The following is a 72,089-nucleotide window of genomic DNA, read 5'->3' on the forward strand; positions in this document are numbered from 1 at the left end:
ATCCCTAGCCTTGCTCAGTGGGTTAAGGATCTGGCCGTTGCTCTGAGCTATGGCATAGGCTAGCAGCTGAAGTTCTGATTTGATCCCTAGCTGGGAACTTCCATATGCTGTGTATGAGGCCCTTAGAAAGAAAAAAAGAAAAAAAAAAAAAAACTAAACTAAATACACTGGGATTCAGAGAAGGAAAAGAGAACTTAGGGTTTTTTTTTAGTTAATGGAAAGATTTAGTGGGGGATCTTTGGATGAAGAAAATACAGCATGCAACATGGCTATTATCAGCATTGATGCAGGCACTGACATTCTGTCTTTTCTTGACACATGCCAATGCTTTTTGATATATCATGGTGCTCTTTGACATAGAGAGTCAACATTCTTCTTATTGTGGTATGCAAGCATCTTTGACCAATCACTTTAATATTCTATATGAGTCTATTTAACATTTCTGATGTACATTATTCTGAGAAGGGAAAGAATATAAGCAAAGTTCCAGGAAAAGGAAAGCGTATTTAAGGAATATGGTTAAACATGAGTAGGGAAAAATATTCTAGAAAAGTGAATATTGACCCTAGTTCTAGGAAATGGGTGTGTTTTTATCCTGAGATTCTATGAGGCAATCCTGGCAAAAAATATTCTTTATTTTCTAAAAATAGACCATGAATTCTTTCCTCTCATCTGTGGCTAATGATTCCATTATTCCATTTTATTTTATTTTTGGCCTCACACATGGCATGTGGAAGTTCACAGCCCAGGGATCGTATCTGTGCCATAGTTGTGTCCTACATCACAGCTACAGCAATGCTGGATCCTGCTGCACCACAAGGGAACTTCCAGTAAGGACTCCCTTTCAAATACTTCTATAAGGTTTCTTTTTTATTTCATTTATCACAGTGTTTTTGTTGTGGTTGTTTTTTCTTTTTTCTTTTTTTTTTTTTTTTGGTATGTTATTTTTTACATATATAATGGTTTTTATTTTTTCCATTACAGCTGGTTTACAGTGTTCTGCCGATTTTCTACTGCACAGCAAGGTGACCCAGTCACATATACATGTATACATTCTTTTTTCTCACATTATCATGCTCCATCACAAGTGGCCAGACATAGATCCCAGTGCTATACAGCAGGATCTCATTGTTTTTCCATTCCAAAGGCAATAGTTTGCATCTATTAACCTCAAATTTCCAATCCATCCCACTCCCTCCCCCTCCCCATTGGCAACCACAAGACTGTTCTCTATATCCATGATTTTCTTTTCTGTGGAAAGGTTCATTTGTGCTATATATTAGATTCCCGATATAAGTGATATCATATGTTATTGGTATTTGTCTCTTTCTGACTTACTTCACTTAGTATGAGGATCTCTAGTTCCATCCATGATGCTGCAAATGGCATTATTTTGTTCTTCATTTTATTTTTTAACTGAGAATTTTAATTAATTTACTTCATATTAGAGTATAGTTGATTTACAGTGTTGTGTCAATTTAGCTATACAGCATAGATTCTTAATAGACTCTGCTTGATACCCAAGGGTTTTGGTGCATACGCACTAGATGTGAAAACACATATATTATCTCTAATAAATTATAGTAAGAATTATAATATAAATATGTTCAGAATAAAGTGGGAGTAAAGAAATGAGAACCTCAGAATCATCCAGGATGAAGAGTAGCTAGAAGGGAAAGAAAAACTGGCAGTTGTGTCTTGAGGCAAAAGTAGTTCACAAAGCAAGACGGTATTCTAAGAAGAAAAGAAAAAAGAAAAACTCTTAAAAATGTTTGGTATATTTAAATATTGGAAAGTAATCTGAGGTAGACAGAGAGAGAGCCACATGCAACAGAGAAGGACAGAATTAGACCATAGGGTTTTTTGTTTGGGGGTTTTCTGTTTGTTCGAATTTTCTGTTTTGTTTTGTTTTTAGCACAAATTTTCTCTCAGTATAGAACTCTGCTTTTTTATCTATGGGTGATGAGGCTCAGCTTTGGAAGTTGTAGAGCATAATACTCCACCTTGCCACTCTGGAGGGCAGTCTGTTTTATTTTCCAATCATTCAAATCACTATAAAATGACAATTCTCCTTCTTCTCCTCATTATCAGTTGTACTAGACTTAAATATGCCTACATACAATGTGGTAAAGAACAGTTTTTTTTTGTTTTTTTGCTTTTTAGGGCCTTACCCGCGGCACAAAGGGCCTCACCCGGGCTAGGGGTCAAATCAGAGCTACAGCTGCTGGCCTATGCCACAGCAACACCAGATCCTAGCCACATCTGCAACCCACACCACAGTTCACAGCAATGCCAGATCCTTAAGCCACTGGGTGAGGCCAGGTACTGAACCCACAACCTTACGGTTCCCAGTCAGATTCGTTTCTGCTGCACCATGATGGGAACTCCTGAGAAAAAATATGCTGGTTCATATCTCAGCTCTACTACTTCTAATCACCTAGCATCTCAGAACCTATTATTTTAACTATTAAATATAGAGACATGTACAGTTAGAGTCCACCTTTGGTGTTCTATTTGAGTAAAATAAGATACGTATATTATCAAGAACCCAGCATACAGCGAGTTCTTCACAACTGTTGGCTGCCCCTGTTCCATCTTCCATTGTCCAAGTCCATTGTAGGTTCTTTTGATCAGCTACTAAATTACTATATTATCTTTCTTTTTAATTCATCACACAGTCTATTTTCCAGTACAAAACTGATAATATGCAAATGAATTTTCTTTGTGCTTTTGCACAGGGTTATAGAGGTTTAAATAAAGGCATCTTGTCATAGCCACTGCTCTTCAAATAATTAACTGATCAAGCCTCTGGCTCAGCTGGTGGCCATGCTTCTGAGTAATTATTTTATTCATTGGCACCATTCTAAATAGCTTGTTACATGCTACAAGGAGGATCCATCCCAATAAATTCAAATGAAATACGTTATGAGAAGACCAACTAATAGACAACAGCAAGCTGGTTCAAAATGATAATTAATATATTGTTGCCTCCCTCAGTAAGGGTTAGGCTTTTCATGTTAAAGATGTTATCTAGGTTCTGCTTAGAGTCCTAAACATCTAATTAATTCTTTACTCTTGCTATAGCAATAATACAGATTTCAAAGCATTCGATTGCATATGGCTAAAAATGAAGAAGCCCTGGCTTGCAACATCTAGCTTTTTATTTACTGCTTTACCTTGCAGACTTGTGATATAATGTAGGTGTTGGTATAAAAATCACATCCAATAATTATGACAGGAGAACTTGTCTTTCCAGTGAAGGCCATTATATCCTTCAAGATTAAACTGTCTCTGTAATAAAACTCTCCCTGAATCCTCTTCACCTCTTGCCAGGTCAGACACACATTCCCCATCCTTAGTTACCTCTACTCTACCCCATTTAGATCTCTCTCATAGCACCTGTGATATTATGGGTTTTTTTTTAATTTATTATAGTTGATTTACAATGTTCTGCCAATTTCTGCTATATAGCAAAGTAACCCAGTTATATAAATATAAAGAATGTATGTGTGTGTATCTATATATATATTTTTTTCACATTATCTATCCTCCATCATGTTCCATCACAAGTGATCAGATATAATTCCTTGGAATTATCACCTACTACTAGACTCTGAAACCATAGGGGGAAAAATGTTTTAAATTTATATCTTTTTTCAGATAACTAGAAAAATTCTGGGACAGTGAAAGTATCTCTATTTCGCATAAATCTCTATTTTGCATTTTCATATTTTCAAGGCCATGTGCTAATTGTTGATGACTGCCTCGCTGTGTTATATTGCCCTAGAATAAGGTTGACAGACAGACTGAATATAAACTAGATACTTGGCCAAATCTGAATGTCAAATAAATAAGAATAACTGTTTAGTAAAAGAATGTCCCAGATATTGCATCCAACCTTAACTGGGCATCCTGTATAATTTGCTAAATTTGGCAATACTTTTTAGAAGCAGAGAAAATATGCATGACTCAAGTGAAAGAACAATTTGGGATAAACTTTAGTGATGTATGTAACTCAATTTAACCAATGGAAGTTCTCTATATTTCATGGAAGATTTCCTAAATCCCTCTGTGATGGAAGGAAATGCTAAATAAAGACAACCTCGCTTCACTCAGTCAGTTAATGCTAATGTACCACTTAGGAGGACCTATGTCAAGTTTAGACAAATCTGTAATCTGACTGACATAACATGACATGGTTACTGTTGTGCCAAATTTGAGCAGAGAGATGAGAATTGAGATTGCATTTCTGTCTCTCCTTCACAGATCTAAATGGCAAGCTTCTATTCTACCACCAACTTTCCTTCTCTCCTTCTATATTTCTTTTACTATATTAATAATACCCACAGCTGAAATTTTTAAAAATTTTCAACTAAGTTCCCAAGACACTTGTAAATTGAATTTTGTTAAGAACTACAATTATTAATGGTATTTACCTTTCCCCAATGCATTTGCGAAAAGGAACTCATCACTTTAGAACTTCCATTTTGGAGAGGAATGCTTGTTTAAAAGGTTTTCCACTAATATTCCGTAGAATGTTGTCTTGGTGTATAACTCTTATCCATAATACTTAGTTATGATTTTTGGAGCTACAAAAAGTAATGTTTCTCCCTACATGGTATCACTTAAAATAATTCAAGGTATTTATTTTCTGTAACCTCCTAAACTGTACTTCTCTATGGCTCAAAGAGCTCTCTTCAACTCTTTCTAATATTGTAGAAGTTAGAGACACTTTTCCATTTGTACATCCATTTCAGAGTACTGACTCCATGAGGTACAGACTCTGTCTTGGCATTATTTTATCTCTGATACCTAGCAGAGTACCTGATATACTGTGGAGGCTCAAGGAGTATTAGTAACCTACATGAATGAGGCTTGCCTTTCTTGTCTTAGATCAATAAAAGTGAAAAGAAACCTAATTCCATGAGGTCAGTAAGTCACATGATCAGATTTAAATGTCATTCACTCATTTGCTCATTCACTTAACAATTTTTTGGGCATAGAAACTCTCTTTCTGGTAGGGGTCTATCTCCTGGTGAACATGGTAGCAATAAGAGAGACAAGCCTTCTACCTCAAAGAGGTGCTGCTTCTCATCATTAGTACCCTATCAGTCTCTGAATGCAGTCGAAATTCCTAGTTACTGTTTGTCTACTTACTTAAATGCTCTTAGTCAAAAGAAACTATAACTATTTTTTTGATGCTAATTGCTCTTAATCCAGGATTCCACCCACCTTATCCAACCAACTTTCTCTAATTTGTTCATTAGATTTTTGTTTTGTATTTTTTTAACCAAAGTACTTCACTTCATGTTGCTTTTATCCCTAAAGAATATATTTTTGTGAGAAATGTGTCTCAAATCTTAGCCCAGAAAATTACTTTTTGAGTTTGAAATTTTAGCCACAATATTTATATTTTTCCTTTGAAAATATCATCTTTGTCCTCTGTGTTTTTCCACGGAGCTGGAAAAGTATCAAAACCAAAGGAAAAATAAAATAAAATATATTATGTCCTTGCTTTCTTTTTCCCTGTTGCCCCTGTGTTTTCTCTGTTAATCTGAATGTTCCATAGTCAGACATTCCTTTTGTGGATTTATCTGCTCCTTATGCTGCATCATCATGTTAACCTGAAAGTTTATGTCAGACAAATGTGAATTTAAATTTAGGCTCGGTCTCTCCCTGGGCATGTAACATAGGTGGTTGTATAACCTCTATGTCTTTGTCTCTTTATATATGCAAAACAGAGGTTAGTAATATCATTAACAGAATGTAATGTGAAGGTTCAATGAGAAATAGTATAGTAAGTGCCTGCCAGAGTTTCTGGAGTATAGGAGTCATTAAACACCTGCCAAGACTTTCCCCCTTCCTAAGTGCTTTCTATGTTACCCCTCTCCACAATCATGTATTTTAAGCCATTATCAGGGAAAATTTACTCATGGTATAATGTGTTATTCAAGTAGAACTTTTCCTGAGCCCCCCTCCCTAGTCCTCTCCCATCAGAGCTGAGATACACTTGACTCTTAGGAAACTGGAGTGAAAAGTTAATCAAGTGCAATTGTGTCTGGAACAGAGCCTTTCAAGAGATTTCAGTTCATCTTTGATTGTTCATGGTATAGGAGATTTCGATTTGTACAGAATTTGGTGTGAGATAATAGCTTTGTGAGATACTGTGAATTATAATAATATATCTATTTGGTTTTGTTTCTGGCATAGATCTCTGAAAACTCTTATTTCCTAAGTGGTAAGAGGCATAAAGTGTGTTTTGATATCATAATAACCACATTTCTTTCAACCACATTTGAGATTATGTTAATGAAGTGACTTTTGGAAAGCACTTAAGGGTGGAGGTCAGTTGCCAGGGGAACCAACCAGGTGATTAAAAGACTGGAACTTTCAGCCCTAATCCTTCCTCCTCCTGCACCCCCCAATCAGGAAAAAAGAGGATCTGAAAAGTGACTTCAATCACCAATGACCAATGACTTAAACAGTCTTGCTTATGAAAGGAAGCCTCCATAAAAACCCCAAAGTATGGATTCAGAGAGTTTCTTTGTTGGTGAACACATGGAGATGTGAGGAGGGTAGCTCATCCAGACTGGGCATGAAAGCTCTGCATCCCTTCCTACACACTTTGTTCTACATATGTCTTCCATCTGGCTGTTCTTGAGTTGTATCCTTTTATAATAAACTAGTATTCTAGAAAGTAAAATGTTTCCTAAGGTCTATTGGCTGCTGTAGAAAAATAGTTGAACCCCACGGGCAGGTTGTTGGAATCTATGATCTCTAGCTAGTCAGTCAGAAGCACAGGTGACAAGCTGGACTTGGAATAGGAAGGGAGAGGCCTGAGACTTTACACCAGAATACCAAGTTCCATCCCTGAACCTTTCACTTTTAACTTGTAGGACCTAGCACAAGTTACTAAATTTCTGAGACTCGGTTTACTCATGTATAAAACTGGAGTAACACCCATTAAGATTACTGAAATAATTAAACAGGATATTTGCTTTATAAATCTCAGCAAAATAGTAATTTCCCAATGCATCTTGGCCCTTTTTCTTCTCCATGTGCTTATTGAAGGATAAAATGAGGATATGTAAGAAAAAATGCTTAGCAGAATAACAGGCACATGGAATCCACTCACATGTTTGTTCCCTTTCTCTTTGTATCCAAAAGGGGTCAAAGTATAGCATGTAGGTTTTGAGATTTATTTAAAACATGTCTAGCACCCTGAAGAGATCCCAGTTTAGGATTTAAATGATCAGGAGACTGTAGATGAGTTTCATAAAATCTGTCCCCCACTGTACTTTAAAATGCATTGTAAAGCTTAATTCTAACTGTTTCCCAGTGATCATCACCTTATGAGAATATGTACTAATATGTCAAAATTTTTAAAAATATTGCTGTGGTCTAGAAAAATCTCATGATTAAGTGAGTGGGCTAAAATTATTTCAATTAATGAGGTTAGGGAAAGTAATCACAATCCTTAATGCTAGCAATTTTTCTGATCCCATACAGAAACTTCAAGTTAAGTCTGATGATTATACACCATTTATTTACTCATTATTTATGCTACCCAATATGCTGAAAAATAGTTAGAAAAACATGGCATGGCCCAGTCTACTATTCTAGCATATTGGACCCTATAAACATCAATAGCTTGTGATTACTATTAATTATGCGTTGGTTTAACATAGGTTGTCAAAATGCTCATGGTGAAAAAGCTCTTTTCTCAAAACTACTAAAGAAATCACATTTTCTAAAAAAATTTTTCCCCTTCCTGGAGAAAAAAATATAGACATTGATATCAGAAACAAGGGAGGCTTTTGTCATAGTTTACTTTGCACAAAGAAATAATGTCTCTGAAGTGAAATAATTGAAAAAAAAGTTCATTGGATTTATCAAGATAATTGCTTTCTTTTTGGAAATAAGAGAAACATAGCACTAACAGCCATACACATTTTAACTCCATTGACAAAAAAAAAAAAAAATAGCATGCTTCTTGCAACCAGTTAATGGGGATAATCACTGTAAGATAAATAAGATGTCTTTATGAAAGCATCATAAAAAATGGATGACTTTTTTTTTCATAAGACTTGAAAGAATGATTTTGTCTCTGGATTGCATGGCAATGAGCAATGCCATCACAAGTGCTTGGCTGGTTTTCTTGCCCAAGAAAGAAAGAGAGAAATAGAGAGAAAGGTAGATCTGAAATTTTCAGTGCTTATTAATTTCTCAATGTCTTCAACTATAAAATGGGATTCTACTTCAGGTCATACTTTGAGTATCAAATGAGGCAGTTAATACTTCAACATGGTAAACACATAGAATCTGCTATCACCATCAGCACCATATGTTAATATGTGCCCATATTCTAGACTGAGTGTTTTTAAATCACAGACTCAAAATTCTTTTTGGTAACCAGGTATAGAAATTGTATCTACAGAATTATTAATAAGTAATTACCTTTCACAATAGAAACTGGTTGATCACACTGCAAAAAGCCACATTTGCAGTCTAGTCTTTAGTGATAAAACAGCTCATAAACCAATAAGCAAAAATAAATGATAATTAGCATAAAAAGATGTTCTACTTTTTACAAAGTGGTTTCATTTACAGTATTTCACTTGATGTTATCAACCAACATGCAAAATCATTAATAATAAAATTTTAATAATAAAATAAAATTATTATTAAATATAATTAACTAATTCAAACTCACAGAGATAATAGATGCCATTATCAATGCATCAATGAGTTGCCTGACTCCTGAACTCCAAATTCCATTTTCAAACACCACTGAAGAAGTATGAAAGGGTTCCCCAATCACTGTTGAATTGTTGAAGTGCTCTGGTTTGCAAAAGTCCTAGAGTCCAGCCCATGTGTAAAAGAGAAGGAAGAAAAGTAGACAAACAGCAGGTGGCTGGTGCAATACTTAGTCAAATAGGGCAATGCTAAGACAAGGTGGAAGGAGGTGATTAACCATATCCTAGATATTTACAAGGTGTCATTCAAACAGTCATCCAGCAATTATGTGAGAAGCTGTGAATCAAAGTCAGGGAATATAATTTTAAAGAGAAATTGTTCCTACCATCAAATTGCTTGCTATCTTGGGAAGAAGACAAATAAACTGGACAATTGAATGTGGTTGTAAACTTAAAGAGACTAGAAATGGACACAAGGCTGACAAGAGCTTAGCTGTTCTGGAACCGAGGATCAAATGAAGACATTGTGTGAGGTCTGAGTGTCCAATGCGGTTCTATTAAGTGGGACTTGTTGCCCAGGGCCTTTTTTTTTTTTTTTTTTTTGAGTAGCAGTTTATTAATTGAAAGAATTTGGTCAGTGCAGAAATCTAAATGTTTTCTAGGAAAGATTTTGATTTTATAAAAACAAATGAAGAGATAAACAAAATCCAAAGAATAAAATATTAAACTCACATACTTTAACACACGTATCTACCTCTCCTCTACCTTTACCATACCTGGTAAAGGTAAAAAGTTTGCACCCTAAAAAATATCCAAGAACATGGAAAGTGCCTAGCAAATAAGGAAAAATAACAAGGGTTTGATCCCTGGCCTCGCCCAGTGGGTTAAGGATCCGGCATTGCTGTGAGCTGTGGTGTACGTCACAGACTCGGCTCAGATCCTGCATTGCTGTGGCTCTGGTGTAGGCTGGTGGCTACAGCTCCAATTAGACCCCTAGCCTGGGAACCTCCATATGCCGCAGGTGCAGCCCTAGAAAACACAAAAAGACAAAAAAAAATGAGCTATATATATTTACACAACCAAAACAAAACTTTTCAAAACACTCACATTAGCACTCATACACAAAAAATGTGAAACACAAGACCAAGACAAAGTAATGTTTTCTAAACAAAATCCCCTGTTAAAGGGCAAATAGATTCAGCAAGCTGTTTTCCAACACATTACAGTTTATCATGAGCCTCCAATATCCAGAGAGATTAAAAGATTCTTCAAAAATTCCATAATCTGAACTTTGGTTCCTGGTCATATCACATACAAGACTGTAGGAACTGTGTGTATTACTTGTCCTACAAGTTAACTGAAGAAAAACACAGGGTAAAGACACATTCATTTGTTCATTCATTCAGTACTTATTGAGCATCTATTCTACACTACTCACTGTGAGAAACCTTGAAGATATGATACATGTAGCCATATTCCAGTGAAGGGAGACAGATAATCAAAGAATTACACATAGAAATAAAAATCAGAAATGTGTTAATAAAAAGGCATGCCACATGTAAAAAACAAAAAGACAGCCTAAGGAATGGGAAAAAACAGTTTCAAATGATGCAGCTGACAAGGGATTAATCTCTAAAATATACAAAAAACTTACACAACTCAACAGCAAAAAACCTAACAACCCAATTGAAAAATAGGTGAAATACCTGAATAGGTATTTTCCCAAAGAAGATATACAGATGGCCAAAAGGCACATGAAAAAATGTTCAACATCACTAATTATTAGAGAAATGCAAATCAAAACTGCAGTGAGGTACCACCTCACACCAGTCAGAATGGCCATCATTAACTAGTCAACAAACAACAAACACTGGAGAGGGTGTGGAGAAAAGGGAACCCTCCTTCGCTGTTGGTGAGAATGTAAATTCATAAAACTACTATGGAAAGCAGTATGGAATTTCCTCAGAAAACTGAATATAGAACTACCGTATGACCAAGGAATCCCATTCCTGCCATCTGTCCAGAGACAACCATGACTTGAATATATCCTGGGCATATATCCAGACAAAACCTTCACTGGAAAAGATACATGTACCCATATGTTCAGCAGCAGCATTATTCTCAATAGCCAAGACATGGAAACAATCTGAATGTCCATCGACAGATGAATGGATTAAGAAGACATCATACACACACACACACACATATATATGACTATATATACGTGGTATATAAATGGAATACTACCCAGCTTTAAAAAAGAACAAAATAATGCCATTTGCAGCAACCAGGGATGGAATTAGACACTCTCAAACTAAGTGAAGTAAGTTAGCAAAAAACAAACACCATATGATATTACTTATACCTGGAATCTAATATATGGCACAAATGAAACTATCTACAGAAAAGAAACAAGCTCATGGACTTGGAGAACAGACTTTTGGTGGCCAAGTGGTGGGGGAGTGGGATAGACTGGGAATTTGTGGTTAGTGGATGCAAACTATTGCACATGGAGTGGATGAGCAATGAGATCCTACTGTATAGCACAGGGAACTATATCCAGTTACTTGTGATGGAACATAACGGAGGATAATGCAAGAAAAGGAATGTACATATATGTATGACTGGGTCACTTTGCTGTGACAGAAATTGACAGAACATTGTAAGTCAACTATTATAGAAAAAAATAAAAATCTTTTTAAAAAAAGGCATGCTACATTGTGCTATGTATGAGATATCAGAAAAATCAGAGCAGCCTCCTTCAAGGATGCAATAAGTAACCGCAATCTGAAGAAATGTTGGAGTTGATGAAAAGTTTGTGAAGGTGAGTGACTTAGCCAGCAAGAGCACCTTCACATTCCAAGGAGTTAGGAAAGGAAGCTTGTGACCAAATCAGGTGCAGAAACTAGGGGTAGGCAAGGGGATATAGATGGTGCAGAGTATCCTAGGCGAAGTTAAGGACTTGCTCTTTTTTCCTTAGAAAAATCAGAAGTCAATAAAGCTTTAGTGTAAGAGAAATGACGTGATCAGATTTGCTTTGCAAAAACAAAACAAAACAAAACAACCTGGTTGCCAAGGGCAGGAGGGAGGGAGTTATGACTGTGCTAATTTTGGCCTCAGCCACATTGTTTGTCTGACAGGTTCACTTCCAAATATGAATGATGGACTCTGCTTGAGGGTGAGGAAGTCAATCTCTCCTTCCCATGGGACCACGGCTACAACCCAGGCTAGACAGATGATCCCTAAGTGGTTAAAACCTCTCCTCTATGTCAGGATGTGCTTGGTATCCAGATTAGTGGGTGTGTGGTGTGACAGCGCCATTCTGACCCTCCTGCTGAATGTGTGATATACCTGGCAGCTATGGTCAAAGTTAGTAGCTGCCACCTTCCCCAGCCTAGGAGATGCTATGTATGCCTGACTCTAGACATTTCCATACACATGCCCATGCCAGTGCAGTGGAAGAAAGTGTGCCTTCTCACTCATGTGACCAAACTGCAGCCATGGTTGGAGGGTGGCAATAATTGAGGGACAGGGAGAGGGACCTGGCGTGCCAGGGAGCAGGTAACAGAAACTCCAACACCAGGGAGGTAGAGAGGAAATGGAAGTATCATGCATGAGCCAGAGCCCTAATTCCCTAAAGAATGTTCCATTGTGCCATCAGAATTCACTTACAAAACATAAATTCAAAGATCAAATCATTAAAAATTTCAAGATGACAATCACTAGGCTTCATGTCTTAAGCAGAGGGCCGTTCTGAGCACCGGGTGCTGAGCACTGCACCTGTGTCACACACTCATGAAGCCACCTCTGCTAACCTGGGGAAAAAAGTGTTCTAAGCCCTAAGTAATAGCGGTACCAGGATTTTCTTAAATGGTGAGTATTCTACATGTACTGTGGTTTCTGAATGATCACTGCTTGATTTAGTCAACTTGACCTATAAAAGTCCAATTGATGATAATTATATGGGTTGTCATTAAAATTTGGGGTATGTTTTCAAAAATACTCCTGAGTCAAAGGAAGGAAATATTCATTAAATACCTAATAAATAATAGCTACGGTTATAGGTAAATTAATATTATTTATAATTTCTCTTCTGAAGTATTTTCCCAATTAATTATTAATTCATTGGCTCTTGAGTTTACAAAAAAAATAAACATTGAGTATCTACTTCATTTCAGACACTGTGGTAGTAGTCTGTCCTTGCAGACAATGTGCTGGGTATATAATTTCATTTAATCCTCACAACTTGCAAAGTCAGTAATTTTATCTCCATTTTTTTTTTGTTAGTGTTTGCTGCTTAAATAACTTGCCCCAGTTCTCACAATAAATATCAGAAATAGGGCTTCAATTTGTGTCTCCATGACTCTGAGCTGTAAACTTTCCATCTTAGAGAATGCCATTTTTTTTTTTTTCTGGCCGCTCCCATGGCATGCAGAGGTTCCTGGGCCAGGATCAAATCCAAGTGACAACAGTAACAATGCCAAGTCCTTTTCTGCTATGCCAAAAGGGAACTCCAGTGCTGTTTTTATTTAAAAACAAAACAAAACAAAACAAAAAAAGATTCTTCTCTATTCCATTCTCTGTAATTCTAATCCAGGGTGTTCCTTAATTCTTTGCAAACCCTGCCACTGTGTGCTGATTTACCAGCTTTGATGCAGCACATTAGTATGGCAAGCAGTCAGGATGAGACGGGAGATAGCTGGGTCCCAGGCTAGACAGCTGTAATTTGTTCCCTGTGGACAGATACTTCAAGATGAGATTATGATAGTAGCAAGCAGATGCTGGGTCCCACTTGAATAAAAGATAGAGACCACCTTTTTCTCATTCTTGAGGTCAAGAAGACCTCTGGAACTACACACTCAGAGATGTTTCTCATGGGTCAGGGAAGGGAGGGACATCAGGCCATAGTACATACTGTTAACTTCCCAGAAACCCTTGCACTAGAATCCATATTGGCTAAAAAATGTGCACACACATGGGGGAGGGCCCTGGGTCAGGCCAAAGACAGACAAAGCAATAGGACTGGCTGGAAGAAGCCCAGAAGGACTGCCCCATACAAGTGATTTAAAGGGCTGCTAAAACACACATCACTCTCTTCCTCTCTGGCTGTCTCTCTGCCCAACCCCCACTGGAGCCTGCCTGTGCTTTCTTCACACCTATCTTCTCTCTTCTCTCTTAATAAACACTGACCTGCCTCACTACCCTCAGTCTCTTTGCTGAATTCTTTCTCCAAGGGTCAAGTACTGGGTACCTACATCAAGTGGTTAGGGTTCAGCATTCTCACCCCATAGCTACCTAAGAACAAGGTTAGGGAGATGGGCCTCCACCCTGATTGGTGTTTGGCTCATTCAGGGATGTCTCTCTGACTGAACTGGTTACCTCGATGGCTTTCAATGACTTGCATTTTATCTGTTGTTGTTAGGACTTTTCATCATATTCATCTCTCAGTCTAAATTAGCTGTTCCTTTTGCTGATTTAGTTTACCTATCACATAGATGATCTTACTTTAACATAGATGTTGATAAATGTCTTTAGTACTTCCCCCACCCTAGAATAAAAGTAAAGCTAGGAGAATGTGTGCAAGAGAAGGAAATGAGTGTTTAATAAACAATTCTACCATCTGAAAAACATTCTGTTCTTATCTCGTTTAGTCCTCACAACCACTCTATAAATGGGGTGTCACTATTTCCACTTTATCTGAAAAAACTTAGAGAAAAATGACAAGGCCATAAGATATCTATTTAGTTAACACGTAATAAGCATCTACTTTGTGTCAGGTGTGGTGTTAGTGAACATAGTGGCATATAAAAGAGATACAGCCAATAAGCAACAGATGGGGTATCAAAGCACAGACTCCTTCCAAGATAGAAGGGTGAGTACCACTAATTTTTTAATTTTTGCTATTGCATAGCATGCCGTTACACATATAGTAGATGTGCTATAAAGCGTGAACGGAATGATTAGTATCCAAACTCTGATTATTAAACAAGGAGTGCTTTCTTAGGTTTGCAGAGGATGAGTTCAGACTGAGCTAGCACAGAAAAAACTAACTGAATAGACATCCTAATGTGGAAAGAAAAAAAAAAATCACACCAGCTGCAATTGTCCCTGGATGTCAGTGGCTTCAGCACATTGCTAATGAGAGCTCCATCATCTGTTTGATGGCTGTGTGGTCCCCTTAGTTGTACGTTCTTCTGTGGCCAGAGACTATACCCTTAACCCCAGCCAGCTGTCTCTGCAATTTATTCTGCTGATGATTAGGGAGCCTAAGCCAAAAAGTATGGTTGGCTTCACTTAGAATCACAGATCTTCCACACAGAAAAGGCTTTAGAGACTATTATAGTTCATCCTCATATTGCAGATGAGGAAACAGACAAAGGTTATGGAAGTTTTTCAAAGACAGCCAGTCACGTGGCAGCAGAGCCAAAGTTCAAATATGTATCTCTTCACAGCTGTATAAATCCATACCAGGTATCCAAGCACAAAAGTGGTGTCCTTTTCACTTCTATTACTGTGTAATTTTTTATGATATGCTAAGATTAGACAATGATTTATAATTTCTAAAACTCTTTGATCTCCATAGCAATTTTGGAGTATGGTCAGGAAAGTCACTACTATTTCAATTTTAGAGATGAAGAAAAGTTAGATGACTTCCATTGGGTCAGAAGCATCACTAAAGTCTGGCTAGGGCTCTTCTCACCCTCTGATTTTTTATCTATTGTTTTCTCTTTATACCATGTTCCTTTTGTAGGTAATATTTTTACATCACCACTAAGATGCCAGGAAATTACTTGGAATCTTTTGAACTTTTCTTCCAGATGGCCACTATAGTATAACTGACAGAGAATGAGAAATTAAGAAGAGCTTGGTTCTAAAACTGATTCTACCAATCTCAGAAAAGTCATTTAACTTCTCTTTTTATAATCTTTAAAATTGGGGTAATAATATAACTGCTATATGTAGCCCACAAGAGTGTTGATAGGTTCAAATAAAATAATCTCTATGAATCCTATAAACAGAGTAAGTGCTTCAGGCTCAGGGATCTTTGTAAATGCTCACACTTGAGAGGTTTAAGTAGATGATGGCACATTTTTAATACCGAGTTCTTCTGTGAGAATTTCCATATATCTTTTTTTCTCCAATAATTTCTTTACTGGTCTAGACTTAAATGTTTTCAATGTATTTAATTTCTTGTTAGAAAAATATGTGAGACAAAATTTAATTCTGATTGCCAGTTATAATTATGTACAAATATGAAATAACTATAATGTCACTGCAACACAAGAAAAGAAAATAAAGTTTTTAAAAAGTTTTAATAATGTTGTTTTAAATTTATTCCTTTCAAATAGTCAAATGGTTTAAATAATGTGGCAGAGGAAAAGGAGTAAGTGAATCTCCTTTTTGTCATGTGACATGTGACAATGAAAATAAGTCAAAAAGTGATCCATCTAATGTTTATAATTGCTACTCACTGACTGTTGTAAATAATGTGCTAAATTCCTTGATGATGTCCAACCTAACTGTTAGATGAACAGATATTAAGACTTCCATTAAGAAGCCAACACTTTAATTATGCATAAAATATATACAAATTCATTCAAAATAGAATCAGAAAGTATTCATTTATTTGTCCAGCCAGCAAAGACTTGAGGATCTACTGTTTGCCAACAATTGTGCTTGTCCATAAGGCGACTCTAAAGAGGAAAATAAGCAAAGTAAGAGATATTTACCGAGTAGAGTGATGTGAGTTAGAGCAGGAGTATGGCATTTGCTGAACAAAGGGTAGGTTGACTCAATGTGCTTGTGAGAGACAGGGAAGATTTTACAAATAGGAGACATATGAGCTGATATTTGAAGAATAACTATTTTCACAAGACAGATAAGAACAAAGGTATTCAAGGACAAAGAAAAAGCATGTGCAGACTCCAGGAAACGTAGAGCAGCATATATAAAACGTCAGTAATTTTTGCTTTAGATGTCTTTCTGGAATCCCCTTCTCAGAATTCTCTTCCCATTTTAATTTATTTGGTGAGGGCATCTTCCTCAACTCCTCCAGCCCCTCAATTTTTTTTTTTTACCCCTTTCTTTTTTTAATTGGAGTATAGTTGATTTAAGATATTGTGTTAGTTTCTGGTGTATAGTAAAGTGATTCAGACGATAGATAGATGACAGGTAGATAGATAGATAGATAGATAGATAGATAGATAGATAGATAGATAGATAGATATTTTCATGTTCTTTTTCATTGTGGTTTATTATAAGATATTGAATATAGTTTCCTGTGCTTTATATAGTAGGACCTTGCTGTTTATCTATTTTATATATAGGTATCTTCATTCTTTGAAACTCATTTCACACATCAATCTTTGAATCCTTAATTTGAACTCAATGTTTTTCCTTTTACTTCAATAGTTCCTTGTCTTTACTTCTATAACTGGTAGCACTGTATCAAATTTACCCGCTTCCTTGTTTGCTCCACTAGTATATTATCATCTCATATGTAGGGATTATCTCTTTCATTTGATGTTCCAATTACCCACCACTGTTCTTGGAACATGGTGACACTTCAAATGTTAATTAAATCACTAGTGAAAAAAATAACTGTACCAATCATTTTTTTTTTCATACATTAGAAGGAAGCATTTTTTAACTTCAAGTTAAAAACTCCATTCTCATACATTTCAAATCTAGGAGGGAATATAGAGTGGGGTTTTTTTTCCCCTTCCGGGGTGCTCTATAGAGCTGTTTTTAACCAACTATAAGCATAACCAGAGAGGGACAAGAAAATATCTTAATGTGCTGTAGTTTTTCAAAATAATTCTTAATGCAAACTGTAACATTTGAAATGGATGAGTAATGGGGTCCTACTGAACAGCACAGGGAACTGTGTGTGATTGGGTCACTTTGCTGTATAGCAGGAATTGAAGAAATACTGTAAATCAACCATAATTAAAAAAATAAAATTACAAACAAAAAGTAATCCGCCTCCTCTCACTTGTTGTGTCCTTTTACCAGTATTACAGATTTCTCCTCCTAACCCCACCTGACAATAATACCATTTTAGTTTAAGAATCATTATTATCTTTAGGTTTTACAGTTACCATGGCAATATGTTTTTTCTCATCTTAATCATTATACATTTCAAAATTGAACAGAATTATTTACGTTAAAGCTGGAGCTATAAAAAAAGGTTTCCATCAATACAAAGGCAGTAATCCTGTCCTTAAAATTTATCATCAAGGGTAAACGTAGCAACACAATGCTTATAAACATCTCCATATCTTTTTCAGAATAAAGTGCTCTTTTATTTCTATCATGCTGAGATCCTCATTCTTTGATATAATAGGAAGACTATAACATCAGGAAGGTTAAGAACCACTGTTCTATAGCAATGCTATAGAGCCTCTTGTGATTAGTACGTGACAACACAGACACACCATCATTTAAGCCCTTAGTTAAATATTTATTGAGTATCTACTATCAAACTTATGTTGAGCACTAAAAGGCAAAAATAATGCAGTTTCAATTCTCCCATGCTCTTTACTCTATTAAAAGACTAAAAAGACATGCAAAATTAGCTTTCATATCAATAAACATTTGACAAGGAATCAATGATGCTACTAGGTCTCTACTGAGTGGGCACCTCCTCTTCTCAGGACTCAATGATGGTGCTTCTCATACATTATCACACGTAATATCTAAAGTTAACTATGGGTTACAGCTTTTCCACTTTATGAAGGAATTAAGGAACTCAAGGGGCCCAAGAAAGTTGTTCTATATGAAGCAACTGATAAGAGCAAAGTGATAATTACATCCAGAGCCCAAACTCCTGCCTGCTTCCAGTTTTTATACATAAAAGTTTTGGAACACAGCCAACGTATTCTTTTATTTATTGCCTCTGATTGCTTTTGCACTAAAACAGATTTGCATAGTTGTGACAGTGACTGCATAGCCAGAAAGGCTTAAATTGTTTACTCTCTGCCATACAAAAAAACTGCTGCATTCTGCCGTGGAGCATTAACCCATGAATAGAGAGACAATTATTTAGCTGGGACTGTTATGCTGCCATGTTTATGTTTAAGCCACTATCAATACTCAAAGTATAAAATCCTGAATCTTTCCTTAAAGGAGTTTACAATTTATCCAACTGGTTAAAAAATTAAAAAAAAAAAAGTATAATAAGATGACCATATAACCATTCTGTATCAACTATTCACCCTCTTTTATCTTCCTAAAGAAAAAATGCTTAACATATAAATTTATTTTTAGTGACCAGGCTACCTTAACAATGAGTGGTCAGAGAAAACTATGGCAGGCAAAGATGGTCACAAATATTTCTCTATTCTTTTTTTTTTTTTCTTCTGTAAGACACCACTAGACTACAATTCACAGCTTTTTTGAAGTATGATGTAGCCATGTGCCTAAACCAATGGGTTGTGAACAAATGTAACATGCATCATTTGGGGACCAAGATTTTCAAGAGGTGTATGTGTTCCCTACGCGCCTCCAACCAAGTTCCCCCATCAGCAAGGCACAAGGATGGCAAGGCCATAGAGGATGTTGAACTCAAAGAAGACAGATCTCTGTAGGAAGGGAAAACCTCCACCTGAGACTGTTGCTTGAACGATTATACATGTTGGGTCTATTTATTTTTGCAGAATATCCTATGCCGAACGATGTTAGAATAAGGACCTTAAAGCTAGGTGCTGTTGTAAAGAAAATATAAACTATGGAGCACTGGAAAGTTACAAGGAAATGTGAATTGGGGCCTGGATAAATAGAGATCCATTTAACCCAGGGGTAAAATGCTTGGTAAAGCTTTTGCCTGCAACTTGAAAGGCAGACCAGATGCTTTTAAGTCTTTAGCTCAAGTGGAGAGAGATGGAAAAAGCCAAAATGCTGGCATGTGTTACCTCTGACTTGCCAAGTTAAGCAAGACATTAAACAAAATAGATGAAGCTCCATCAATAATTAGTTGCTTTGAGAGCATAAATGGAAGGAAATAGAGAATCCAGAAAATGTGGGGCTTTGCAGAGTGGGAAGAGTCCATTGTTTCTGGGCTTTAAAATAGTAGGAAATGAGACTGACAAATACTTTGAGGAATAGGAACCTATCAACAATTTTAAATTGAACACAGGGTTACTTTTTTGGTAAAAATCAAATTAAGAATGAGAGAGGAGTTCCTGTTGTGTTTCAGTGGGTTAAGTACTAAATGTTGTCTCTGTGAGGATGTGAGTTCAAGCCCTGGCCTCGCTCAGTGGGTTAAGGATCCCAAGTTGCTGCAAGCTGTGGTACAGGTCACAGATATACAGCTTGAATCTGGGGTTGCCATGGTTGAGGTGTAGATGCAGCTGCAGATGCAATTCAGCCCCTGGCCTGGGAACTTCCACATGACACAGGTACAAGAAGTGGGATGGACTGGGAATCTGAGGTTAATAGATGCAAATTACAGCCTTTGGAATGGATAAGCATTGAGATCCTGCTCTATTGCACTGGGAACTATTTCTAGTGACTTATGATGGAGCCTGATAATGTGAGGAAAAGAAGGTATATCTGTATGTATGACTGGGTCACCTTGCTGTACAGTAGAAAATTGACAGAACACTGGAAACGAGCTGTAATGGAAAAAAATAAAAATCATTTAAAATAAAACTGCAAGAGGGTGTCACCTCATACCATTCTCATACCAGTCAGAATGGCCATCACCAAAATGTCTATAAATAATAAATTCTGGATACAATGTGGAGAAAAAGGAAGCCTCTTACATTGTTGGCGGGAATGTAAATTGGTGTGGCCACTATGAAGGACAGTGAGGAGGTTCCTTAAAAACAAGGGGAAAGAAAAGAGAAAGAAAAGAAAAATTTAAATTAAAAAAGAGAAACAGAAGATGGATTTATAGAGCTGAGGAAGTAGCAGATAAATACACAAATATGGATCTATGTTTACAAAGGAAATTGGGATTTTTGACTACCTGTTAAGATGAGACTTATGGAAGTCAATGGATTAAAATTTCCTCAAAACTTTTCCAGGAAGTTTATATTGTTCCAAAAGCCCAGAACTGGAAAATAGCCCTTGGGCCTCTAAATATTCACTGAGTACACTTAGCAAAACCCGCTCCAGATCTGCATTGAGGACACCAGACAGGAAAGAACATTCCAGAATTCAGAACCAGGGGACACAGGAATTAGAGAGCACATCCATTTTCTATTAAGGGACTTCCTCAGCTACAGAGTTTTTCACTATACCTATCAGGTAAGATTCCATCATCAATGGCAGAGACCAATGACCCAGTGACTGCTGTGTGGTTTCCACATTCTTCCCATTTTTTTTCTTTTAGGGCCACATCCTGAGCATATGGAAGTTCCCAGGCTAGGGGTTGAACTGGAGCTGCAGCTGCCTGCCAGCCTAGGCCACAGACACAGCAATGCCAGATCTGAGCCACATCCGCAACCTACACCATGTCTCACGGCAACAGTGGATGCTTAACCCACTGAGCAGGGCCAGAGATCAAACCCACATCTTCATGGATACTAGTTGGTTTTGTTACCACTGAGCCACAGTGGGAACTCCCACAGGCTCCCTTTCTACAGAAGAGTTTTTACTGTGGGTGCCCTGCCTTATACCTAGCACTAAATATTGGGCACGTTTGTGTGTGTGTGTTTACAGGTTTCTAGAAGACAAAATCCTGCTCCAAACCTAAACAACAAGTTTGCACTTTACCAAAAGATCCTAGTCTTTAAGATGAATAATTTGATGGGAAAGATGGCTAGGACGGATCCAGCTAGTTTCTGTTTAAGACATGGAGTGGCAATGTCATGGCTTCCCCAAATCCAATTAGCAGAGATATCAACTGCTAAAAAGACCCTGATATAATTTATGTCAATTCCCTCATTTCTACATAAATTCATTTAATGATACACATCCCATGTGCTTTGTGCATTTACTTAACAAATATTAATGGGTTCCTACTATGTTCAAATTCCCGGGAAAGAAGGAAGAAATAAATTACTAATGGATGAAGATCTAAGTGTAAGAAACTGTCCTGGAAATAAATCCACTTCAGAACAACTGCAGATATATCTTTCTTTCAAGCCATACCCCTTTCTGTTTCTTTTTATGCAGTCAGCTTCTCTTCCATATTTTCAAATACTCTAAACTCTTCCCTCCTTCCCCCCTCATTTCCAGATCCAAATTCTTTTTGGGGCTACCTTCCTACTTGTCTTTTGAAAAATATCTAATTTCCTAAAGACTTTAGATGGAAAGTCAGTACTACATTTAAATAATTTTCAGTTGTTGTGCAGTAGTCAGAGGCAAAGATATTGTATTTGCTGATTGATGGGCATAGCAATAAAAACCATTGTGGGCCACTATAGAATTATTTTGTGGTATGCAAATGTAAAGTAGTAAAGATTTTTTAAATAGATTGCAGGAAATTATTCAAAGTTGTTAGACTCCAGATTGTTAAATAGAGCTTAGAAGTGCTTCTACAGGAAAATGATTGATTGATTACATTGCAAACTGCCTTGGCATTCCTTATGCTGTGTGTGTGTGTGTGTGTGTGTGTGTGTGTGTGTTGAAGCTACTTATCTCTCCTACATATAATTCCTCTTAACTAAAGTACTGTTGTTTTTATCAGTAGCAAGTTTTTAATTCAGTGTCACAAGCTACATTTACTATCACAATTATCTTAACTATAAGACACTTCAAATCAGGAGCAGAGAAGGTCAATATCTAAGGCATCTGTTAGGTACTATATGTGGAACTACTGGCAGACCATTAAACAGAATTTTTATAGTTTGATTCTAACAAGAAACAAAAGGAAAATTCTACAGTTATGGCTCTAACTGGTAAATAATGTTGCCATTCTGAAATATCACATTATTTTTGTCATCAGTATATTTTCTTCAGCATTCATTACCTAAAATAGTGGCTCCAGTCTATACAATGAGTATTTCTGGGATAGTTAACACAAATTCAATTACTGAGTTAATGATATCAATATTTTTGGTTGACATTCACAGATTTAAATTTCACCCCAAACAACTGCAAATACTCATAGGAGTCACAGAAGCAAACAAGTAGTGTTAGGAATAGATGATTATCATGTATACATTTAATTGATTAAAATTATAAATTAAGAGACTAAGGATATTCATTTAAACTTTGTTGAATCAAATTTCATTATAGTTTTGAAATGGAGCTATAGCTCTTCATTGACAAATGGGATGGCATTTTCCCATGATGTCTCTTTGAATTTTTGACCTTGAAGAAGTCACTTCACATCACTAGTTATCAGTTTCCTCATCTGTAGAATAAAGAACTTAAATTATACACTCTAAAATAATCTTTTCAGCTCAATGTTAATGCATGACAATGTAGAGGTTTAGTATTTTAAAGTATCAGGTAATAAGTATGCACTCAGAATAATTTTGTAAGCACCTCTGGAATTACAAACAATATATTAATAATGGGGAGAAATAATAGATTATATGGCATCTAAGTTGTCATATTCATGGAGCTTATATTAAAAGGAGTGATGCCATTCTTCTGTGATAAAATGTATCAGATGAACCTGTCCCCTAAAACTATCATGACAAAAGTCAACAAGGGCTTCCCTGTTTATATACCACATTGAGCACATCTGCTATCACAATTATCTTAACTACAAGACACATCAGCTGACATGATACATTATAGGTGCTTGATACATGCTTATGGAAACTATCTAAATCTAAATTATCTAGTTATTCCAGCTTTGAAGTATAAGTGTGGTAAACTGTATATGGCTTTATATACACACATTTGTGATACATGTATATGCTTTTATGTGTGTATGGAAGTAGAGTGCAGTAAGAATGTCCATCATCCTAAAGGAAAAATGTGACTACTTCCTAATTGAAAGAGAATGAGAGAGATTTAATTTTTTTTCAACTTGAAGTTAAACAGTACAGTGTAAGTGAGGTGAGCTTGTTACAGTATAAACTGAAAAGCCACAGTTTAAATCCCACCCTGTTCACATGAGCCTATATGGGTGTGGCCTGAAATAAAGAGCTTAAAATCCCTAAGCCTCAATTACCTCATGAATAAATGAAACTGTAAAGATTATTGTGAAGCTCAAAATGTAAAAATGGTCAAGAAAAATAAATTAATATAAACTATGTTTGAAATTGCAAATAAGTATGGTGAACAGGTAGTTATGAAAGTCAATTAGGAGGCAGAGCAAGATGGCAGAGGAGTAAGAGGTTGCACACACCTTCTCCCACAAACACATCAAAAAAACACTACATGTAAAACAACTCACACAGAACATCAACTGAATGCTGGCAGAAGAACTAAATCTCCAAAAAGGGCAAGAAACTCTTGACATAACTGGGTAGAACAAAAGAAAAAAAGAGAGAGAAAAGGAATCAGGACCGAACTAGCATTCCTGAGAGGGAGTTGTGAAGGCAAAAAGAAACCCACCTCCTGGGAAGCCACCTAACTAACGAAAGATTGGCTGAGCCGGAGGGATCTCAAAGTCACCTAGAAAAGTGTAGCTGCTGGACTGAGAACAGCAAAGCAGAGTGAGAGCTGCACAGATCATCTGAACCACCAGCCCAGACACCACAGCCTGAAATACTCGAGCGGGGGCTGGGCACTGAGACTCAGGCTCCAGAGGTCAGTCATGGGGAGAGAACTGGGGATGGCATGAGAGGCTAAGGAGCAATGTGCCACGGGCTAAGAGGGGAGTACCACGGCAGAAGGAACCCGCGAGAAGGTCTAGACCCACAGGAGAGACAAGGCACCATTGTCCGGGAGGGAGAGGAGGAGGGGCAGGCTGCCATAGGCAACTTCCTGTGCTGGAGCAGGTGCGTGCTGGCACTCTTAGAGGGTGGGGTGGCTCTGCAGAGGCTACTGGTGGCGAGAAGCCTTTTGCTCATTTAAGGGAGATTAGACACTTCTTATGCAGGATAGTGGTGGCCAGGCAGCTATTGTGTGGGCTAAGGGCATAAGGGGGCTAAGTGCAACATGGTGCCTCTTGCATGATCCACAGGTGGCAGGGACACTGCTGCAGTCCTCTCAGAGGCCAGAGGGAAGCATGGCTTGCCACCACTGGGGGCCTGTGACTGTGCTCCACCAGTGTCTCCAGTCACCTTAGGGGTTGGCAAAAAAAGAGAAAAAAGGAGAGCACTGCAACCAAGCACCATACGCTGTTGCTCTCACTCCCCTGGGAAGACACTCATCCTGCAGCTGCCACTGCCAAACACTCTGGGTGACCCCCAAACACTTGGTGACTGTACCTTCCCAAGACTGTACAACCAGGAGCAACTGGTGCAGCACCTCCTGTGGGGGCTAAATGGGACAAGGTGCTTCTTGCGTGGTCTGCAGGTGGCAGGGGCAAACTGCTGCAGTTATCCCTGATTCCAGAAGTGGGCATGGCCCACTGCCATTGGAGATATCTGAACAAAAATCACTTGCAGCCCCATTCACCTAAAGGGCATCACAGAGGAGGGCACTGTGACTGAACACCACCTGTTGGTGCTCTCACACCCCCGGGAACACACTCGCCCTGCTGTTGCCACTGCAAAACATTCCAGGCAGTACCCACATACCTGATCTCTGTCACTTCTCAGGATCTTGCAACTAGGAGCAGCCTTTACAACACCTTGTATGTGGGCTAAGTAAGATGGGTTTATTCATGCATGGTCTACAGGTGGTGGGGGCAAACCACCACAGTTATTACTGACTCTAGAGCTGGTCATGGCCTGCTCCCAATAGGGGTCTCTGAACAGGCACCACCTGCGGTCCCAATCACCTCAGAGGAGGGCACTGCAATCAAACACAAGCTGTTGTTGCTCTCACTCCCCTGGGAACTCACATACTCTGCTGTTGCTACTGCCAAATGCTCTGGTTACCTTGAAGGTCTGCCTAGAGCTTATGACCACCTCACAAGGCCTGCAGCTAGGGTAGCCTATGCCACCTTCCTGCAGGTCTTTTCTGCTATTGAGAGCCCAACGACCAGGCACTGACTGCTGACCCTACCCATTGCCTCCTTCTCCCTGAAAACACACTTTCCTGGGAACAACAGCCTGCTCACATTGAAGAAAGAGACAGGAAATATTCAAACTCCACACCAAAAATAAATAGTAACTCACCCCAAAATACAAAGGGGTATACTTGCGTAGAAGCAGCCTTACAAGACTACAGTTTGGCTTCCCTAAAATCACAGAAAAAGAAAAACACAAGCAAGATGAAGAAGCTCGGAAACCATTCCCAGTTAAAGAAACAGGAGAATTCACCTAAAGCAGACAACAATGAAACAGACCTCTGCAGTCTGACAGACATTGAGTTCAAAAGGGAGGTATTGGAAATACTGAAGGAATTAAGAGAGAATATGAACAGTAATGCAGATTCCTTTAGAAAGGAACTAGAAAATATAAGGAGCAGCCAAGAAAAACTAGAAAATTCATTTGCAGAGATACAAACTGAGCTAAGGCAATAAAGAGCAGAATGAATAATGTGGAGGAACGAATTAGTGATGTGGAAGATAAAATAATGGAAATCACCCAATCAGGACAGCAGACAAAAAACCAAATAAAAAACATGAAAGCAATATAAGAGACCTACGGGATATTATAAAGTGGGCCAATCTATTCCTAATAGGAATTCCAGAAGGAAAGGAAGAATAAAAGGGGACTGAAAATATATTTGAAGAAATTATGGTTGAAAACTTTCCAAATCTAAAGCATACTGATATCAACATACAGGAAGCACAGAGGGCCCAAAACAAGCTGAACCCAAATAGGCCCACACTAAGACATGTTATAATTAAAATAAGTTAAAGATAAAGAGAGGATCTAAAGGCAGCAAGAGAAAAGCAAAGCATTAATTATAAGGGAACTCCCATAAGACTATCAGCTGATTTCTCTACAGAAACACTACAGGCCAGATGGGAGTGGCAAGATATATCTAAAGTGCTGAAAGGAAAAAATTTGCAACCTAGAATACTCTATCCATCAAGAATATAATTCAAATTAGAAGGGGAAATAAATAATTTCTCCAACAAACAAAAGCTAAAAGAGTAGAGTAATACTCAACACATTATAAAAGAAATACTGAAAGGGCTTCTCTAAATTATAAAAAGAGAGAGAGAGCAAAGAAAAAAAAAAGATGAATTAGGATGGAGAAAACCACAATTGGAAAGCAATCACTTAAATAAGCCAGCATACAGATCTAAACATGAAGATGTTAAAAAAAAAAGACATCAAAATCATACAATGTAGGTAAGAAAAGTAAGACAATATAGATCCTTTTTTTGATTTCAATGATGTGTCTGAGCCTATATGACTATCAGGCAAAAGCAAGCAGATATAGGAAGGGCTTAATGTGCTTAAAAAACAGGACAACCACAAATCAAAACCAAAACATCACATTCACAAAAACTGAAAAGTATTCAAGCATAAAACAAATGGAAACCATCCATCCCCCCCAAAAAAGAAGAAAAGAGAAACATAGAATCGACTGGAAGACAAGGTTGAAAATGGAAATAAATACACATCTATCAATAATCACCTTAAATGTCAATGGACTAAATGCTCCAATCTAACGACACAGAGGAGCACATTAGATAAAAAAGAAAAACCTTCAATCAGCTGCCTACAAGAAACTCACCTTAGAGCAAAGGACACTTATACACTGAACGTGAGGGGATGGGAAAACATACTTCATGCCAATGGACAAGACAGGAAAGCAGGAGTTGCAATACTCATATCAGACAAAATAGACTTTAAAACAAAGGCCACAAAGAAAGACAAAGAAGGACACTATTTAATGGTTAAAGGATCCATTCAAGAAGAGGATATTACAATCGTCAATATATATGTCCCTAATATAGGAGCACCCAGATACCTACAACAAATACTAATAGACATAAAAAGAGAAATCAATGGGAATACAATCATAGTAGGAAACCTTAACACCCCACTCACAACAATGGGCAGACCCTCTAGACAGAAAATCAATAAGGCAACAGAAATCCTAAAGGACACAATAGAACAGTTAGACTTAATCGACATTTTCAGGACATTACATCCAAAAAAATCAGAATACATATTCTTCGCAAGTGCACATGGAACATTTTCAAGAATTGATCACATATTGGGGCATGAAGCTAAGCTAAAGAAATTTAGGAGCATAGAAATTATTTCAGGTATCTTCTCTGACCACAATGGCATGAAACTAGAAATTAACCACAAGAAAAGAAATGAGAAAAAAACTTATTACCTGGAGACTAAACAACATGCTACTAAAAAACCAATGGGTCAATGAGGAAATCAAGAAGGAAATTAAAGAAAACCTCGAGACAAACGATAATGAAGATAATCCACTCAAAATCTTCGCAAAAGCAGTGCTCAGAGGGGAATTCATAGCAATACAGGCCTTCCTCAAAAAAGAAGAAAAATCTCAAATCAACAACTTAACCCAACACCTAAATGAATTAGAAAAAGAACAAACAAAACCTAAAGTCAGCAGAAGGAAAGAAATCAAAATGGTCAAAGAGGAAGCCAATAAAATAGAGATTAAAAAAACAATAGAAAAAATCAATAAAACCAAGAGCTTGTTCTTTTAAAAGGTAAACAAAATTGACAAACCTCTGGCTAGACTCACCAAGAAGAGGAGAGAAAAAACACAAATAAAATAAGAAATGAAAAAGGAGAAGTCACAACAGATACTACAGAAATACAAAAAACAAAAAACAAAAAAAAAAAACATGAGAGAATACTATGAACAATTATATGCCAACAAATCTGACAACCTAGAAGAAATGGACAACTTTCTAGAGACTTACAGCCTGCCAAAACTGAATCAAGAAGAAATAGATCAACTGAACAGACCGATCACTAGAAATGAAATTGAATATGTCATAAAAATACTCCCTACAAATAAAAGGCCAGGACCAGATGGCTTCACAAGTGAGTTCTACCAAACATACAAAGAGGAGCTTATACCTATTCTCCTTAAACTTTTCCAAAAGGTTGAAAAAGAAGGAACACTCACAAAGACATTCTATGATGTCACCATCATGCTAATACCAAAACCAGACAAAGATATCAACAACAAAGAAAACTATTGGCCAATATCTTTGATGAATATAGATGCAAAAATTCTCAACAAAATTTTAGCCATCGGAAGCAACAACATATAAAAAAGATCATACACCACGACCAGGTGGGATTCATCCCAGGTGCACAAGGATGGTTTAACGTATGCAAATCAATCAATGTCATACACCACATTAACAAAAGAAAAGTTAAAAACTTATGATCATCTCAATAGATGCAGAAAAAGCATTTGACAAAGTCCAACATTCATTCATGATGAAAACTCTTACCAAAGTGGGTACAGAAGGAACATTCCTTAACATAATAAAAGCCATTTATGACAATCCCACAGCAAATGTAAAACTCAATGGAAAAAAGCTAAAAGCCTTCCCACTAAAATCTGGAGCAAGACAAGGATACACACTCTCACCACTGTTATTCATCAGACAAACAAAAGAAATAAAAGGCATCCAAATAGGAAGAGAAGAGGTAAAACTTTCACTGTAAGCAGATGACATGATACTATACATAGAAAACCCTAAGGACTCAACCCAAAAACTACTTGAACTGATCAACAAATTCAGCAAAGCAGCAGGATATAAGATTAACATTCAGAAATCAGTCACATTTCTGTATACTAACAATGAAATATTAGAAAAGGAATTCAAAAATACAATACTTTCTAAAATTGCACCCCCAAAAAATCAAATACTTGGGCGAAAGAGGAGGTGAAAGACTTACATGCCCAGAATAATAAAACATTAATCAAGGAAATTAAAGAGGATGTAAAGAAATGGAAAGATATTCCATGCTCCTGGGTTGGAAAAATTAATATTGGAAAAATGGCCATACTGCCCAAAGCAATCTACAGATTCAATGCAGTACCTATCAAACTACCCATGACATTTTTCACAGAACTTGAACAAACAATCCAAACATTTATATGGAACCACAAAAGACCCACAATTGCCAAAGCAATTCTGAGGAACAAAAACCAAGTAGGAGGCATAACTCTCCCAGACTTCAGGCACTATTACAAAGCCACAGTCATCAAGACAGTGTGGTACTGGTACCAAAATAGACAGACAGACCAATGGAACAGAATAGAGAACCCAGACGCCTACGGTCAATTCATCTTTGACAAAGGAGGCAAGAACATAAAATGGGAAAAAGACCGTCTTTTCAGCAAGCATTGCTGGTAAACCTGGACAGGTGCATGCAAATCAGTGAAACTAGAACACACCCTCACACCATGCACCAAAATAAACTCAAAACTGCTGAAAGACTTAAATATAAGACAAGACACCGTCAAACTCCTGGAAGAGGACAGATGCAAAACATTCTCTGACACCAGCCTTACAAATGTGTTCTCAGGTCAGTCTCCCAAAGCAACAGAAATAAAAGCAAAAGTAAACCAATGGGACCTATTCAAACTGACAAGCTTTTGCACAGGAAAGGAAACCAAAAAGGAACCAACAAGACAACTTACAGAATGGGAGAAAAGAGTTTCAAATGATGCAACCGACAAGGGCTTAATCTCTAAAATATACAAACAACTTATACACTCAATAGCAAAAAAGTTGACAACCCAATGGAAAAATGGGCAAAAGACCTGAACAGACATTTCTCCAAAGATATACAGATGGCCAACAAGCACATGAAAAAAATGCTCAACATTACTAATTATTAGAGAAATGCAAATCAAAACTACTATGAGGTACCACCTCACACCAGTCAGAATGGCCATCATTAATAAATCCAGAAATAACAAATGCTGGAGGGGGAGTAGAGCAAAAGGGCACCCTCCTGCACTGGCGGTGGGAATGTAAGCTGGTATAACCATTATGGAGATACCTTAGAAATCTATACATAGAACTACCATATGACCCCACAATCCCACTCTTGGGCATATATCCGGACAAAACTCTACTTAAAAAAGACACATGCACCTGCATGTTCATTGCAGTTCTATTCACAATAGCCAAGACATGGAAACAACCCAAATGTCCATCAACAGATGATTGGAGTAGGAAGATGTTGTACATACACACAATGGAATACTACTCAGCCATAAAAAAGAACAAAATAATGCCATTTGCAGAGACATGGATGGAACTAGAGACTCTCATCCTGAATGAAGTAGGTCAGAAAGAGAAAGACAAATACCATAGGATATCACCTCTATCTGGAATCTAATAAATGGCACAAATGAACCTTTCCACAAAAAAGAAAATCATGGACTTGGAGAAAAGACTTGTGGTTACCAAGGGGGAGGGGGAGGGAGTGGGGTGTTTGGGGAGCTTGGGGTTAATAGATACAAACTATTGCCTTTGGAATGGATTAGCAATGAGATCCTGCTGTGAAGCACTGGGAACTATGTCTAGTCACATATAAAGGAGCGTGATAATGTGCAAAAATAGAATGTGTACATATATGTATAACTGGGTCACCATGATGTACAGTAGAAAAAAAATTGTATTGTGGAAATAACTATTAAAAAATAATAATAAAAATAAAAATAAGAAAGTCACAACAGGAATTTAATGCATATGCGTAAGCCACTTCTAATTAACAAATTTATACTTATGTCCATAAATGGATACACACATATCCACATTGTATGCAAATACATATACTCTATATGCCGCCATAAACACACATCAAAGTATTTATGTTTAGAGTTCCCGTCGTGGTGCAGTGGTTAACGAATACAACTAGTAACCATGAGTGTTCGAGTTCGATCCCTGGCCTTGCTCAGTGGGTTAAGGATCCAGCGTTGCTGTGAGCTGTGGTGTAGGTTGCAGACGAGGCTCGGATCCCATGTTGCTGTGGCTCTGGCGTAGGCTGGTGGCTACAGCTCCAATTAGACCCCTAGCCTGGGACCCTCCATATGCCGCGGGAGCGGCCCTCGAAAAGACAAAAAGACAAAAAAAAATGAAAATAACAACGTATTTATGTTCATATGTGCAATTATCACTAAGAGAAACTCCTCCCAAAGAAGGAACTCACACAATACTAATTTATCTGCCATATAATTCTTTATTTAATAAGGTCAACTACCATTCAGTAAGGTTTTCTGCTTTGGTCAGATGTGCAAACAAGTAAATCTTAGATAAAATACGAAATGTTTTAAATCTCTTCATTAGCAATGGCACTGGCCTCATACATGCCTGAGTCAGGAAGGACTCAAGCTGCCCTCCAAGAGGAGGTGCCTCACCCCCAACTCCTGCTGGTCTGATACCAACCTACTTCCTCATTTTCATTCGTGATACAGGCAGAGTTCTGCTCTGACAAGATATTTCCTTTACCTTTCAATACACTGGCTCTACTATTTTCAGACCTATCGTACTATAACCAGGCTTCATTTACCCAACTTTTATGGGATAATTGCTTCTACTTAATTATGTCACACAAAACTTTGTGGCCTAAGGCAGAGCATACAAAGTAATAATCAGTAGCATTTGTTCTTTGCTCAGAGTGCTTTCTAGTTAATATTTCATTCAATATCATAAGAACCCTTCCAGTGGGGCAGGAACTATTATTTCTATTTAATAGATGAGGGGATTGAAGCTCAGAATGGGTCAAATTACCCAATGTAATGTTTAGATAATTTGGTAAAGCCAAAATCTCCAGAGAGCCAAGAGATTAACCGTTCTACTAAGAGAACCATCTTGATTCATCTATCAATCTAAGCTTTAATTTCGTTTTCACCTGCAGTACTCTTGCCAGGGTTAATGGATAACTCAGCTAGGTCAAGGACTCAGAACAAAGTCAGGATGTAGTAGAAACTGTACGACATTGAGGAACACCATAATATTAATTGTAGTAATAACAAGAGCCATAGTACTATCAACAGCAAGGTTATAGCAGAAGCAGTAGTAACACAGCAGTAGTAGTGAGAAGAAGCCCATGAAGGCTGTTAGAGTCTCACCAATTGTCTGCTGTCCTACACATCTCATCTGTAAGTTATCAAATGAAGAACAAAGATGTAAGTAATTCTGACTAAAGATATGTAATTACCTATTTAAAATAAAGCACTGGAATTGTCTGCATAAAAGGAAAGATAATTTAAACAATTCTTCACGTCTCTTTCTGCCTTAGGCATTTAGTGTGATCCCATTAATGGGAGGAAAAAATAAAATCTCTTTCTAGGGATTATATCCCCATCTGAAAGCTCTTTCTAGTACCAATTTCAATGTTTCATATAATCTTTTGATTTAATAATGTCTTGAATATCTACGTGACATGTGTTCAGAGCAAAGCCTGGATCCGTATGGGGAACAGGACGTTTCTAATGTTTTTTTGTGAAATAAAGCTTTCAGTAGTAACAGCTGTGAGCTCTTCAGTGGTACAGTCCAGGTCATGTTTATACCTTTATATCCTGAGCACCAGGAGAGAAGCACATGACTACTGAACTCATTATCAATGTTCCCAGCCCTCGCTCTACTCCTACGATGTTTTTTGAATAGTTTGTTTGTCCAGCATCAGAAGATGCCATGACACCAGTGAAAGACAAAACGGATGTATTTCTGAGGTCAGTGTCCTTATGAAAAGGCTGTCATCTGCTTTTTAAGGTCAAATAAGAGTTAAAATGCCTATTTGCTGAGTGTGAAATAAATAGAAGCCGTCTAAAATTAGAGTGGTATTTAAATTCTGACCCCATCACTCTGTAGCCATGTAACCCTTATCCAGTTAGTTTAGTTTTCCTTCCTAGCCTTAGTGTTTTTGTTTTTTTTTTATCTGCCAAACAGGCATGATACTATCTATTTTTCTTGATGGTTATGTCAATTAAATATGTTGGGAGCAAAGCTCTTAGAATGCTGCCTCACACATAGTGGACACTCAGGGAACTAGTTCCCTTCTACTTTGCCCATCTTCCCACTTCCCAGGGGTACATGCTGAAAATTTCCTCTCAACCAAAGAGCAACAACAACAACAACAACAACAACAGATAATACATACACAGTCCTCATGTGCCAGGCACTTTTCTATGCAATCCATTCAAATCTTACCTCAAGCAGATAAGGTCATTTAGGCAAAAGATTTGAGTAAATTTCCCCAAAACACACAGATAGCAAATGACAGGTTAGTCCTGTGCAATCTAGCTACAGACACTACACTTTTGTATGTTAGTATGGAAATGTTGCTCCAGACATATGCCTTGTGCCAGGGCCTGTAAAGAGTGAGAAACACAACAATGGGAACATAGTGAATGTGAGCTTTGTCTACTGACCAGCTCTACAGTTTCTTTAATAGGCCCCTCTTCCGCTGTACATGCCCTGTTAGCAACAGAGAAAGGCCCTGCTGAGGTCTTTTACCCAATGAAGGATGAAATGAACTAAATGGCCTTCGGTGTCCTTTGCTATTCCTAGCAGGTCTTGCTCCCAATTTCTTTCTCTGCCTCTTCCCAAATTTGAACATGCACTTCTGCAAGCCATTCTAGCCTAAGCATTTTTCCTTTGAAGAATTGTTTGGGATCACATTTCCAGCTTGAACTTTGGCCTTATTATTGAGATAGGATGCTGCTTTCTCCTCTTGACTGCCTATCTTTTGACATTGATAGCTGTGGTGAGAGGCATCCTGGCCTGCTTCCCTAATCTCAAAGTACTCAGCCTCATCTTTTAGGTTCAGCATAATCAAAGAATGAACACAAATCAAAGTTTGACCTTTGACTGGGAAAGTATTTAGAATTATATATAGCTGAAAAAAAGCCAAAGTCTTTTGACTTTGATTTCTTCATGGGCTACCCACACAGACGTCTCATTTGTGTTCTTTTGACATAACAAAGACACAGGTATGCATCTGAGAAAGGTGGGAAGGAGTTAAAGGCTGCTGAAACCAGATGATCCTTGCTGGCTATGGTGCATCTTTCTAAACTTCCTTTCTAAACTTGGAGAAAATGAACCCAGGAAGAAGTTTAGATAACTCATTTGAAGTCAAAGAGAACCATGGGTCTGTATGTGCAATTAAGTCAGGAATAATGCCATCTAGTGGACAGCTCCAATTAATTCAAAAGTTGAAATAGTGGCCCCTTTCACTGAGGCAGGCAGAGTTTGATTCCTGTTGAGGGAATGACTGGGCACAGGAGGATCCAGCAAGTGATGAAAAGAAAAAAGCTAGAACTCAGGAGCCCCAGCAAGTTAGGATTCTCCAACTAGAGAAAAGGCAATGGGAAACATATTTGGATTAACAACTAAACAAAGATAAGTCCAGGTCCTAAAGACAATGCAACTGTCTTTGGATAAACAAGCAAAAGATAACTCTGTGTCCTAAAGACAGTGAAACATCAAAAGGTCTTGGAGCTGAGGCTTGGAGACAAAACGCTGTCAGGTGAACCCAATGACACAGGATGCTTGTCTGCTATGGTGGCCAGACTTAGCAAATAAAAATACAAGATGCCTGCTAAATTTGATTTTCATATGAATGTTTTTCAGTATAACTATGTCCCAAACTTTGCATGATTCATACTTGAACTAAAAAAAAAAATTATTTTTCTTTTGTAATTCAAATTTAACTGGCTGCCCTGTGCTTGGACTTTATTCAAAAACCCAATGGATGGTAGTATTTCCATGCAGAAATTCCTTTCCAGTATTTGTTTAAACTAAATTAATACATTTTTTTTCTGAGTCTTTAGAAAAATTACATTAAGGGATTGGAAAAAATAGGGAAAACCATTATAATTCTCCTTTGAGAATTGAAGCATAATAAGTAACATGGCTACATTACAATTTGCAAGAATGCTTTAGCTCTGGTAAAAAACAGGAAATACTGATACTCAGAGTTTAAAGTCCAGGTTAACAGTTCTAGAACCAGGAAAGGAGTACACAGGAAAGAGGCTGCCAGTTGCTATTATAAGTGAGTGTAGTACTGTCTGCTGTTAATAATGGAACTTCATTCAAATAAATCAACTATGAATAACGTTAAATGTACGACATATATGAACAGAGTTCCAAGAAAAAGTCAAACATTTGGAAGCAAAATATGTCATCATATTGACTTCTTCACTACATGATTTTGTGTCATGATTTTATCTATCCAGGTGATTCGAATGCTGGTTTTTTTTGTTTGTTTGTTTTTGTTTGTTTGTTTTTTGGGGGGCCACATCCATGGCATATGGAAGTTCCCAGGCTAGGGGTTGAATGGGAGCTACAGCTGCTGGACTACACCACAACCACAGCAATAGCAACACCAGATCTGAGCCATGCCTACAGCCTACACCACAGCTCATGGCAATGCTGGATCCTTAACCCACTGAGCTAGGCCAGGGATCAACCTCATGGTTCCTAGTCAGATTTGTTAACAGCTGCACCACGATGGGAACTCCACAAATGCTGTATTTTTAATAGTAGCCAATATTGCCTGCTAGTGTCTCCAGTGTTTGCTTGCTTTGTAAATATTACACCCATAATAATGATTAACAAGCCTCCAAGTGGGTTCCCAGTGATCCTCTCCTCTTGGTCTACATACTTTGTATAATCCCCTCCTACAATGTATTGGAGTTGGTCTGTGTGGCCAAGAGAATATGGCAGAAGTGGTGACTTGTCACTTTCGAGACTGACTACAAAAGGCATTTGACTGTTCTTTCTCTCTTGCTTTCTTGCTCTCGCTCTCACCCTCATTCTCTCTTATCACCACTAGCTCTAGGGGAAAGCCATGATATGAACAACCCTAGGAAAGGTCTATGTGGCACCATGTAGACCATAGGCTCCTGATCCAGTTCTCATCAGGTCAGGAAATATGAGAGCCATGAAAGCCTTCCATTTGCTGGTAGTAGAGTCTTTGACAGGTAGTAATTACTACATGGATTAGGAACCTATGGCCTGTATGGCGCTGAGTTCTTCAACTGGAGGTTAAACAAGTCAAATCGGGAGAATGGAGGCAAGGTGCTTAAAAGAGGCAGATAAACTCAAATGAGTTATTGCCTCAGACTCTGAGTCTTTTCATATTTCCACTGAATACACTGTGCTGTCTTTAAATTTCTTAATAATAATTGAATGACATCTGCATTATTGTTTAGACTTTCTTAGCATTTTTAATTTTCATATAATATATCTAGATCTTAGAGTGCTTTTGTATTGACTATCCACATTCCAGGCTTGTCATGGATTCTACAGATCTAAGAGATTCTCCTGATCCCAATGTCATGGAATAAAACTCAAAGGCTTTTAAGTATGAGCCTTGGTTTAAGTCAAGGTACTGATGACCTTTATTAGCTATTCTACTTAATACACATCTGATTCTCAGCCCCTTCTTTTGTTAAATGGGCTAATATCTGCGAACAGAAACACATTTAATAGAACATCTGTGAAACAGTAGAGTCTAATAAAGACAATTTTTGATATTGCTATGTAATTTGGTTATTATATCTACTGCCTCCGTGAAGCTAGGACAACAGATTTTTAAAATGTAGTAATTAAGCTAACATACATAATTTTCACAAACTAAACAAATTTACCCAGTGCCTAGGATAAGAAACAGAACAATTCTATCACCACTGAAGATTGCCCCATCCATGTTCTCTTCCAGTCATAAATCACATCCTCCAAGAGGGTACTCCCTATCATGGTTTCTGATATATTGACTAATTTTGCCTGTTTTTGAAATTTATATCTACTTTCTCAACCCTCAAATGTGTCGGTATGTTACATGACTAATAGAACTTTATACATCTGGGTAAGCCAAGAACTTTGTGATGGGGTTGATGTCTTGGTTGATCACATGAGTCTTTAAAAGCAGAAAAACTTTCCTAGCGACAATGAGGGAGAGACAGAGCAAGAGAAAGACAGAGAGAGAAGGATGGGAGAAAGAGAAATACAGAGAGAGAGAGAGAGAAAAAAAAGGAGAGAGAAAACAGGATGAGAAAGACAGGAAGAAAAACAGAGAGAGAAAAGGAGAGACTGATAGAGGGAGAGAAACATAAAGATACAAAGAGAGAGAGGCAAAGAGTGAAAGACCAAAAGAGACAGAGAGAGAGAATGAGGAAAGAAGGGTAAGAGAATCCAGCATTCCTGGCATTAATATAGAGGAAGAGGCCAGGACATGAGGAAAGCAGAAAGGGTCTAGAAGTTGGGAATGTCTTCAGAAGGTACCCAAACCTGGAGTGTGCAGAAAGGAACATAAGACACCTTTTAGTCCAAAGAGACCTGACTAGGCTTTTGATCTAAAGAACTGTGTTGGAATATCTGTGTTATTTTAAGCCATTAAGTATGTGCTTATTTGTTACAGTAGCAATAGAAAACAAAGAACGGTATATCCTTAATGCTGGAATTGCTGAGTCACAGGATAAGCTTACACTTTTTTGGAAACTGTGAAACAGCTTCCAACGTGGTTTTATCAATTTATACTCCCAAAGAGAGTGCATGAGAATTCTAATTCCTCCATATCCTCAACTTTTGGAAATTTCTTGTCTCTTCCACTCTTTTAGTAAAACCACATATACTGTCATTCTGTTTTTCATTTCTCCAAAAATAAATGAGGTAGAAGATTCTTCATGTTTATGGGGCAAGCGGGCATCCCGTCTCGTGATGTGACTGGCAAGTCTCTCACTTATTTTTCAATGTCTTTTCCTTATTCAATCCTGTAGGATTTTTTAAAAATATTCCAGATATGGGTCACTTTTCAGAAACAGTATCACCAGTATCTTCACATTTTCTGGTCTGTTCATTTTGTCTTCCACTATCTTACTGGTTGATGAAGGCCAAAGATTAATATGTTCTTATCATCTTTGTATAATGTTTAAGGAAAATTTTCTTATTCTAAGATCACAAAGATTTTCACATGCAATTTTTTCCTAAACCCCTTAATTTTTGTCTTTTATATTTAGGTATGCAATCTGTCCTTAAGATAAAAGTTTTAAATCTCCTGTTACAAATGAGAAAGGTCAAATGAGGTATAGAGATTTAAACAGCAAATAGGAAATGAGAACAAATTAAATCTTGGTCTTCTGCTGTGCTTGTCTACAAACACTGCTTTATCTACTGACTTCATGAAATCGTCATGATATTCCAAAATCAAATTGATCTTTCCCTTTCTTAGCCCCATTTCTCAATACCGCTCATGAAGTACACTTTGTAACAACTGTAGATACTGTGTGCATTTGTGCTTGTTGCCTTCCCTGCTGAATTGTTAGCTCCTGTGATCAATGGCTGCTTCATTATTCCTCTTTATGGGTCTCACAGAGGTAGCCCGGCATAAAACTGGTGGTGCTCATTACATGGTTGTTAAAAGAAAGGAAGAGTAAATGTTAATTCCTCAGGTTTACATCTATATTTTGCATGGCAACAATATATATGACTCAAGTCATTTAAAAAACTTGTTACAAATAATATTATTTCGGCATAAAAAATGATTTGAGAAAAAAATCTTAAAGAAAGAGAGGCATTTTTAGATAACCATGAGAAAAGGCATGCTGAAGTTTTATAGTTTTCTGTTCTCAGAGGGTTCATTCTTAGTTACTTGTACTTAAATTAAAAAGCATATCAAGTCAATGGAGCCTGGTATCCTGAACTACATTTTATGTTGTCAGCATCTTTAGTTCTCAATTCCTTTACAGACTCAGGCTGCCTTCAGAGAGTCATTTATGTTGGCTGAAAGTGCCTTCCTATATATACTCTTTCTCATTGGTTCTTTGTCAAGCTCAAAGAACTTGAGCTTAGTGGTGTATTTGCTGTTTTTCCTCTCTAAATTACTTATCCTATAACCCCATAGTTTTCCATCATTTAAAAAATATAGGAGTTCCTATTATGGCTTAGCAGGTAAAGAACACAACACAATGCCCATGAAGATGTCGGTTCGATCCCTGAACTCGCTCAGTGGGTTAAGGTTCTGGCACTGCATGAGCTGAGGAATAGGTCACAGATTGGGCTTATCAGGCATTGCCATAGCTGTGGTGTAGGCCCTGCAGCTGCAGCTCCTATTCAACCCCTCACCTGGGAACTTCCATATGCCCAGGTGTGGCCATAAAAATTAATTAATTCATAAAAATAAAAAAAATGTACTTATAACAGTGTTTTCTGAGTATGTTGTTAATTGTCCATTGTCCGACTTTATTTACTTGTTAAAGTCAATGTGAGAGCTATGCAACATGATCAATCCAGTTTGTCACATGGTCTTGATTCTACTCTGCACTCACACATTCTCGATGTCTTAGGATTTCTACCACAATTGTTCCTCCACTTGGTTAGTGGAAAAAGTAAATGATTTGAAGTGAGGGAGGCCCTGGTTTAAATTCTTTATCAATTACTACTTTGGACAAAGTTCCTTAAACTGTCTTAACCTCTGTTTATTTTTTAAATATGAGATTATCATGAGAACCAAAAAATGTAAATTAATGCAACACACTTAACACAATGTCTGCAAAGCACTACATCCTCAATAAATGCTAATTGCCTCTTCCTTCCTGGGGAAACAAAGTTGAAAGGGAGATAAAGGATCCTGAAGGACATGTCAGAGTGTATATAAGGCTAATAGGGGAGCCAGTTAGAACTCTTGAGAATACTCTGGTGATGGTGAAGGACAAAGATGGCAAAATAAAATCTTTATAGACGAAGAAGCTACTGGTAAGGAGTAAAGAAACGGATTTTTAGAGCAATGGTACACTGGAGAATGCGTGCCCTGCTTAACATGTGCTGAAATTCCAATAATCAGTATTAAAATTCTTTCCTGACCAAACAAAACTTGGGGGCATTAGATTTTCCCTGCTGGCAGAGAAAGTTTTTATCCTCTAGGGTGGAGAATCTATTGGAAACCAGATAAATGAAAACAGATACCTGAATAAACTAGTTATGTTAAAATGTAAATGTCATAAAAAGAATTTCACTGCAAAATACTTGCAAGGTATGAACGAATAAAGATATCTCTTTATATAAAATAATTCATCCAAAATACATCTTTTGTTCAAATTCTGATCCACAAGTCTTAGAGGCACTTAGGTGACTGTAAATATGCACAGAGTTTTGAAAACATTTAAATGTATATATTTAAGTGAACATGTTATAGACAAACCAATTGCTTTTAATTTTGTCATGTGTTTTTTACTGTAAAAGTCATTTGCAGCTTTTCCAATGGTAAATGGATAAATGGGCACATTACCCTACTAACCCCTCAAAACAACAAAGACACCATAACAGATTTGCATGGTGGGTTGGATGGTGCCATTAATTATGAAAGCATTGCTGTTGACCCATAAAAGCAGTTTTAGAGTTGGCCTGAGGGATGAAATCCCGGTCCTGGCTACATAAGGTTATTAAAGACCACATTTTACATACTGAGAGGGCCTGTATTTCTTTGGTTAAAATTCATTTGGGTTCATGGTACTATTTTCTGAAGTTATTCCTGGGCATTATAAAATAACTTCCATCTACCTGGAAGCAATTTGTACAGTTGACTTTGCATATATTATTTATGCTCTTTATAAAACTGCTCAAGATAATCATATTCCTTATAGATGGGGAAATAAATACAGGAACATTAAACAACTTGACAACATTCATAGTTACTATGTGAAAAATGCTCAGGTTGGGGCACGTGCTAGGGTGGTCATAGGAAACCAGCTAGAGTCCTGGGCAGTTTCAATCTGCTGCTTCCACTTTGTTTCAGGAGTGAGCGACTGTGTGTGAGCCCTTCACGAATGAAGTCTAGGTTTTTTACAGCCTGGATGTCAGTTCTACTAGTTTTCAAGTCAGTCAATTGGTCCAGCTCTCCTAGTGTCAACCTCTAGGGCTAGGGTGTCTAATATGCTCATTCCCAAGGGAAGATCTCGGAGCCCACCTTAAAAAAAAAGAAAAAAACCCTCTTCTGTGTCCCTTCCTAGGGGCATAGGTCCCAACCCAATGCCTTCTTTTTCCTTCCTACCTGACTCCATGTGGATCTTCTTTACAGCCTGGATTGTATGAGAGGTTTTCTGAGAGTCTCCAGTTTTTTGTTTTTTTTTTTTCAGTGAGAACAGCTCCACATACAGATGTATTTTTTATACATTTGTTGGGGGTGGTAAGCTTCACATGCCCACACCCCACTATTTTGACTCCTCCCCCAAATCTTATGTTTATCCTTTATAGTTGTGGCAGTGATGTATTTACATGAATGTAGAAAGTGGCAAACATCTTAATTAGTGCACAATTTATAAAGGTATTTTCCTTCTTGACAAGAACCATAGGGAAAAAAGGGGAGGGGATCCAAAATCTCCTTTGTAAACAAATCTTAATATTTTAGTATATAAAATTCCTGGCATGAAATGCATAAAAACCCACTTAATGCTTCATTACAAACTATGATATATTATGGATAATGTTTAAGTGAGGTGTCAAAGCTGTCTTGAAGAAAGACATATAGTCATCGGTGTGCCAGAGCTAGCTCATGCCAGCCCATAAGAGCCAATTTCCATATTTTCAGGAATTTTGTGATACAACTGATAAACACAGCAATCATTAAAAGTTAAATTTTCTACACCTACGGTTAAATAAATTGTTACAAACAAAAGTAATAAGTACTCAAAACTTATGACTTCCAAACTGTTTTACTACATTTTACTCTTATCTATGCTCTTAAAATTATTTACATCCATTGCATCTGTGATCTAGAAATACTATGTAGTGATGTGCTACTGCAAATAGCTGACCAACCCCAACTTTAGTGATGCCACATTGTACCCAGAAAACATTAACAGCATAAGTGTTTACACCGTGGGAAATGAGTCAGCAAATTCTGAAACAAGACTTCCATTCTTACCCACCTTCCCTGGAAATCCAGTTGTTAAAATATTTACCAGCAACCCTTACACATATTAGCTCTTAATGACTTCCTCTTTTCCCCCCCAGACATATCCAAATAATATACTATATTTGGACATCAACCATTTTTCTGTGCCAAGCATCATGGAAAAAATAAAAGAAAATTAATTCAATCTATCCTATATTCATTGATTACTTGATAATATGCTTGATACCATCCAGTGACATTGATGCTGTAGAGGATATAGCATAAACACAGTATAGTTCCTGCCTTTATGGTGAAGACAGAGAGGATGAATATTCAAGTATACACTGCTTTGATATTAAAGATAATGCTTATTTATATAAGAGTTCTTATGTTTAGTGTCTTCATAAACAGTCTCCTTCATTTGATTCTCACAAATAACTGCAGAAAATAAACAAGTAAATTAGTGTTGGTTAAGTCTCACTTAACCAGTGAGAGATTCAAAGCATGCCCAATGTCAGAGATCAAGAACAATGCAGAGATAAAAATAAAATCGAATATCCAACTCCTTAACTATGTGTTCTATACTATCTGTGTTCTCCTTTACTATTAAACATTTTTAAAGGAGGATTTCCAAATTCCATCTACTAGACTCAGGAAAACTATACCTGAGTGCACTGAATTTTCAGGAAAACTTCAAAGGCTTATTATGGCAAACTTAAAATTACTGACCTCTTTTATGAAGTATAATCATACAGTGATTCTCTAGCTCTGGAATCTCTTCCAATTCATAAAGCAACATAATATTACACTTGAGATAGAAGCCAGGACAGGAGGATTGACAGATGACATATCGTGTTGCTACCCCTGAATCTGCCTGTGCTTCAGGTGCCTGAGACATTGATGGATACAAGCAGTCTCCAGTTCAGAATGAAAAGCAATGAAATGAAAAGGATTCTTTCAAAAGACAAGACTACTAAAATAGACAAGATGCATCTAATGGGAGTAGAGGATGGCACAGGCTGTAACAGCATAAAGAGAACTGCAGGAAAAAAAAATAATGCTTGAAAAGTCAAAAACTCAGTTAGATTGATGATTTGAAATTGGAGAGGGAGAATAAGTCACTTGCACAAAATTGAATCAAACTATGTTTTTGTTTTTAAGAGTGTTCAGTAGATTTATGTGGGAGAAGACATACAAAGGTTCAGAGAGGCATGGCTGCAAAGTTAATCTCAGAACAAATCTATCCAAATATATTCCAGATAACTTGGTATAAATTGATTACTGCCACTGTAGTATAAATGCAGCAAATAGAAAATTAATATAAAGGAAAAACAGAGTCAATGTTATTCTCAAAATATTTTAAAAGTGTACCCCTTCCCACCCTTTCCCCTGTGGTAACAATATACTTTTTAATCTTTGTCTCTTTATGCGATCATTATTTAAATCATTAAGATTTCAAAACCAAATTTATGGTTACCAAAGGGAAAACACTGGGGAGAGAGATGGATTGGGAGGTTGGGATTGGCATGTACACGTTACTATACACAAAATTGATCATAATAATAGGTGGGAGAAATCTACTCAATACTCCATGATGGCCTATATGGGAAAAGAATCTGAAAAAGGATGGCTATATTTGTATACATATGACTGAGTCACTTTGCTGGACACCTGAAACTAACACCACATTGTAAATCACCTATACCCCAATAAAATTTATTTTTAAAAAAATGCATTTCAGAAATTAACAACATTGTAAATCAACTATGATAATTTTTAAAAAAAAGAACAGAAAGATAAAAAAATTTAAAAAGGCATTGACTGTAAAATACATTGCAGATTCTAGGTGACTCAGTGCACTGGACATATGTTGCAAATATGTCACCTCATGGCATCAAAGCATTTTTCAAGCTTAAAAAGGGATTGATAACACAGGTCCATTAGTAAAGACGACAAGGTTACTTCATAGACTCCCCAATAGTTATTCCTCATTAGGCAAAACACTTAAATTTCACATTGTTGAGAAGAGGGGGATGCAGTGTAAAAAGGAATGTGAATGAGATATTCTAAAGAAATGATCCCTGTTTGCAGAGTGTCCTTGTTTACTTTGTCTTACTTAGGTCCTTCTTCCAGCTCTGTATTATCACTCTTTTTCCCTTCAGCTTCAAGACAGTTTCATAACCCAAATGGTATACAATCTCATTGAGAATTGCGCCAGGAGTGAGCCAACAGTAAGGTGATTAATGTATAGACTGTCTCAGCAGTGTGAAGGCAGGATGAAATTTTGTTTTGCAGATAGGCAGCAATCTTGCATGGCATGGTGGTAAGGCATGGACTTTGGGATGCGTCTCTGATTCAACCTGTTTCCTCATCTGTAAAAAGGGGCTAATATATGTACCTACTCACAGGCATTTTATGAAGATTAAATAAGTTAATACCTATAAAAAGGCTGTAACTACCAGAATATAGTCAATTGCATATAAATTATACATGTACCTATAATACATAAAATCAGGTATTCATATCAATTATATATATATATGGACAGTCATGTAATTTATAATAACCATTTAAATAAAAACTGGATTTGATCAGATCAATAATTTTGTTTTGGAAATAATAATTAAGAATTTAATGACATTTACCTCATTGTTTTTAGAGATTGATATAATGACCTAGGGGTATAAGAGGCAGCAAGCTTCAAATGAGATTTATGAAAACTTTACAAACAAAGGCACTAGTAATTTTATTATTTATTAGTTATGCATAAAAATTACCTAAAAACTGTGTGACTTAAAAATAAACATTTCTTATCTCACAGTTTCTGTGGGTTAAAGAAATTGAAAATCAACTTGGTTGGGTGTTTCAAAGTCAGAGTCTTTCTAAGGTCACACTAAGATGTCTCCTCACCTATAATCATCTCACCTGAAAGTCTGACTGGTGCTGGGAGCCCACGTGGTGGTTCATACAAAGCTGTTAAATTGGTACAGGGGTTAGTGGGTTTTAATTCCCCTTCATGTGGGCCTCTCCACAGGGCTACTTCAGGATCCTTAGGCCACAAGCTAGCTTCTCCTAGATACAGCAAGTCAAGAGCCCCAAAAGAAACATACAATGCCTTTTAAGACCCAATCTCAAAAGTCACATTGTCACTTCTGTCTTATTCTATCAATCGTATGGGTCAACTCTGATACGTGGAAGGCTACTACACAAGACCATACATAATAGGGAGGGCATTTAGGGGCTGTTTTTCAGAATGGCTATCACAGTAATAAATTATCATCATTGGTCCTGAGGGCTGATTTAGCCATGAGGTGTGCCCATCTGGTCCATTTATACTATAGGACAGTATATTCACTTCTGAAACAAATATTTAATGAAAACCTATGAGTCAAGAAAAATGTAAGAAAAATGTTTAGTTGCACAAATTGAATATAACAAAACACAGGATGCAAGGATGTAGAGAAGTTGGATGCCTTTATAGTAATCCAGGAAAGTTGGTGATGAAAAATAATTGGCAGTGCCAGTAAGATGAGGAGATGTCTGGCTTGTTCTCTCATGACTTATGTTATTTAAGTTTTCTGAAGCCTTTTATTTCACTAACACAGAAAACTTAAGTAGCATAAGTTTCTTTTACAATAAAGTTTGGACTCTCTGCCAAACATGTCTTTCAAGATCTAGTAAATGAGACAAAAACATCTCCAAATTCCCTTTCACCACGCTAACAAGGTATTTCCAAGAGAGGGAGAGGGTAGAGCCAGTAAGATTGAAACTTGGCTGCTAAATGGGCTTGAACTGCAATCCTTTTCCAGCAAAAACTATCATTAGCAGAATTCCAGCTGTAATGCAGCAGGTTAAGGATTCAGCATTGTCTTTGTAGCAGCTCTGATTGTTGCTGAGGTGCAGGTTTGATCCCAGGCTGGCACAGCGGGTTAAGGATCCAGCTTTGCTGCAGCTGCAGTTTGGATTTGATCCCTGGCCCAGGAACTTCCATACGCCACAGGTGCTGCCAAAAAAGAAAAAATTATATGTCATTAGCACATTTCAAATGGGAGGATATTTAATATCACTTCACAATTCCTTTTTTAATTATCTTTTTCCCTCCTCAAAATTCTAATGGAATGATGTGCATTTACATATCTTTAATGATGTTTCAATCATCCATTATAAATATAGGCAATTTGCAACTTTTATTCAACATACTCAGATGTGCACTGTTTATGAATTCCAATGTTTATTAGATAATTGACTAATTAAATCTTGTTTAGAGCTGAATTAGTTAAACATGCCCCATAGACTTCATTTTTATTCCACTTCAATTCTGAAAGTCCTCCACGTTCCTACTGTAAAACTCTGAATTAAAAACCCTTATCCTTTAAGAGCTGTGAATATCCACCATGTTTATAAATGCATTTATCCTATTTGACTAAAGTCCTATAGATAAATACCAACAGTAGAAAAACTCCATAGGATATTTCAAGTCACGTGCGTGTGATCACTTACTGGTTCCTGAGATGACAATGATCTCAGTGCAATTAAATATTTTGTTTTGTTTTTTCCTCCTAGGCCACATCATCAGAAGATTCTGGTCTATCATTGAGAAATTCTTATACTTAAGTTTCTAAACACACACAACATTATGATAATCACTGAGGTTGTGTAAGATATTTAGAAAGATGAGAAAGAAAGACTCTTTGGAGAAATAAGCAAATCTGAAAGTGTTGTGGTTTCTTTGCTTCTGTTTTTACGGTATAGAGCATTCCATATTTCTGTAAGTGTTAATGAGAATTTGTCAAGTTTGGATAACTAATTCCATATTTAAACAGATTTAATTATCTAATACACAGCTGATTTTCTAAATTGTCCACAGTGAATTTGCTAAATAAATGTTACAAATGAACTATATAAGGAATGATTGAAATATTTAACATGCAAATGGAAATACTTTCATATCTTGAGAGAAGAAAAAGTGAAAATGGAAATAATAATAGAATTTCTTAAAGGTTTTCTCCTGAATTTTTGCCTGTGTAACCAAACAGAACCCTATGCAGCCTTCCCAGAATGGACACCCACCTCTGTATTCTGCCTGCCTTTTGTCTGCAGAAAAACTGTAGTCAAATAGTATAAATAATAAGAGAGAAGTGAGAAAACGCAGAAAGAGAACAGTCAAGCAAGCCAAAATAATAATACTTGAGTCCTTAAACAAAGTCAAGGATGTTTAGTTCTTCTCAAGAACTGTAGATAATAGTCTGAGTCATGTCTTTTGAGCTGATTTGCAGATACTAAAACCCCTACCAGGAGGGAAAAGTTAATTGTGTACTGCCCACAAGCACGTAGATTCCAGACCAGCTGGAACCAGAATGTGGGCAATGCTGACTCCGAAGTAGTTCACCACCAACCAATCAGAATAACGTCCACGAGCTGACCATGCCATGCTCCTTTAACACTATAAAACTCCTCACTGCCCACTTCAGGGCAGGGCACAGCTTTGAGGGCACTAGCCTGCTGTGGCCCCCTTTGCCTGGCAAAGCAATAAGGCTATTCTTTTCAATTTCACCCCAAACTCTGTCTCCGTAATTCAATGTGGAGCCTGTGTACAGAGGCCAAGTTTCATCAACATGTGATCAGACTAATGATATTAAGAGACATCGCCAATGACTATCTATCACTTCACACCCGTCTTTTCTTACAGATAGGAGAAATTGCTTTTAGACAGAGAAGACACAGTGTTCTTTAATTTCTGCAGGTAACTTTCAGGATCACATCACAGGTCTATCTGGGGCTTTGAATCCTCCTAAGATTAGGAAAACAGTTACATTTTCAAACAGTATTAGACTCAATTTTTTTTATTTTCTCTTGTATAAATACTATATTCCTCCCAATGATATCAAGCCATAATAAGTCCAGTATTGGAACTTCTTTAGACATATCATCTTCTGGTATTTATATTTGCCAGTAAACTTTGCGAAGAAATTTTTGAAGGACTCCATGTGGAAGGGGATCATGTGAAAAGATAGGTGTATATCTACTTAAGATCATTTTTATGTTAAAATGTGACAAATAATTGTATGAGAAGCCATGGCCCCTTGACAGGCCTTGAGAATAAAACTGAGGGCCTCAACCAGTTTGTAGATTTTTGGTTCTCTTTATTTTTTTAATTTTTTTTTTTGTCTTTTGTCTTTTGTTGTTGTTGTTGTTGCTATTTCTTGGGCCGCTTCCGCGGCATATGGAGGTTCCCAGGCCAGGGGTTGAATCAGAGCTGTAGCCACCGGCCTACGCCAGAGCCACAGCAACGCGGGATCCGAGCCTTGTCTACAACCTACACCATAGCTCTTGGCAATGCCGGATCCTTAACCCACTGAGCAAGGGCAGGGACCGAACCCGCCACCTCATGGTTCCTAGTCGGATTCGTTAACCACTGCGCCACGACGGGAACTCCTGGTTCTCTTTATTTTTATTTTTAATTTCATTCATAATTAATTTTCCAGATACCTATTACCACTGTATGCGGACATCTTATTATTGGAAAGTTTTTGACATTTTATAATGTTTACCACAATGTAAGCAGAATTGCTTTTGTTCATTATCTGTATTATTTATTTATAACAAGATTTTTTTTCCAAATGAGAATTCTTGCTCTGAATCTAGAACTTCAGAAATACATTATTAAATATCCCTTTACAGGGAAGCTTATAAAACTGTAATTGTTTATTTTTAAATAATCCATTTGTATTAATATATTAATAATATCTCCACTGACGTTCAGTGGGTCCATTCTACCCTACTTTGAAATGTATATTTTTCTTTTTTATAATCTATAAAATACTTAATCATTACTCTGCATTAGCCCTTTATGAAAGGTAAACTAAACACATGCCCTAATTTCAGTAAATTCATAGTATAACATGTAAAGATAAGTATAATCTCAAAAGAAAACATAATATATGTTAAGAGGTACATATATAGTCAATGGGAAACCATGAGACCTAATTATGGTTTCCACTTGAGAAGATTAGATAAGAATTCTGGATATGCAGCTTTTGAGATGGAATTTCTTACAAGTACGTGGTTTTGTCAAGCTACATAGGAGGGAAGAGAGCCTTTCAGGCAGAAGGAACATAAATTGTAAATAGACATAAAGGAAGGAAATCACAAACAGAAAAAACAATTACTATACTATAGTTGGATATTGTTAAGCCCTTGAAAAAGCTCACCAGCGTGAATTCAAACTACAATCACTCCTTCCTGTTTTTGTGAACGGAATGGGAACTACTATTTGCAAAACCCTTCATGAAAGATGTCCAGATATTGAGGGAAAAAATATGTAAATATCATAAAATATATATTCATAAATAAATACATTCATATACACATTTGTGAATATATGTATGCAATTACATATATAAATATATAATACATATTTCAAATATAACAATTTATAGTAAATCATTCGTAGTTCATCAAAAGAACTGAGGCAACTAACTCCTAAGTGCTTTTAAGAATCTCTCTGAAACACTAAAGCATTGTAGAACCTCCCTTTGAAACAGATTTAGAGAAAACATACCATCTTTCTTCCCTTTACAAAAAACATCCTATCTCTTTTGGCAAGTTTATTTCTGCCCTGTATATCTATATATGTGTTCATCTATATATTGGTTCCACAAATTTTTCTTAAGCATCTACAATATGTATGGTGCAGTGGTAAATCAGGGATTATTAAACACACACACACACACACACACACACACACACACACACACACACACACAACTGAATACAATATCTACCCCTTTAAAATAGTTTGAAAAGCATCTTGAAGAGAGAAAAGCATGGAAAAATATAGATAAAAGAACTTTTATTCATTTATTTTTTTTCTGGCTGTGCCCACAGCATATGGAAGTATTCAGGCCAGGGATCAAATCCAAGCCAGAGCTGCAACCCAAGCCACTGAAGAAACAATGCTGGATCCTTAACCCACTGTGCCTCAGGGGGAACTCCAGAACTTTTATAGAGTGCTATCCTGAGTGCCTAAGAGAGTTCAATTTAAGAAGCCATTTCTTCTACCCTAGGAAGATTAAAATGAAGTCATGAATGAAAGGTTCTACAGACACTAGTTTTGCAATCACAACCATTGTATATTAATTCAGACTTCAATAAAACATCTACTGAAGCCTATCAAGCATGCATATTCTTTAAGCATTTTTATCATCTTGATTTTTTAAAACTAACATTCTTAAGGTATCTCCACCTTATACTTTTCTTCTTTACCTGTACATCTGACGTGCCTCACAGCCAGAGCACCCACGCAGTAAACTTTCCTAAAGAGATGAACTACTGAATTAACTTGACAAAAATCAGAACTATTTGGACTCATTGAAACTAAATTATTGCTCTCCTTCTAGCCACCATATACCCACCCTGTTGTTATAAGAAAATTAAATGTAAGCCTCTTTCCTCAGGCTAAAACTCCACTTAAAATTCAATGATTTAGTTATAGCTGGGTTCCCACTGATTGCTCAAGCCTCTCCCAGGAAGTTCCAGGATTCTAGATGTCAATTACCATGTCACAGAAAAGCAGGCTAGCATCTGTCTGGTGGAATTCTTAGAAATGCACATTCTTCTCTCTTTGGGAAACAGCATGTTAGAGAGGGAAATTAAGACCATCCTGTAAAAAAAAAAATCCTTTTTCAGTTCTCCTAATCTAATGGCTGTTTGATGTTCTTAGTAAAATGGGTAACCTTGTATTTTCTGACAACTGGTCAACCCTCTAGGAGTCTCTTCCTGGTGCCAATGGTATCTGTATTGTTATAATTTATTAATGTCCAATGAAGTGATGGACAAAGTTATAGGCAGCTCCCAAGTATCACTTATCTACATTTCATAGGCGAGGAAACTGAGATTCAGAGGCTTTGGATGACTAACCTAGCTTAGCCCATGGCAGAGACTAAAAGAGGGGATTCAGCACCAAATTGAGATTTTCACACCAAGACAGTCAGTGCACTGGAGTCTCCTGGCAACTCACAGGGCACACATCTTTTAGTTGTCCCTCCCTTCCTGAGTGGGTTACTGTGAGAAATCCACTTAACCCTGTAGCCTAAGAAAATCAAAGCACCCGGATTTACAATGCAACCATCTGGCCTAGTGTGAAATGTAAACCCTTTGGATTACATGCTCCTTACACTGAATGGAAGCAGATCATGGCACTGGCTTTGTGAGGCAGCTTAGTAGCTGCTATGAATTCTATGTTAGGAAACAGAGTGAAAACTGGGGGTTTCTCAGGTATTTCAGAAAATATTCTCTTTACAGGGAGCTTTAATCCACCTTGTCCACTACTGTAAGGGAAAAAAATTCTGTTCTTTCTCCACATGTGGGACGGTACAAAGGCATTCCACTCAGAGAGAACAGCATGTAAAAAGCTTGGGTGCATGAAAGGCCTTGTCCGTAGATGATGAAAGAGCGGGTTTTCCGTATTGAAACTTGAGGGACTGGTAAAGATCTGGCTGAAAAGGAAGTATGGCCCATTTTGAAAGGTCTTTTCCATCTAAGGGAGGGGTGTGTAACTTAACCTGTGATAAATGTGTATATTCACAGATGGGCATCACAGGTTTTTAAGAGTAGCATTGGCCATATTTTATAGAATTTTAGAGTGGGAGGTAAATTGGAGAGGTGAACTATTTATGGCAGGAATTAGGAAGATGGAAATAAAATCAGGGTTTGGGTATTTTATGGATTAGTATAATTTATATTTCCAACTAGGACTTTATAGCTTGCCAGTTCCAGAAAAGAACTAATAGTGCATTTTTTTTTTCCTTGTCAGAAAAGCATGCCATTAGCAAACTTTGCTAGAAATTTATTTTCCTTTTTACCTCCTGGGAGTCTTTTTATATCTTACCATCTTTCTCTCTTTTCCTGAATGCAGTCAAAAATCAGCATTAAACTTAGGATGTTTCAACATTTATTTATGTCATGAATTTACCCAGGATACTGAACAAACAAATGGACAGTCTTTATCTGTTTGGATGAATCATACCTTGTTAGTAAGGGTCAAATGGTAGGAAATCTTTAATTATATAAGACATATTCATATTTTGGAGATTCATCTCCTCACCTTCTCAAGAATCTCATCCAATATAGACGTTTTCTTGGTTACATAATCAGCATACCTACTTACAGGAAAAATTAAGATTTACACCATGAAATTGGAACATGAATGAAAATCAATTTCTTGAATAATGTTTTAGGAGAATAAAGGTCTATCTCAAGGAAGAAAAAGAGAAACTTAATTCAACAGTCAAACTAGCCATGACATTTTTTTGAAAAAAATAAAGCTTATAGATGGGCTGTCAGTGTTTACTTGAAGACAATGAAACTGCATAATCCTTTATAACAATATAATACTTTTCTTATAACAAACATTTCCTTATACAGAGTCAGTTTTACATGTTTGGTAGTCTCACTGAGAAATTCAATTTTATAACCTCAATTTGCCATGCTGCAAGTTACCACTTAACAACATAACTTATTTATGGAAAATAAAACATTGTTTACTTGTTCTAAGCCCCTATCTTCATATGCCATGTGAGAGTAGTATTATATTGAAATCAGGGCATAGAGGACAAAAGCAGTGACTCTGACCCTGAAGTTCTGGTGGTTCTGAGAATGATACCAACCCAGAGGCACCTTTCACTATTCTCTTCGCACCCTACAATCCAGCCATTACAAACAACACTCCATGATATATCTAATATGGCAATTATTATTCAGCACTGTAATGCAGATTAACTTGTTTATCTCTTCTTTCAGATTAAAAGATCCCTAAGATAGAGAAAGACTTTCTTTTACTTCACCTAGAATTTTACTTCACAATAAATAAATGTATAAATAAGCAACTGACAGATAGGACTGAATGAATGAATAGGTGAATATTAACTTAGAAAATAATCATTCACTTACTCACAAATACAAGTTGATAGGCCATATCAAGCGCCAGCCTTAACCTCATAAACTTTATATTGACTTCCTTTCCCTAATCGATTCATAGGTTCATATCAAAGGGAAGAAATGTGGTTGGTGGAACATGTCCTAACCTCCAGGAAATTGACAAGTTTAAGCTGTTTCTCTTTCTTTGAGATAAATCAGCCTTTAAAAAACTGTTCTAGAGTTTTCCTAAGGATAAATACCAAAGGAAATTTTCTTCCACTTTTTGAAATACATTTATGTCCTTTAATCCCCACAACAATAAATCCTTAGATTTAGATCCTCTTTTAAACTTAAGAAGAAAAGCACTGATATTTTCATTTTTTTAAATAAGAAGTCAGAGGAACTTAAATTCAGAGAAGTGGTAAAACTTGACCTACAGTAGTCTAATTCCTGAGTTTGTGTCCTTTCTTCCATTAGAGCCCTGAGAAACAGAAGGTTTTATCCAAAATAGATCTATGTCTAATGACCGTAGCCTCTGGAAGCCCTGTGATTTGTAATCATCAGAAATAGACCAAAATGATCAACTCATGATGACTCTGAAGAGCACGGCTTTGAACAAAGCCACAAGCTACACACGTGCCCTGTGACCCACCAAGGCAAAACGTAGTCTGTGTCCAGGGAGACAACACATGAGGTTATTATCAGGCACCTACCATGCATCAAATCTCACTCTTACCAACAATGATCTCATCATCATAGGCAAACAGATGGTAGTAAGACATTGTACTTGTCTTCAGAGTTTATAGCCCATTAAGGAAGAGAGATGAGTAAACAAGATAGATTATCATGACTACAAAAATGGAGATCCCACAAGGACCTTTAAAGAGTCCAAAGATTGATGCCAACTGGGGAGATCAGGAAAACTCTGTGAAGAAGACAGTGTATAAACACACGGGGGATGGTAATAAAATGGAGACTCCACTTTATTCAAGTCTCTATCCTGTGAAGCTGTGGGGTTTTTCTGTCCAGCAAATTCCCCCAGCAGGATTAAGCAAAGGATTCAATTTCATTTTAATTGCATTAAATCCCAGAAGACTGGGAAAATTGCAAATTCAGTCCCTGAAGTGAAAAAGACTTTAGCAGTATCAGTCTTCATGCTTAACTGAAGCAGATACAAAACCCACTAATTAGCAGAGGAAAAAAAGAATAATTTAAGATTTTATTTAATTGAAAGCTCATAACTTATAACACAACAATGACTTAATTAGATCATTCTTATATTCATCTCTCTCCCTCATGCTTATAAATTCCATCAAGTTAGCTCACCATACTTAGGGATTTAATCAAGTTCTCTGAACTCATTTTTGTATGTATAACCATTGTTCTACATATTCAAGAAATGAGTTCTACAGATTCTATCTCGAGTAACCACTATAAAGGGAAAAACTGAAGGATAATTACATCAGAGTAAAAGACTGATTTCAAGTTTTGATTGTTATTTTTTCTTCCAAATCTTGCTATCCCCAAACTCTCAACTCTAAGTGGAATTGGAAGTTACTTTAATTCTAATTGGTGTAAAATATGGAGATATCTTCCAACAGAGAAAACATCTCTTTGTCTATAAATACTAGAAATATATTTAGAATTGACTTTAGTGACTCTTTGCATAGAGGATGTGATGAAGGCCTCTGTTCCAAAGAAGAGCCACTTCCCTCTGAAGCTGCACCTATGCAAGTCATCTGATAGTCAATTATTGGTGCTCTCCTGTATATTAGTGTTGATATTTATTATTTTTTACCATGTATTATTGTCATTTTTATGTGTACAAATGAGTAAGTTTGCACGTGTGTGCATGTTGGATTGTGGAAGAACTGATTAAGGAGTCCTTTTAAATTAAAATTTTAAATTAAAACTAAGCTCAAATTGAGCAAGTAAGAACTAGTCTCTTACCAAGTTTGAAATTTATGATACAGTATTGTTGGCCATAATCACTAACTGTGCATTACCTCTAGATCATATTTATCTACAAGTTGCAAGTCTGTACCATTAAATATTTCCCCAATTTACCCATCCTCCAGGCCCTGATAACTACTATCCTATTCTGTTTCCACAAGTTTCATTTTTTTAGATTTGATATAAGCTATGTACAGTTTGCTGTTCTCTGTCTGACTTATCTCACTCAGCATAATGCCCTTGAGTTCTATCCCTGCTGTCACAAAAAGTAGTGTCATTTCCTTTTTCCTCATGACAGAGTAGTACGCCATCAGTTTTATTAGTATATACCACATATTTGTCCACTCATCTGTCAGTGAACACAAGTTTCTTCCATGGCTTGATGGCTGTGAATGGAGCTGCAATGGAAGTGGCAGTGCAGGGAAAAAAAGCAACGACAAAAAACTAAGCTCAAATTATATAATTAACATTATAAAGTAATATAACAGCATATGAGAAAATGTGGAAAGTGGGATATGAAGAATAAGTACTTTCGCCACTCTAGGCCAACTGTAGTTAGGCTATTTTTTTTTGTCTTTTTGCCTTTTTTTTTTTTCCCTAGGGCCACTTCCATGGCATATGGAGATTCCTAGGCTAGGGGTCTAATCAGAGACATAGCCACTGCCTACGCCAGAGCCACAGCAACGCGGGATCCGAGCCACATCTGCAACCTACACCACAGCTCACGGCAATGCCAGATCCTTAACCCAGTGAGCAAGGCCAGGGATCGAACCCACAACCTCATGGTTCCTAGTCAGATTTGTTAACCACTGCGCCACGATGGGAACCCCCATAGTTAGGCTTTCTTAATGTTTATTTTTGCATAGTTACAATAATATTTTTTGAGTATTTTTGTTCCATCATTACTTTGTAACATAGCCATTTGCCCATACTCCTGCAGAATTTTTGTCCTCTTTTCACTCACATACTCTCTTTCCCCACTCCTCTCTTTTTTTCTGTATCTCTTTCCCACATTCTGTCTCTCTCTCTCTCCCTCCTACATCTTCAGGCTTTTCCCTGTCAATCTCCACTTTCAGAGTTCCCTGCTGGTGCAGAGGGTTAAGGATCTGGCATTGTCACTGCAGTGGCTTGGGTCACTCTTGTGGTGTGCATTCGATCCCTGGCCTGGGAATTTTCACATGCCATGGGCATGGCCAAAAAAAAAAAAAGAAATCTCCACTTTCTTCCTGCATTTATTTTTTAGTCTACCACTGTTTGGCTTCGGCCTCACTCCTCTACTGAAATTGTTCTATGCAAGGCCAAAAATGACTTCCAACTTTCCAAATACAATGGATAGTCATCTCTTATTCTTATTTTAGGGATGTAACAGGAAACGGGGTGGGTAGGCAACATGTTATCAGAACTGGGGATGGGGAAGTGGAAGGAATGCATTAGAAATCTTGAGGACATGGTTTAAATGTTCCCAGAGTGCACTTTTGCACTAAGCTTCCTTCTCAGACTGGAATGTTAGCAAGGCAGCAACAGATAAAATGGCCATGTATATACGATAGAAAAATGTTGGCCCATTTTTCATTTTTTGCCTTTTTAGACTTGAAAGCTCAGGACCAATAGTGCTCATGAACCACAGCTTTGCTGTTGTGGCTCGGATTCCAGGTCTCCCCGGTTCAGGTTCTCTTAGCCTGCTATGTGAACGATTACCATAACTTCTCACCAGGATCCCAGCCCCCAACAATGCCCTCACCAATCACACCTCCAGTCACGAGGATGACCTTTCACAGGTGCATATGCTGCATCATAAGACAACATGGCCATAGTGTCACCACTTTAACCCAACTGTGTTTACAGTTTTGTGATGTTTAGCCTTACATAACTGTATTCATATGATATGAAAGAGTTTTGCTCTACCATCTTCATTTTGCCATAGAATAAACAGTTCCACATGCCTCCCAGGAAAAGAGTAGAAAAACTTTTTCACAGAACTTAAACTGAACGAGTATTGTTTCAGTGCTGGCAGAAGCCCTTATTTTAGGAACTCAATAAGTGTGATATAAACAGAATACAAAGAGTAGTCACTAAAAGCAAGTACTATAAAGCCAAGGTGCCAGGATTCAAATCATGCCTCAAACTAAATTGTGACTTTGAATAAGTAATTTGACATTGATACGTCATAATATCTGTATTAGAGAAGATAAGGTAATATTTATATTTATATATGGTTGTTGTGAGGATCAAATAGATTAAATGTAAGTAATGTTTGAATTAAACACATTAAACACATTAAATTAAATGTGCTTAAAACAGTGTCCAACGCATAGTAACACATAGTAATTTAGTTACATATAGCATTATATAACATTATATATGTATAACATTATTACATCTGGAAAGCATGAGGAAAACATATATATATATGTATATATATATATATACACACACACACACACACATACACCTTATATTCTATGGGAGGAAGGTAATGTAGTGTAACAGAAAAATTAAAAAATGAATTTCAGAAAACATATCTAATCTAGTCTAACAATAGTAGTTACCATGTAACTTTGCGCAACTCTCCTTACCTAGCTATATTACAACAACCCATTATATCCTATAAGTCTCATGGATAAGGAAATTAAGGGTCAGAGTCTCTTGACCAGTGTTTCACAAATGAGAAATGAAACAAAGGACTGAAAAATGACCTCCTAAACACTGCTGTCTCTGTAAAATACATGCCATTGAATCACTTGATTCTGAAAATTCTTTGATAAGCACTAATTACATGATACTCTAAATTAATAAGGAGTTCCCACTATGGCACAGTAGGCTGGGAACCCAACTGCAGCTGCCAGGGTTACTGCAGAGCTGTGGGTTTAATCCTCATCTCAATGCAGTGGGTTAAAGGATCCATTATTGCCTCAGCTGTGGACTATGTTGCAGCTGCAGCTCACATTCAATCCCTGGACTGGGAACTTCTGTATGTCACAAGTGCACAAGTGTAATCAATTAACTACAATACCCACTACAACTAGTAAGTGAATATAGTTGTTAAAAGGTATGAAACAGTTAAATGTATTAATTGAGATTAATTATATTTAGTTAGAATGTATTGAGACATTTTTAAACATTTTTAATATAGAAATTCCTGCAAAAGAAATAAAATCACATCTGCTGATTACAAACAGAAAATATTATCATCTCATTCTGTACTGTGAAATTCATTTTTCTTTTTCTTGACACTGCCAAAAACCATAGACATTTAAGGATTGTCCTTTTTTTCTTTATTTCTGCTTGTTTGATTGTGATGGAAAATATATAATTAAAACGTCTTTACTGTCAAGAACTGTATTCAGAAGCTCTGGTAGCAACAATAGATGTCTTTATGTCAAAATTACCTTTATCGAGATATTTCCTCTTTCTTCTTTGATTCAAAAGTATGTTTTACAATAGCAGCAAGATGCCTACATTAAGTCTAAACTTCAGGAAGTACAATTGAATAGCAGAATATGTTCAGTGCCAAAGTTCACAGTTCCTTGAACCTTAAAAAAGGTCACCCTCTCTCGCAGGTTTCAAAAGTCTCTCTTTACTGGGAATATAACAAAGCATTAAAGGTTCCCAAGTCAGGCTCCAGCCTTCAATAACTGGAGGGTGGATATCTTCTCACTCAAAAGAGTGCCCAAAATAGACTAGAAACAAATCAGATGGTCCTGATTAGAAGCTCAATGAGAAAGTGTATAGTTAGTACGTCTCCAGTTATGAATTAAAGATTAAAATAATTCAATAAAAATATTACCATGGTCCAAGGAGAATGAATGGAACTAGAAATAACTTTAGAGTTATTTAAACCAAAATCTTCCATTTTAATCAGGAAATTAAAGTATGGATAGGTTAATAAGGTTAACATCTAATGTTAAGTTTGGGGGAAAGTGGGGACTGGAACTCAAGAGTTGGGACTTTAACTACAGTGTAACTTAATATGTTTTTCATAATATGCCATTTAATGTGTAAGCCTGACAGCATGCCAGCCTATCAGAATTTGTCATTCTATGGATAGCAGAAGTATTATTTTGTTATTAATGAACTAGAATGGAGCATTCATAAACACCTTATGGCATGTGACGTTAAATATTTATGTTCAAGCTAAAACTCAAGCAAAGGAAACTACCAGTGATGCCACAGGGAAAGTGCCATGTCATTGCAGGAAAGGGTTCATTTATTTTCAAACCTAAATATAATCAAAAAGTGATTTTTCTTAGCCTAAGGCTGTGAACATGCCCCTTCTCAGTGCAGGTAGTAAGGATGCAAACACCAGAGAGAGAGAATGGATTCCACATGGGAAACTCAGAGAACTCCGGAGTCAGAGAATGATGGTATCCTGAGTCCCAGCCAAATTCACAGATCGTGTTAAAAGCAAGGCAAAGCCCATGTAAAAACACATGGTATAGTCCGAGAATATCAATATTGTACTTGGAACAAGTGAAGAGTCATAAAAGGTTTCACCATGACCATTTAAAATGCCACTAAGACTCTGATGTAGCAACATGACATCATCAGGAAAAGTCAGATTGAACCAACACAAATATTCCCCTGGCCAAACTCGCTACAGATTATTCTCAGTTCCTTTCATATTAGGAACCTCAGAATAATATCGATATTACTGCTTAGAGCATTAACATTGTCAAGTATGATTAAAATTTCATAGCTATGCATTAATAGGTGCAATTTGGGAGGAGTAGATTTCAAACTTTAGTTTTAGTTAAAAAAACTATTTGTTCTCTTCATAAATACCTGAGTGAGAAATATCCACTTGAGGGAAGAGGGTAAATTGCACCTGTTTGAAATTCAAGATTTCCAAACAGGAATGCAATACAAAGAGTTTAGGTAGGACAGTTCCCTACTATACTTCATAAACACAGACACGCATGCATATCCTCAATTCTATCTGGGATTTTTCTATATTGTTGCAGATTTATGAAATCAAAGATCAAGAGGCAGAGAGCCAACCCCACAATTCAAACCTAGTAGTATGTGACTGCTCAGTCTCTCCTTGACAACTGAAGAAATCTAGTTTTGTTTCCCTTAATGAGTATTCTATGTAATTGATAGTGAGTTCATGGAGCGTTTTGATAGTTACAGGTTTTATTTTAGTTTAGTTTTGTTTAATTTTCTTATAAATGTTAATCATGTGCCATGTTTCTCTTAAGTTCTCTGTTTTCTCTATTTAAACTCCTGCAACTTCTATTTGTATAATACAACCTGATAGAATCTGGTGCAAAACACCATTTAACTAATTTATGGAAGAGGTACATTTCCATATTGTCTTTTCTTTATTATCAAGAATAATAAAAAAATCACTAAAATATTTGATTACATTAAAATTAAATATGAATATATACATATATGCATATTAAATGAAAAATATATGTACATATTGCATATGTGGAATAACTGGGAACTCTATATGTTATAGAAAAAACTAATTATCATAGTGTATGTTCACTCACTTCTAGAGATTAGCGCCAGCTAGAGAAAATAGGGAACCCCAGCTAGAGAAAATAGAAACACTACATCTAAAGTTTATTCTAGTTTTCTGTGGAAGTTTTATTAAAGGTTTAAATCAGGGATTACAAATTGGTTCTCTCTTATATGCCAACTCAATTAATTGTTAGAAGCAATTCTGGGACAGAGTCTGATACGCCATCTGCTCTGAACAGGAAAAGATGTTGTATTTGAAAAAATTATGCCTGGTATGGTTGATGAAAGAGGGTATCAGGCCACATGCCTGATATAGTGGCAATCTAAGGACTTAGAGAATATCACTACATGCTCAGAATTATGTTGTGTAGGACACACAATATCTTGAGAAACACAAATCATAGTGTTCTCATGGACCTTGTATGTAATTTTTTAAAATGTCATATATAAGGAACTAGAACATGTAGTTGCATATATATAGTTGCTTATGATGAAAGAGTGACTTCTATAATGTTAGACATGCTGTAAGAATTCAGTCTTATAAAATTGAAAGCCTATAAGCAATAAATTAGCATGCTGACTGGATTAAAGGTCGCTACTCATGACCTTAATAATGACTATGTCCAAGAGATAAACACTATTACTAACTCTAACAAAAAATAGAAAATAAAACTTTAAGGTTGATATTTTCTGTCTTTCCTCCTCCCTCCCTTCCTTTCTTTTTTGGCTGCCCCACAGGATATGGACTTCTAGGCCAGGGATCAGGTCTGAGTCCACAGTCACAACCCATGTCACAGCTGATCCTCAACCCACTGTGCAGGTCCAGGGATGGAATCTGTGTCCCAGTGCCCCAGAGACGCTGCCAATCCAGTTTCACGTCAGTGGGAACTCCAAGATTGATATTTTAAATGAAAGTTTACATTAACCTCCCAAACTTTCAAATATTTAGTAAAATCTAATGAAAGATGTGCAGGCTCTCTTTAATGAAAATCAAAAATCATGGCTGAGAAAATTTAAATAAGATCCAAATAAAGAATAGTACAATGTTCATGAATTCAGAGACTCTAATTGGAATAATGTCAATTCTTCTCATATTGATCTACAAATTGAGTGCAATCTCCATCAGAAAGCAAGCAGAGGGGTATGTGTGTATGCATGCGTGTAAAACTGACAGATTCTCTTTAATTTTATTATATGGAAAGACAAAACATCAAAATAATCTTGAAGAAGAACAAGACTGAAGAATTTTACTATCATAATTCAGATTTACTATAATTGAGAGAAGAGATCATTGGCACAAGGATAGAAACTTATGGATGCTAGTCAGATTTGTTTCTGCTGAGCCACAACAGGAGCTCCCACAAGGATAGAAATTTAGATCAACGAAAAAGAAGAGAGTTTGTTTGTTGTTGTTGTTGTTGTTTTAAGATCCATACAAAGTCACTTACAACAAAGTGTCACTGTAATTCAGTGAGAAGTAGAGTAACTTATAGAAGATTGCTAGCTCTTTCCTGGATGAATCTCTCTCTTTCTTCTATGCTTACATGTTACGCTGTGTATTTTCTATTATGTTAGTACACAGAAAAATAATTGCGGAAGAATATCTTTCCTTGGTGAGGCTTCAAGGTACAGGTTTCCCAGAATCTCCAAAAGTAAAACATTCCTATGAAATCTTTCTTAAGCTTAAATGGTGTAAAGCAAAAACAAACAAAAACTAACCCCAATTACATGTTTGGTTTTTTTTCCCATAAAAACAAATATCTTCTTTGAATTTCTTTTGGTTAATGAAAACAGGTACTAATGTAGGTTTTCCATAAAAGCAAAGTGACATAAAGCCAATTTTAGAAAAGTGAGGAGGTGAAGTCTTTGGAAGAGGACAACCTGGAAGAGCTATGTCAATACCACCATTAACTACAAAAAGAGTAGGCAGCAATTACTGAAAACTTGTGTGCTGGGATTACAGTGAGTGCTTTACTCACATACTATTAAGTCAACAAACACAATACACTCTTTTTTTCTAGATAAAGAAGCTCTTAAGTAGAAGCAGCGTGACAATTAAGACAGAGTGAGTAAACGACAAAGCAAGAATTCAAACTAAAATCTGTTTCCAAAACCCATTTATTTCTCCCCACTGCATTAAATAACAAGTTGTCCATGTCCCAATTTTTAAAATTGTTTGCTTTAACTAAATAATGGCATGGATTTGAACTGTTTTGAGTATCACTGAGAAAGGCAAAGTTGTTTAAATGTAAAATGCTTACATCAGAGGTGTGATACGTCACTCAGCTTCTCAGGAAGAAATAAGCTATTCTTCATTTGAAAGTCCCTACACCCAGCGGAAGAAACAAAAAGTTAGGACACAGTAAGGATTTTCTACACTGCTTGGGTTTTCTCCATCTTTTCAGCAGTGTCGTGAAGAGGTATCTCCATCAATGGTAACTTCAGAGATTTGGTGTCGTGTTATTTTTACGGTGAGCACAGTAATTGGAAAAAAAAAAAAAAAAAAAAAGCTTGTGAGATCTAGCTTCTTAGTACTTGGCATGTTAATCTTTGAAAAGATAAAGAAGCAACAGGCAGCAGAATAACTCTTAGGTACCTGCGATGCATTTGTTGAAGATAAATTAGTTTACCTAAATTCAATAGTAAATGCAGGGACTGGGTTCATATTACTGTTTCAGTATTCATAACAGAAGAGTAGGTAGTAATTTGAAATTTGATAATATTTTAACAAACTCCATTAACTGTATTCAGTCAGCAAATATCTGTCATGTTAAGAAAGAATCCACCATTAAATGTGGAAAATGTTGGTTAAAACAGTCACTCAGAGTCTCAAAACCCACCAATGGCCCTCCATCTCACTTGGAATGAAGTGCAAATTTGTCAGAAGGTCTACAAAATTCAGCAGTATCTCCACATCATCACACCTTTGATGGAACATCCCTCTCTTATACCTCTTTTACGATGCTCCAGACCATGTACCTTGATCAAGCTCACACCTCAGTCTTCACCTTAACAGTTTTCTCTTCCAGGAATGCTTTTCTTGCAGATGTCAGCATGCCTCACTCTTTCACTTCTTTCAGATCTATACTTTACCAAGGAGCACGTTCCTGCCACATTAGTTAAAATACTCACTTTAAGTAATAAAATGATGACTACCTCATCCTCAGTATTCCTTGAACTCCTTTCCTGCTTAAATTTTTCCCCATCACCCTCGTCACCTCCTATGTACTGTTTATTTATTAGTATTGTAAATATTTCTTTATATAGACCTAGGCCACACATGAGTGAGGTTTGTTATCTGTTTTATTTAAACCTGTGTCACCAACTCCTGGAACCATGGCAAATGCATAGGGAATGCTCAATTCGTATTTTTTTAATAAATGGGTAAAGGAATGAATGGTTGATTGAATTTATGGAAGGTCCTAGGAGAGAGAAAGCTAAGTTAGCACAAGTTATGGAAAGTAACATAATGTCTTTTCTATCAAAGGAAATCTTGGTTACTCCATTTTGCTCCGGTTTCATTTGAAACCGCTTCCTGTGACCCCTCCTCCTATTTCCCTCTTCGCCCAGTAACAATTTGTTCCAAATTAGCCAACTGAGAAGAATGTGCGCCCTGACCTGACCAATGGGAAGGGGACAGGTACATCACCTGCATTAGGGATCAGTAGGGAGGGGAGGGTCTTTTCTTTGTGCATGCTCTTTGAGTACCCGTGCCCTTCTGCAGAAGTAAAGAGCCTTGTTGAGATCTCCCCACATTCATGTGTCTCATTTTCCCACATGGATGATCCAAGCCATCTCCCCAACAGATATGGGGGCTTGTCTGGGATTTGGGGTCCACTGGAGCACGGATTCTTGAGGAGGGGAGACGTTTCCTATGGCCTGTTGTAGTGGCCCTAATTGAGAAGTCCACGCCTGTGAACTTCAAACCCTTGGAGGGTTCTCGATAACATGGGAAATCACATGGTGACCAGGCAAGTTCCATTAATGGACCAAGGTAGGAGAGACCCTTGGTGGTGGGGGAAGGGGGTCAGTAAGCCTCAAAGGGTCTCGGGTGAGACTGGAGGTTTCAGGTGAGACTGGTGATTTTGGGTGAAATTGTAAAATCAGAGCATGACCCTCAACAGGTCTCGGGTGAGACCAGAGATTTCAGGTGAAATCAGAGGGTCAGAACCTGATCCTGGGAAATGGTAAGCAAGTCTTCCTGACCTGTACCTCCACTTTGAGGACTGAATGAGGGAGGGGACGAAATTCCTCCAGACAGCCCTCTAGGATTGATATTAAAGTATCAGGGTAACAATCCATGGACGAAGGACAAAAAGAAGGGAAGCATGATTAAATATTGTTGTTTTGTCTGGACACAGACACCTAGTCTGGCCCATCCATCTTCCAGCCAAAGTTCGGAGAGGACAAGGATTGGGTCTGTCAGCTGATCATTCAGTTTGTCAGGACAAGTTACCAGGATCTCAGGAGGCAACTTATTATGCTCTCTGTTGGTGGCAGGGACTGGTCCCCTCAGAGCATGGGACCAAAAGGGAAATGAGGAGGAAACCCAAGAATTTTCTGGGACCTCCTCCCCTCCGTGGGACCCCCTTGGCTTGCTGCCACGTTACAATCCCCAAAATGGTGCTGGCCCCCCTCCAGCCACAGCCGCCACCTCTGTCACTGCCAGGGAAGCACAGGAGGAGGAGGGGCACAGAGCCCACGACCCAGGAGCAAGGGCACTGCCTCTGCTTGTGGAGTTAACACAGGAGAGGAGGGGTGCTGAGTCCCAACTGCACAGCCACAGGCACACTATGGCTGCTCATGGAGTTAACGTGGTAGGGGGAGGGGGCAGAGCCCCCACACACACACCTAGTGCCAGTGCGCTGCTTCTCGCAGAGTCAGAACAGGAGGGTTAGGCTGCAGGTACAACATGCTGCCTGGCCCATGAGATCAAAGCCCACCACCTCAACAAAACCAAGGGATGTGGCAGGGCCTTATTCCAGACTTAGGGGAGAGTTAACACAATGTCAGGAGTTCCCATCATGGCACAGCAGAAGCAAATCCCACTAGGAACCATAAGGTTGCAGGTTCTATCCCCAGCCTAGCTCAGTGGGTTAAGGAAACGGCATTGCCATGAGATGCGGTGTAGGTGGCAGATATGGTTCAGATCTGGCATTGCTGTGGCAGTGCTGGTGGCTACAGCTCTGATTAGACCCCTAGCCTGGGAACCTCCACATGCCACAAATGCAGCCCTCAAAAGACAAAAGAATATGTTAAAAATAAATAAATAAGAAGATTGGAAAGATAAACCATTAGAGAACTTACTAAGAGAGACATAAAAGTTATATGTAAGAAGGAATGAGGAATGGAATTCTATTTTATCAAGGGAAAAGAAGAGTAAGTCTGTTCTCTAGCTTGTTTTAAATGGAAACAGGGGACAAACTAATGGATACCAGAAAGTGCTGGAAGGTTTGCGGGAAGTAGACATTGAGAGAAGGGTTACAGTGTCAGAACTAAATTTAAAATAAGTTTGAGTAAATTAATTTTAAAATAAGCTGGTACAAAATTGAACTTGGCTTTTCTTTGTTAAGAAAGCAAAGTTTCCTTGGAATGCTAGTTTGATAACAGATTACATAATGTTCTTTTAAGTGATCTTCTATATTTGCTTTTGAGATCTCTTGTAACTTTGATTAAGAAAAAAAAAGTAATCTTCACAGCAACCTATGATTCTATCTGACCAAATTTAAGAAAAATGATTTACTTATAAACACTATCACATTCTAATTAAAGTGTTTTTAACTCAGCTAACTTTAAAATGCTTCATGGGATCCTTGAGGCATTCAAAAAAAAAACTTACATTTACTAGAATTATTTGGAATGTTAAAATACATAGAGAGCATTATCACATGAGTGAAAAACCTCAGATTATATAGATGAATAGATGTTTTTAATATAGATATTCTAGAACTTTTACAGCCCCTGAAATTTGGATATATACTGGTATTATGTTATAATTCTTTTTTTCCCTAGTTATTTCAAATTGTTATATGCCACAACAGTTATCAAGTTTCACTGTCAATTTGCATTGCACTCAGATTTAAAATGTGACTTAAGTCTCTTCTCACTATTAGTTAATGGCTTTACTCTGATACCTTGCAAAAATGTTTCCTCTTCTAGAACTATAGACAACTTTTTAAATAATAAATACAAGTTTCTGATCTCCAGAACTTAATGTTGAGCTGAGTAAGAAATAAAAAAAATTTTTTTAAAGGGAAATTAATGATTTCATAAACAGTTAAACAAAAAAGATTGGTTACACTGGACGGTGTGAACTGGTAAATATGGTTACAACTTTATGGTTTCTACTTAAAATAATACTGGCTTTTAATCTGTGTTTTCCAGCTATAAAGAAATTCTCTCCAACAAGCAATTTGGTAAATTAGACCTTTGTAAGCAGAACTGAAACATTTCTCTCTTCTCTACCTGATTTCTTCATAGAATGGAAACTCTCAGGTTCCCAGAAGCTTTATCAGATAATTAGGAAGGCCATCTCGTATGGAGCCTATAAAAACCTCAAGGTATCTGGGTTTTTAAAAGGGAAGGAATTCGCCAATATCTTTAAGATAAAAATCTTTAAGACAGACCCTTGGCATGACTTTCCTAGCCCTGAGGCACCTTTTAAAAGCTTAGTCTAAGGTTCCCCATAAAGTTCTAACAAAGCCAATTAAAAAAAAACTATATGATTAATTTTATTCACTTAAACCATCAGGCCAAGGTTGTTGACACCAGACTTAATTGGCAAATAAATTAGCCTTGGTTTATTTGATAAAAATGAGAGTAATTTTAGAGAGAAAGAGATGTTTCAATGAAAACTTGCTAAATCTATTAATTTCATTCTCTTAATTGTGGTGTTGCCAAGACTTACTTCCAAGATAGTTCTTTGCTATTATATTGCTGCAAAGTTGAGCTGAACTTCTAAAAGAACAGTCTAAGCTTGTTTCTAAAGTTTACCTCAGTAATCTATTTTTAGATAAAGATCAGATGCCCCAAAACCTGCAACAAGGGGACTATGCATACCAAAAAGAACATAATATAAAAGTATTATTTCCAAGCTTGTAGAGGAAGATTCCAATACCTTACTATGGAGCCAGGAGGAAGTACACAATTTAGGGATTTAAGAGAGGCACTGACAGGTACCCGTCTTCTGGCTCTATCATTTTTTTGAAAAACATATTCATTTATTTGTAAGCATTGGCCGGGGAACGGCTCTAGGGGTCCTCACACAGAAACATGGGGGAAGCCACCAACTGGCAGTCTCCCTTTCCTGCCTCCTGGACCCTGTTGCCAGAGGATGGCTGAGTACATACAGTTGGGTAGCCACCCCTGCCCTATTAAATGAAGGAAACAGAAAACTCACCTTTGGAGGAAGGCTGACTGTGAGTATGAAAAAGGGATATGGGGACACAAATGCCTCATTGAAATGGATGAAATACTCTGTGGACGCACTACACAAAGGCAGCTGTTAACACTTGTGCCACAGGGAGACCAGAGGCCCAAGTGGTTCCCTTTCCTCTGGGATGGTCATCAGACCCACAGGGTCTTGAATGTATAATGGCCCTCTTCCAGGACAAAATGGCTTGAAATATGAGTCCAGTCAGACTTTGTCACTGCTATTCCCTGAGGTCAAAAGTTCTGTGGGTCAGCCCCTGAGAACTGTTCAGCAGCCAAATGAAGACATCAACGTCTCTTCATGTCTAAAATGACCAGAGGCAAAGGTGACTTTCTTAGGCAACCTGACCAGGTGTAGTGAAAGCTGGTCCTACATCACCCCCACAATAAATCCCAGTTCCAAGTGCCCGGGCAGATGTCTGGTGGTATTGTGGGAGTGCACTAATGGGCATCCTCTGTAAAATCAAAGGGACACCTATTCGTTGGTGCAATTGGCCATCCCTTTCACCCTGGCATTTAGGACCCAATCTCAAACTCAGCCAATTCTGAGGAAATAAGACATTGCCCCTCCAGTCAAAGAATTCCCCCCCCAAGTCTATATTGACTCAATAGGTGTCCCAAACAAATTTAAGACAAGAAATCAGGTAGCTGCCGGGTTTAAATCTGCTCTCTTTTGGTGGTCCACCATAAACAAAAATGTCAACTGGATAAACTACTTCTACTACAACCAACAAAGATTCATTAATCACACTAGAGATGCCATTAAAGAAATGGCTAAACAGCTAGGGCCAACTAGTCAAATGGCATGGGAAAATAGACTTGCTTTAGACATGAGGCTGACAGAAAAGGGGAGAGTCTGTGTAATGATTGGTATCCAGTGCTCTACATACATTCTCAACAACACCGCCCCAGACAGCACCATCACCAAGGCCCTATGCAGATTAACGAGCTTAGCAGATGAGCTTTCAAAGAATTCTGGTATTAATGACCCCTTCACAGACCTTTTAGAAAATTAGTTTTAAAAAAAATGGAAGGGACTAAAGGCTTCAATCTTTACCCCTCAAATTGCTGTTGTTAGTGTGAGTATCTTAGTTGCATGTTGTATAATCCTTTGTGCCAGGGGACTTATTCAAAGATTAATAGAAACTGCCCTAACAAAGCAACTGGGACTCCGCCCCCCCACCAAAGCAATATACTCCTGATGGACACAATAGAACATGAGAGCTAAACCATGCTCAAAGAGTTTGAAGAAAAGAATATTTGATTTAAAAAAAATGAAAGGGGGGAATTGCAGAAAGTAACATAATGTCTTTTCTATCAAAGGAAATCTTGGTTACTCCATTTTGCTCCAGTTTTGGCTGAAACACCTTCCTGTGACCTCCCCCCCCCCCCCGGAACAATTTGTTTCAAATTAGTCGACCGAGAAGGAAGTGCACCCTGACCTGACCAATGGGAAGGGGACAGGTACATCACCTGTGTTAGGGATAAATAGGGAGGGTCTTTTCTTCTTTGCACATGCTTTTTGAGTACCTGCGCCCTTCTGCAGAAATAAAGAGCCTTGTCGAGATCTCCCATGTTCATGTGTCTCATTTTCCAACACTGACAATCCAAGCCATCTCCCCAACAAAGTTAGAAGGACCAAAGGCAGAACTAGTTTTGTGTTTGAAGACTAGAAACGGCCAGTGAACATGAGGATGAGGGGTGGAAAATAAGAGCAGGGTGGAAGGAAAGGTCATAAAGTCCTGTGGACTGTGAAAAGCATTTTGCATTTTACTATAGTGCAACAGGAATTCTTTGAAAGTTTGTAAGGAGGAAAGTGATGATGACTAATTTGTATTTTAAAAGCTCACCCTAGCTATTGCATAGAGAGTTAATTAGATGAAGGCAAGAATGGAACCATTGCAAATGACAAGGTGAGAAATGGTGATGACATTTAAGAGCAGGACAATAGCGGAGAGATTCTGGTAAATTGTAGGGAAGACTTTTCATGAGTTCCTGAGGAGCAAGGGACCTAGTTTTGCTGGGCTCAGTTTCTGTTCTGCTCATTTACTCTTTCACAACCTAATAGAAATGGAGGCTTTTGCTAGGCACTGTGAAAAATACAGAGATGAGTTACAATCAATTTTCTTATACAATTGCATTGGCTTAGATTTTAAAAAGCTATTTCCTCCTTGGCAATTCAGGTAAAACTAGAGTAAACTATTACTAGAGAGAAAGAGAATCAACATTCATGGACAACCTAAGTTATATCATGACAGGTACTGTATCTGCTATTTTATTTAATCCTTCTACCAACCCAGAAAAATGAGAAGATATAGTTACAAAGGATGAGCTGATTTTTCCAAGAACAGGCAGATTTGTAGTGGTAGGACATAAATACATACTTTCTGGCTCCAACTACCCTGACTTTTTTCCCCATACCATATTCAATATTGCATACCATAGGCAACACTGCTATGATTTCATAAAGTAACATGCATAATTGTTCACTTTGCCTTATTTGGAAAATACATACACATACAGAAGCACTCACACATTCCTATGTACGGGCTCATGTGCAAAAATAAAAAAATCAATTAAAACAGCATAGCCTTAAAAAGGCATTTTAGATAGTTTGTGAATGTTTTTAAATAAACCAATGCTTTAAGTATAATTTAATGTTCTCAGTTCTTAATTTTTCTCATTATCTAGTTTAACCTCATCTTTGAACTCAGGCATATGTAGAGTATTTCTTTCAATTTATCACAGTTCAAGTTTATATAACTTGACAGTTCAAGTTTAAAATATTTCCTGTGACATGCTTCTAATCGTCTAGATGCCAGAATTAAAACAGCTGTTCTTCTTCTTCAATCCTGTGAGGAAAAATGATTCCAGAACTTTCCCTAAAATTAATAAAAAAGCAGGAGTTCCCACTGTGGCTCAGTGGGTTAAGAACCTGAGGATGCAGGTTCAATATCTGGCCTCGATCAGTGGGTTAAGGAGCCAGCATTGCTACAAGCAATAGCATAGGCTGACAGCTGCAGATCTTATCCAACCCCGAGCTCCAAGCTCCAGAACTTTCATATGCTACAGGCATAGCCCTAAAAAGAAAAAATAAATTAATCACAAAATCAGGGTTTATTTTGCCTTTTAAGAACTCTGGGAGTTCCCGTTACAGCTCAGCAGGTTATAAACCTGACTAGTATCCATGAGGACACAGGTTTGATCCCTGGCCTTGCTCAGTGGGTTATGAACCCTGCATTGCCATGATCTGGCTTGGATCTGGTGTTGCTGTGGCTGTGGTGGGGGCCAGCAGCTGCAGCTCTGATTAAACACTAGCCTGGGAACTTCCATATGCCACAGATGCAGCCATAAAAAGAATTCTTCTCTTGACCTGAGACCAATGACAAATTATTTCCCCCACATGTAAAAATAGTCATCCATTCCTATCTCTTTTGATATCCCTCTAATAAGACTCTCATAAGTAAGAAATCCCTTCCAATAATAAAGCCATGCTATCCATTGAGTTATGTCCCCCCCACATCCTTCCCCCACACAAATATATTGAAGTACCTTAGGATGTGTTTTTACTTGGTAAATAGCCACTGCGGATGTAATTAGTGAAGAAGAAGTTCTGTTGGAGTGGAGCAGACCCCTGATGCAATTTGACATCACTACAGATGTCACATGAAGACAGAGAAACACAAGGAGAATGCAAAGGCTGGAGTTTTACACAACTGCAAAACAACCAAAACCAAAGATTGCCAGTAAATCACTAGGAGCTACATAAAAACAAGGGAGGATTTAAGAGGGCATATACATCAACACAGAGAACAGACTGGAGATTGTCAAGGGGGAGAAGGGAGGG

The sequence above is a fragment of the Phacochoerus africanus genome, chromosome 11, assembly GCF_016906955.1.
Source record: "Phacochoerus africanus isolate WHEZ1 chromosome 11, ROS_Pafr_v1, whole genome shotgun sequence".
Classification (NCBI taxonomy): Eukaryota; Metazoa; Chordata; class Mammalia; order Artiodactyla; family Suidae; genus Phacochoerus; species Phacochoerus africanus.